The sequence below is a fragment of the Gymnoscopelus microlampas genome, assembly GCF_963454915.1.
Source record: "Gymnoscopelus microlampas genome assembly, chromosome: 16".
In the NCBI taxonomy this organism is placed as follows: domain Eukaryota; kingdom Metazoa; phylum Chordata; class Actinopteri; order Myctophiformes; family Myctophidae; genus Gymnoscopelus; species Gymnoscopelus microlampas.
Genome location: NC_139953.1, coordinates 40,930,121 through 41,002,209, shown reverse-complemented (window position 1 = coordinate 41,002,209; position 72,089 = coordinate 40,930,121). Strand labels below are relative to the sequence as shown.

Here is a 72,089-nt window from a genome sequence, read left to right as displayed (position 1 = left end):
TCGGACAATGCAAGAAATATGCTACTGGCTGGAACAGGTACAAAAATGAAGCTGCATGTGCGATGCAACGCGCACACACTAAATCTGTCCTCGCAAAAAAGCTCTGAAGGTGAACACAGTGTCAACTCTCCTAGTGAAAATAATGAGACTAAACTTAACTATAGTTTATAACAGTGTGTTGTTTTAAATGTGTTCTATAAAGTGGATTGGATTGGATTGACCCAGAGCCTCCTCTGGGTCAAAGAAGTCAGCTGTTTGGAGGTTACCTCAGTCCTCAGTTCCTCATTTACAGAGGGTTTCTGTAAATGACTAACGATTTCAGAAACAGCGCTGGTCACTTGGTTCATGTTAACTGGAAATTTACAAACGCTCATAGACTCTTCCATTTTAGGGCTTTGTCATTATTCGCCAATAGAGGGCTATGTAGAAGACCTGGCCCGATGAAGTGAATGGAGGTGACGCAACTCTCCTTGAATGGCTCTGATCTGACTCACTCATCCCACACACCTGCCACGCATCACTCTCAAAAGGATCAACTCACACAAAGGCACAAAATGTTACCTTATGACAGTAAAACTTTTTCATGTCCAGGACTCCCAAAGGTATATGTATTTTGTGCCAGGGACCTCCAGAAGCAAAGATTTGAATTAAAAGTGTTTGCTTTAAAACAACATATAAAGGGTATATATATATATATATATATATATATATATATATATATATATATATATATATATATATATATATATATACGGTGATATTAGTGAGCAGTAATCGATTCAGTAATGTCACACACACATTGATGCAGAATCATCTACGTCTGCATCGTTATGCATCTTTTACACATCTCATAACCACAAACACTGCTAAGCCTATCACCGTAGGCCCGACATTTTGTTGTCGAAGCATAACGCTAGCTGGCTCTAAACGATACTATCTCTGCTACCTACTAAAGTCAGTAAATTACAAAAAGGTCCTACAATAAGTAATAAGTAGGCTACTTGGCCCTATAATATCAAACATTGTGTTACATTAGCTAGCTACATACCTTCAATTCAGCCATAATTGTGGTTATATTTCCTGGTTGTACCATGTGTCGCAAAACTGCCGCAGAACGTGCCATGCACACCCAACTCACACGCATGCCCATTTAAGTCTGTATGTTTTTGTGTTTTGAGGTCTAAATAATGTTGAAGTTTAAGTTTAATTAATGTGACTAGTCAAAACCAACAGTTCTCTAGATCAGTGGTTCTCAAACTTGTTTGGCTCAGGGCACCCCTGAATTACATTGTTACTTTTTAGCACCTTACATTTATGTCATGTTACGGTATGTAAATATGTAACTCTTTCCCTAAGATACAGTATGTCTCAAGGAAAACTCTGCATTATGTCCTAATGCAGAGTTTTGTCAAGTAACTTACTTCACCCCCAGCATCCATATTCTGGGGGAACATTTGCCAAAAATAGATCTACAAGCTCACAAATGTGTCACATTGCAATGTGTTGTGTGCTCGTAGATCTGCTATTTTTGTCAAAGAGATTTGGTGTAGATCGAAAAAGAGCGCATCAATTACAATGTAACCCAGTTCCATTTTTACTAAGTATTGACTCAAAGTGGTTAAACTGAAGTGATATTGATTATATTAGCAAAGTATTATGCGGCACCCTTGGCCTTGTGCCACGGCACCCACTGTGAAAAACCATGCTCTAGATCGCTTTCACTTTCACATAATGTTATACAGTATAACAAAAATTGCTTCTGAGGACATTTTAGTTGGGAAATAGGCAATGAAGTTGCTCAATATTGATTCATTTTAGAATTACAACTGTGTTATGTTAGTGCTTCATCATAACTACTGTACCACGATTGCAAGATAACTAGGGACATCCAGCTTTATCATCAACACTGCTTCTTAACTACACAAACATGAAACTTAAATAACAATACGATAGAGCAGCCAGCTGATGTCGCTAGTCCACCATATCTAGGCACCTCACTGGCCACTTTTAAAACTCTTTTAAAGACTCACTTCTACAGAATGGCTTTTAACTAGAGGATTGGACAATCTTTTTTGCTGTTTTTGCTTTAATTGAATTGCCTGTGTTTTGCCTTTTCCCCCACACTTTGTTTGTTTTTTGTGTTGTGAAGCACTTCAACTAAACCTTTTATGAAAAGTGCTATACAAATAAGGTTTATTATTATTATCCATTGGCCTTTTGACTGCATGATTCGTTGACTGTCTCTGTCTCTTCTCAGTGATGGACAGTAACATAGTACCCTACATTTACGTGAGTACTGTACTTAAAGATAGGGGTAAGTGATATTTTTGGGTCATTTTTTTTTGTTTAGTTAAAAAGGTTAAAGTACTATATTCTGATAGTAATCATTGCTACAGAGCGTTTGTTCGGTCACAAGGGTCTCTCCAGCTCTGTAGTAAACAGAATATAGTACATTTTCAGGTAGGTGACAACATTTAAGCCAATCAGGAGAGAGCACTGGAAAATGCATTTTCTGTTTAATAAAGAGCTGGAGAGACATGGGAGACTCAATTTACTGAACAAACACTCTATAGCAATCTTTAGCAATGAGTACTATCAGAATATAGAGCTATTTAACACTTATTTCAACCAAACTAAATCGCTTACCCTACCTTTAAGTGCATTTCTTTGTATCTGCACTTTACCTTTATTATTATTATTGTCTCCGCCAGGAGAGTTTGTTTTCACTTTCTGAAACTGGGACTAACATTGGTCAAGCCTCACGTGACACGTGACAATACAGTGAAATAGTGTGATCTGATTGGCTAGTGACGTATAGCGGCCTATAAATACATGTGTTACTTTGAAAGAATCTGTGCCTCTTTCAAAGTGAGGTAAGACAGGAATAATCACGAAATGGCTGAGAAATGGCGGATACTGTAACAATTGGATAGGACACTTACACAGACAGGACGGATAGGACACTTACATAGACAGGACGGATAGGACACTTATACAGACAGGACGGATAGGACACTTATACAGACAGGACGGATAGGACACTTATACAGACAGGACGGATAGGACACTTATACAGACGGATAGGACACTTGTGTCATGTTACTATGACACAGTAACATGTTCTATTTCTTGTAAGAATTAGAACATAAGAATTAGAACATTCCCAACATTCCCAACACAAGTCTGCTGGCGGAGACTTGTGCTCCGAGGAGCACTTTTTCTAGTTATTATTATTATTACACTTTCATTCCATTACATTTCAAAGACAAATATTGTACATTTGAATCCACGTTTCTAGGAAGGCTGTCGTTACTTGTTATTTCGTTTTGTTTTATCTTCTCTAATCTCTTCTTTAAAAATTTTAAACTGAGGGGGCGCGGTGGCGCAGTCGGTAGCGATGTCGCCTCACAGCTAGAAGGTCCTGGGTTCGATTGGGGGCGCTGTGGGCGCTGGGGGCGTGTCTTCTCCTCCGCGTCATCAGCGTCCATACCCTAGGTGGGGTTGGCGAAAGGGCCCACTCTGTGTGGAGTTTGCGTGTTCTCCCCGTGTCTACCAGGGTATACCCTCACAAAAACATGTAGTAATCCTGGTCACTATACCGCCTCCCCCATGACAGCTGGGGCGCCTGATGGAGGGGAAGGGAACTGGTTGGAATAACGTGTTCCTTCCACGCGCTACGTCCTACCGGGGAAACTCCCCCCTGTCAGGTGACAAGAAGGTCAGTTGGCTCTCATGCATTGAAGGAAGCATGAGCTCGGCCCTGGCCTCCCTAGGCTGTGGGGGACTGGTGTAGCGCTGGTGTAGGGCTGGTATAGTGCCCAGGATCACTTAGGAAATTGGCACCGGGTGAAAAAAATGGGTTACAAAAATCGCGGGATAAAAAATAAATAAAAAATAAATAAACTGGAACTCACCAAAGAAATGTAATTAAATTTCAATTTTAGTCTAACAACAAAGAAACTTACCCATTTACTTACCTATATTTTATCAATACACATTTTGTCCATCCATATCTGAGTCTGTTATGGTGATAACGACGGGGTGGATCAGGATCTGGAAATCAGTCTTCTTGTTCTGTGCAACTCAAGTGTGACTGACTGACTCAACTGCACAGAGGGGTGGGATGTTATTGTGATCATCTCACTGTAGAAAAAAAGTCATGACAACAGCAAAAGGTCATACAGGTACACGCACACGAAATGTTGGTTAAACATTCTGCATTGTTTGATGTTTTTGACATCAAACAATGTGAGTTTATGAGCTTGTGTGTGGCTATTGTCAGCAAAGAGGTTTGGTAGGAAGGGGGAAAAGAGCAGACTAAGTACAGAGCCTAAGGTCAAGTTTACTAAGTACTGAGAGTTTTAAATGTCTGAAAATACACTGATGAGTGCAAATCTATCTATGAAAAAAAGTTAAATCTGCAACACAATTGTATGTAATATGTAGTGGGGGTCCCTGCTTCATCTCTCTCTCAGCTAATATAGGGGTCCTTGGGCTGGAAAACGTTGAAGACCCCTGATCTAGAGTACATATTTTTCACTCTTCATACCAGTAACTTGTAAGCTGATTGCATGACGTTTTGTATAGTACTATCCTATCATCTGTCAGTAACCACAGGTCAGTTCATTGGGTATAGTGTAGTAGGCTATGTAGGCTACCTATAGTACATACAGTTTTACATATTGTATTTATGTAGACTAGGCCTTTGTTGTGTTATAGGCAATACATCTATGTGAAAGGACATTTATTGAGTGCTGGCTGTTTTCTTCTTCCTATGTTGTGTTATAACCAGCTCAGTGGCCTTGTGGTTGGAATGTACTCCTGAGACTGGGAGGTCTGGATTCGATCCTAGGCCGGGTGATACCAAAGACTATATGGAAAGAAAAAAGAAAATAGGACCAAATGCCTCCCTGCCTGGCACACAGTATCAAGGGTTGGATGGGGGTAAGTAAGTCCCTGCGACATACTAGCATCATGTACGGGCCGGGGCGTACTTGTACATCAAGCTGCTACAGAGACAGTAAAAAGGCTCCTGCCCTATGGGCCTCATGGCTTAAATTTTGTTCTATAGTTTTATTTCTTAAGGATCATCTCTTCTTTGTCTCTGACTGTGATAAGACAACTTGAAGAGCAACACTTGTGTTTTTAGGGATTTTTTAATCACTTAAAGGCATATTTCACTTTGTTCACATGTTTGGGGTCATTTTAAGGTCTACTCAAGCCTCTGTGAGCACCCCAGACAATTTGTGGGTTGCTTGATTCAGTATTTATATGTTTGATATTCATTTTATCAGACACGGCCCCTTCCTATACAAACCCATTGTAATTTCAAACTCCATTTTAATGATAGATTCAATGAAAACCCCCGTTATTGGTTCTGGTGACTGATATTGTCTTTTTTCATTAATTTTATTTAATTGTTTTAATAATTTGATTGTTTTCATTTTCCAAAAAACATTATATATATTTTTTAGATTAAAAACACGGCCCCCTCACACATTACAAGGACAATATCAGGGGACCCCCAGGGGTCCTTGAGGGAATTCCAGGGGTCCCCAGCTAAATGATTGATAGTCAGTTACTAAACGGACCCTTACCGGTCTGTAACTGTGAGTGTGTACAAATTTGGTTCCATTTGTACTCACTTACCATTGGTCTGTGGCCTAATGCATACTAAACTGTGGGTCCTTGAAATTAAAAAGATTGAGAACCACTGGCCTAGAATAAGAAAACATATTTAGGATATAAATCCAGAATGGTTGAAAAGATACATATTAACCACTTTCAACCTGGCATCCCCTGATTCCTTAGGGGACTTTATCTGTATCGTTCCTTATCAGTATTCCTTAATTTTATTATTATTACTTAATGTTTCATTTTATGTAATATCCAATATTCTTGTTTTGTTGTGGTGTTGTTGACCTTGCCACACTAGCATTTCACTGCTTGTACAGTAGTGACAAATACATTATCTTAATTCTTGATTTGAAGCCCACAATCTACAGAAGCTATTTTCGCTATAAGTTGTATAACAAAATTTAAGAATATACTGCTCGTGGCTGGTAAAACACTCTTACCAAGAAATGTTTTTCACAGGAGAACCACATTAAATTCATGGATGGACGTTAAAATGGACATTTACAAAATGGAGAAATCAGATTTTATTTTCACAAATTGATAATGATATCGAAAAAATAAAAAATACAGTGACAAATGACAATGAATGTGAGACATACAGAATCATTCTGAAATAAAATGATGGAATGGTTGTTTGAGGCTGAAGGAGGTCATTCGTGGAGGTATCTGGAAAAGACATGCATGTGTTCTTAGACACTGAGATAAAAGACATGCATGTGTTCTTAGACACTGAGATAAAAGACATGCATGTGTTATTAGACACTGAGATAAAAGACATGCATGTGTTCTTAGACACTGAGATAAAATACATGCATGTGTTATTAGACACTGAGATAAAAGACATGCATGTGTTATTAGACACTGAGATAAAAGACATGCATGTGTTATTAGACACTGAGATAAAAGACATAAATGTGTTATTCGACACTGAGATAAAATACATGCATGTCTTATTAGACACTGAGATAAAAGACATGCATGTGTTGCATGCAAGGAACTCATTCTTGCTTACCTACTGGCAATCACTGGTCAACCTCCATTTTGCTGAAGGGAAGACAATGAAACATGTATTAATACATAGGCAGGATAATAGTGTCCGTTTTTTCTGGTTAGGTTGTTTTCATCTGGATCTCAATGCGCTCCAGTATGGGTCAGAGGTACTGAATTATGTTAACTCAGGAGGATGTGCGTTTCAACATCTGGAGTGAACATAGCTCCTGGCTGCTGGGTAGTGAGTATAGCATATTTCTTATCTAGCAAGTTACTAGCAGTGTAGTTTAAGTGCTTTGTTACTGGTGCTGTATTCTCAGCTTGTGTTAGTCTGTAGTTTCTATTTTTGTATTTGTGCTATAAGCTGTAGGCCATTGATACTCTGTGTGTGCCTCACAGAGCACTTGAGGCAATTTCAGGTAGAACAGGCCACTTAATAGCCCTGTGCTAAGTGGCTGGGTGGGGCAGCACAGCTCCAAGGATTTAAAAGTCAGGCTGCTATAGTTTCACCTCAGTGTGCGTTTCAACATCTGGAGTGAACATAGCTCCTGGCTGCTGGGTAGTGAGTATAGCATATTTCTTATCTAGCAAGTTACTAGCAGTGTAGTTTAAGTGCTTTGTTACTGGTGCTGTATTCTCAGCTTGTGTTAGTCTGTAGTTTCTATTTTTGTATTTGTGCTATAAGCTGTAGGCCATTGATACTCTGTGTGTGCCTCACAGAGCACTTGAGGCAATTTCAGGTAGAACAGGCCACTTAATAGCCCTGTGCTAAGTGGCTGGGTGGGGCAGCACTCCCCGGCAGACAATTAGCAATCAAGCTAAGTGGTTTTAAACCAGCGCTGAAAGCGGCAGCTTGCAAAGCGGCCAGCCGAACGAAGGCTAGACGAACAAAGGCAGCTGCAGGCGACTTTGTCAAAGCGCGACTTGAGTGCTTCTTCTAGATATAGTAGTGTGTATATGTTTAGTGATCTACAATGGGCTTTCTTCCTATTCCTGTCCTCTCCTCTTTCTGGCGGTCGCAAAAACACTGGGTTACACCCAGATGTCGCGAGACCGCTAATCTAATGTATCCTACTATTTCAACTCACGTCGAGCAAGTGGTAACAGGGGGGCTCTGGAATTGCCGATCGGCTGTGGTGGAAGGCAAAGCTGCTTTCATCACAGGCTACGCATCCGGGCTCTCCCTTAACTTCCTTGCCCTGACTGAGACCTGGATCCCACCAGAAAACACTGCTACACCCGCGGCTCTGTCAGATGTGTTCTCTTTCTCTCACACTCCCAGAGGCGTGCGGATAGGTGGTGGTGCTGGTCTGCTAATTTCCAGAAAATGGAAATACTCTCCTGTCTCACTGTCACAATTCTCTCCTAACTCTTTTGAATATCACATGGTCACGGTTTCTCATCCAGTCAAGCTCACCATTGCAGTTGTTTATCGCCCACCGGGCTCTGCTGGTGGCTTCCTGGAGGAACTCGACCATCTAGTCTCTCACTTCCCGGTCGACGGCTCTGGAATCATCCTTCTGGGTGACTTCAACCTCCCGACCGAGAAGCAGCTAGACCCACTACTGTCGTTTCTCGCCGCCTTCGACCTAGTCCTTTCCCCATCTCCCCCTACCCACGAGAAGGGCAACCAACTGGACCTGATCTTCACCAGAGGCTGCTCTACTGCTAACCTGTCCGTCACTCCTCCTCCCAGTGAAAAGGGTAAGAAACTCTCTGATCACTACCTCATGTCTTACTCTCTCTCTCTCTCCTCCCCCCCCCCACAGCCCCTCCCTACCCACATGATTTCCTCACGTCGCAACCTTCGCTCACTATCCTCCTCTGATCTTTCCTCCTCTGTCCTCTCTGCTCTCCCTGCCCCCGAATCCTTTGCTCTACTATCCCCCGATACTGCCACTGATCTTCTTTTCTCTACTCTATCCTCTTCCCTGGACCATCTCTGTCCCCTCACCACCAGGCCTGCACGCCAAACTCCACCTGCACCCTGGTTGTCGGACTCAGTGCGTACTGAGAGACGGAGCCTAAGAGCAGCTGAGCGTAAATGGAGAAATGGCAACCTCCCCGAGGACCTTCTTACCTTCCAATCTCTCCTTTCTACCTTTTCCTCCTCTCTATCAGCTGCTAAAGCTGCTTTCTTCTGCACTAAAATTCAGGCTTCTCCTTCTAACCCTAAAAAACTCTTTGAAACTTTCTCCTCTCTCCTGCAACCACCTCCCCCTCCTCCCTCCTCGTCCCTCGTCCCTGACGATTTCGCCAACTTCTTTGACAAGAAGGTGAACGATATCCGATCCTCATTCCCTCCTCCCCCGGCTGGTGCCCTGCGCACTACCCACACCCGTCCCTCTTCCACCCTCCCCTCTCTAGCTTCATCTACTCCTCTCTCCCCCCCCTCCACCTCTCTATCCCACTTTTCTCCCCTTTCTCCTAACAAGGTCCTTCTCCTTGTTACCTCTAGCCGCCCCACCTCATGCTCTCTGGACCCTGTCCCATCCCCTCTGCTGCAGTCCACTGCACCTGAACTTCTTCCCTTCTTAACCCACCTTATTAACACCTCTCTGACATCTGGTTACTTTCCCTCTACTTTCAAGACTGCCAGAGTCACCCCCCTCCTCAAGAAACCGACACTTGACCCCTCTGAAGTCAAGAACTACAGGCCGGTTTCCCTTCTATCCTTCCTATCTAAAACTCTCGAACGTGCTGTGTTCAAACAACTGTCCTCGTATCTCCACCAGAACAACCTCCTGGACTCCAACCAGTCTGGGTTCAAAGTGGGTCACTCGACAGAGACTGCCCTCCTGGCAGTGGCGGAGTCACTCCATGCCGCTAGAGCGAACTCTCTCTCCTCTGTCCTGATACTCCTGGACCTGTCTGCAGCGTTCGACACAGTGAACCATCAGATCCTCCTCTCCACCCTCGAGGGGATGGGTGTCTCAGGCTCTGCACTCTCCCTGTTTGCATCCTACCTGACGGGTCGCTCCTACCAGGTGAAGCTGGGAGGGTCTGTGTCAGAACCACACAGGCTCACTACTGGGGTTCCCCAAGGCTCGGTTCTGGGTCCTCTTCTCTTCTCTCTCTACACTACATCTCTTGGTGCTGTCATCCGCTCCCATGGCTTTTCCTACCACTGCTATGCCGATGACACCCAGCTGATCCTCTCATTCCCCCCCTCTGACACACACGTGGAGGCACGCATTGCTGCTTGTCTGGCTGACATCTCGGAGTGGATGTCGACGAACCACCTGAAGCTCAACCTGGACAAGACCGAGCTGATGTTCATCCCGGGGAAGGGCTGTCCTCACCGAGACATGGCCATCACCATTGAGAACGCTGTGGTGACGTCAACTCGGACTGCGAAGAATCTGGGTGTGACCCTGGACGATCAACTGTCGTTCTCGGCTAACATCGCATCAGTGACACGGTCCTGCAGATTCCTCCTCTACAACATCAGGAGAATTCGGCCCTTCCTCACGGAGAAGGCAGCCCAGGTGCTCATCCAGGCTCTTGTCATCTCCCGCCTGGACTACTGCAACTCCCTCCTGGCTGGCGCTCCGGCATCTGCCATCAGACCCCTGGAGCTTGTTCAGAAAGCTGCGGCTCGTCTGGTGTTCAACCGCCCCAAGTTCTCTCACACAACTATCCTTCTCCGTTCCCTGCACTGGCTCCCCGTAGCGGCTCGCATTCAGTTTAAAACCCTGGTGCTAGCCTATAGGGCAGCGAAAGGAACAGCTCCCTCTTACCTCCGGGTATTGGTCAATGCCCACAACCCTTCCCGACCACTCCGGTCGGCCACCAAGGGGCGACTGACTCCCCCGCCACTCAACGGTCCTTCTGGTCGATCGACACGGTCACGACTTTTTTCTGTTCTGGCCCCACAGTGGTGGAATGAACTTCCCACTGATGTCAGGACAGCAGAGTCACTGCCCATCTTTCGCCGCAGGCTGAAAACCCACCTCTTCAGGAAACACTACCCTTCCTCTTTGCCTGGCCTACTTGTTGTTAACTAGTTGTACGAATGCTTGTTTTATTGTTGAATTGTTTATTGGATCTTGTTTAGTCAATACAATTATTTGTTTTTAGCTCCTGCTCATTTGACTACTTTGTCTCATCTGTTTAAGGAAATAGGTAGCTGATATATTGCACTTTTACCTTAGCGCTAGGTATGCTCTTGGTTGCTTGTTATTGCAGAAAATGCACTTATAACCTCTGGTGATTAGTAGCTTTCGTTCCCTACCTTTGTTGATTGCACTTATTGTAAGTCGCTTTGGATAAAAGCGTCTGCTAAATGACTGTAATGTAATGTAATGTAATGTAACACACATTATGCAAATAAGTCAGTTTTAACAAATATTATGTTTTGGTAACAGACAGGCAGGCAGGCGGGCGAGCGGACGGACGGACGGACGGACGGACGGGCGGGCGTGTGTGTGTGTGTGTGTGTGTGTGTGGTGACACTCACTCTGTGTCAGAATTATTCCCAGTGTCTGGGGGATCCACCTCCATCAGAGTCTGTTCATGTTGTCCACGAGGGAACTGGAATGCTCTCACTGAGCTACAATACATGAAGACACAAAACCATCACCTTTACGGGACAATAACTGAACACAGAATGTAGGATGACTCCTACTAGTGCAATATACTGTAGTTGTATGTGGTTTGGTTTGGTTCAAATGCATTGTTTTGTATTGTGTTTTAAATGTTGAATGACTTTTTTGAGTTTTTTATTTCCTTAAAAAGTACAGTACAAACTGTAATTGCAAAAAGTAGTATGGTACAAATCTGCTAACCTTAGATGACCTCGTCCATCACCAAAGGTTCTCTGCGATGCATTGAACTCCTAGTCAGTAAACACAACATACAAAGCACTAAATTATACACGCATGTATGCATGCACACTTGAGCACACACACACACACACACACACACACACACACACACACACACACACACACACACACACACACACACACACACACACACACACACACACACACACACGTTGATTGAGTATGTTTAACTTTAACAGGTAACTCACCACCGGGAGGGAAAATGTCTTCTCCCCATTCACCACAACTCCAGGCACTCCAGATTGATTGTCAACACATTGGACTGAAAGCTGCAGAAACATAAAAAGTATGTTGTTTTAAATTAAACCTTGTGGTCATTTCATGTTATTTACTTTGTTGTGACTGTGAAAGCCAGAACATTTATTTTGAAGTGGCACAAAATATCTGGTTGTCATGATATTAGCAAAGAAAGGACATAGGCCCAAATTATTATATAATTTCCAAACAACACAATCATCTATAAACAATGCATAAGTATACAATAGAAAAAAGGACAACACAATACATACATAAGTCTATCATGTAACAACGGTGATAGTTAGTGTATGGTCCTTGGCTGTGGCCTGGTGGGCCAGAGCCTGTTCCTCACAGACTGCAGACAGCACAGAGTGGACCTGCCTGGCAGGCTGGGACAATCTACTTAAAGGACGACTTCACCACTTTTCAACCTATCTTCATATAATAGGTCCTCACTAATGCTCATGATAAAATGATACAATTTTTTTTCTACTTGGTCTCTGTCTCATAGGAGGGCTGTGGACAGTCCAGAAACCCGTCTACCAGTGACATCATCGTTAGGCAGGATTTTTTCCCCCAAAAAAAATCCGATTTTTATTAAGGCGAGAACAATGGGATCTATTATTGCATTGCAACTTTCCAGGAATAGAAAGCCTGCAGTTTCTATTAGCTTGGATTCCCCATCAATGATGTCACTGGTAGACGGGTTTCTGAACTGTCTACAGCCCTCCTATGAGACACAGACTCATTAGAAAAAAATTGTACCATTTTATCATGAGCATTAGTGAGGGTTTCCTGTTAGTAAACATGAGAGGAATATGACCGCGCAGAGGAGGGGGAAGCCTATGGGTGCGTTTGGAAATTACGCACCGGAGCACACTCGCCTATTAGTTTGTATTGGCCAGTGCGCTCACTGCCGCTCAGGGCTGTATTTTCGAACGCGCCTTTCACCCGGGCATGCGCAGATTGCGCATTCTGCTCTGTGATGACGTCGCGCGGAAATCCGTCTATTATATGAGGATATGTTGAAAAGTGGTGAAGTCGTCCTTTAACAAACCCGTTAAGACCTGAGGTTGATCCTAAAAATGGCTTCTAAATCCTGAGAGTTTTCTGAAAAACGTATGTTGCTATATCAGTGGTGCTCAAAACCTTTTCATGTCAAGGACCCCCAAAACGGACCCCCATCTCAAAATGTTCCAGGGACCCCCAGAAGCAAAGATATGACTTAAAAATGTTCTCTTTAAAAAAATATATATATATATTCCAAGATTTGCACAAATGTTCATGATTTTTGAATAGCCAAATAAATCTAAAATGACACAGAAGCTTTTCCGATTTTAATGGGTTAAATATTTAGATGCCAGCCATCCTACTTTGGACTGCTTTTTGTTTAAATCTGATCCTCACGGGCCTAGTCATTTTTATCCTGAAGAGTTTACATCTGTCTGAAGCTTTTGTGGTAAATGTACAGGTAATTAATGAAAATTGTGAAAAGCATGTTAGTGCAAGATGCAATTATATGTGTCAAATTGACAGATTATTTCAGTAGTGGGAGATGCCGAACAGACACTGATGAGACAAGACCCAGCAGCAAGGACACAGCAGGTGGTAGAAAGCAGGTTCAAGAGGAATAGCTACTACACCTAGTTAATGTCAGGACCAATAGAGAATGATCAGACCTGGTTAAGCTCACACACACACACACACACACACACACACACACACACACACACACACACACACACACACACACACACACACACACACGATGCTCAGAGAGTGCGACCATGCACCATGCACATGAGTCAGTTAGCTATCTGACACAGTCATATTAGTCAGTTCGATTAAGCAATGTCACTCCATTGATGCAGAATCATCTACGTCTGCATCGTTATGCATCTTTATTAATTTCCACATATCAAACCACAAACAATACTATCGCCGAAGGCCCGACATTTGTCGTGGAAGCAGCGCTGGCTTGAAAACTATACAATCACTTGACTCTGCTACCCACTAAAGACAGTACGATACAAGAAAGTCCTACAATAAATAACAAGTAGGCTACTTGGCCCTTTAATATTAAACATTTTGTTACATTAGCTAGCTACATACCTTCAATGCAAAGGTAGCCATTGTTTCGATTTTATTTCCTGGTTGTACCATTTGTCGCATAACTGTCGCAAACGTGCCATGCACTCTCCACGTCACATGACCATTTATGTCTATATGTTTTTGAGTTTTAGTTGAGAATTAGGCAATGAAGTTGCTCAATATTGATTCATTTTACAATTACAACGGTGTTATGTTAGTGCTTCATAATAACTACTGTACCGCAATTGCATTTTAACTAGGGACATCCAGCTTTATCCTCAACACTGCTTCTTAACACGAACATGAAACTTAACTAACAATACGATCTAGCAGCCAGATGATGTCGCTAGTCCACCATATCTAGGCACCATCATATCGTTGTCAAGTACTATGTGTTATTTTGAATAGATTATTCATGATTCCCAACCTAATGGTGAGGTTGTCTTGTCAACTTGTCAACTTGGAGGCTGGTCAACCTACTTCTTTTGAATTAATTTAATTAAATAACGATGAATTTATTTACAACAAATACATACATTTTTATTTATACATCTTAAAACAGCACCGTCCGAGTTGCCTATCTCCACATTTGTGGAATAAACTTCTTTTGAAAGTTAGACAGGCTACCTCGCTAGCCACTTTTAAAACAATTTTATAGACTCACTTCTACATAAAGGCTTTTAACTAGAGGATTGGACAATGGACTCTGCGTACATTTGAAAACTCTTATTACTTTGTCTTTTTTGTTGTTCTTTTGCTCTTTTTTTTTTGCTTTAATTGAATTGCCTGTGTTTTGCCTTTTCGCCCTCACTATGTTGTTTGTGTTGTGAAGCACATTGTAAATAAAGTTTATTATTATTATTGTCATCTATTGGCCTTGAGAATGCATTATTCGTTGACTGTCTCTGTTTCTGTCTGTGTCTCGTCTCTGTCTCTTCTTCCCAGTGTTGAACAGTAACATAGTACATTTACTTGAGTAGTGTAAAAATGTTTGTATCTGCACTTTACTTGTATTATTATTATTATACTTATGACTTTCACTCCACTACATTTAAAAGACAAATATTATATTATATTTGAATCCAGATTTCTAGGAAGGCTGTCGTTACTAGTTTTATGTTATTATTTTTTTCTTCTCTAAAACGCTTCCACCTCATTTAATAATTAAAATTTTAATAATTTTAAACTGGAACTCAAAGAAGTATTTAAATACAATTTCAATTTTAGTCTAACATAGTTCAGTCAGACACCTCTTGGATTGGATTAGAATATATTTTTATTAAGCAAGCTTGAGCATGGATATAGAAGCATGAGGAAGCATAGTTTGGCGTCAGGCATCTGAATCCATTCATTCCCTGTAAGAATAACATTTTTAATGAATGTTACATGCCAAATAGCATTTACAGGGAATGAATTAAACCCCCGTGGGGATCTAGAAACAGAGCCTACAGGTGGATGCCGGGGAGGCGGGTGGGATGACTTTCATGGGCAGCAGCATACAGGTAAGCAGTGAGCAGATAACAGCAGCAGTAAGCAGCGAGCAGATAAACAGCAGTAAGCAGCGAGCAGATAAACAGCAGCAGTAGCAGTGAGCAGATGCAGCAGCAGTAGCAGCGAGCAATAGCAGCAGCAGCAGCGGTAGCAAGCACGTCAGCTCTGCTAGACAGGGAAGCCAGAATGTGCAGGTAACAGCGTAGTACCTTTAACCACCCGATCAGGAGAAAAGAGCATCTGACTATAGTCACCTGATCGGATGGCCCAATCCCTTGAGCTGCCTGGCCTGAACTAGCTCCGTAGACTGCGCATCATAAACGTACCCATTTACTTACCTATCTTCACAAAACATGAATGTTTTTGTTGGACATTAATTCATCTTTTCCATTCCATCCATTCCATCCATCCATTCATGTCTTGAGTTGATGACCTGTGAAAATGTTCTGAGGAGTTTTTGAAAATGTTACAAGTATGCATGTGGTTACGACGGGGTGGATCAGGATCTGGCAATCACGAGTTAGTTACACTTCCTCTTTGTGATGTGCTGAAGGAAGAAAAAGGCTTGCTGAAGGGAAAATAATGGGTTTCCGAGGCTACTGAAGGACTGACTCACATCTGCACAGAGGGGTGGGATATTATTGTGCAATCAGTGTTGCACAGTGCGCCACACAGTGGGTTTGGGTTTAAACTATTTTGTATCTATTTGATTTGATAGGAAAGTTGTGACATCAACCACCCATGGACTGTATCCAGGCCCAGCTGTGTGAGATATGGGGTGTGTAATTGATAGAAAATAAGTCATTTTTGGGGTGAACTACTCCTTTAACCCTGTTAACCCATTAAGGCCTGAGGCCAATTCTACAAATGCCTTGTAAATCAGTGACTCATGCTCACACACCCATGACTCTAGTTCTACACGTACATGTTTTTGTACTTTTGGGTTTTGCATAGACGTTACTTTATAGTGCACTATACTTTATAGCCTGCGTCCGAGAAGGCAGTGGTTAGATTGTATACTCTTACGGCCCATTTTTAATACTTAACACTGTACACACACACACGCACACACCCACAACATTAGTCATTTGTGTAAGGACACATTGTTGACAACTGCCCTGGACCTTCTGGTGAAAAACAGGAATAAAAAAAAGAAGGAAAAGAAGATAAAAAAGCAGAAGTGAAAACCGTTCTGCAAGCACATTTTTGTATTCCTGATCCCAGTTTGACTTGTGGGGGGGAGTCTGAGTTCTCAGAACTGCTTAGGCCTTATGTTCAAACTTGTGGTAATAATAATAATGTGAGCCGGTGGAAATTATGCACAAAGCACAAGCTTTTGTGTTGTGTCTTCGGAAATGCGCACCGCGAGCGCACTCGCCTATTAGTTTGTATTGGCCAGTGTGCTCAGTGTTATATTTCCGAACGCACCCTTTATATTTCTTTCCACTGACCTGCACTAACCTAGGCTGGGTGATAAGGAGTGTGGGTGTGGTTCGCCTTTCAATTTTGCCTCTGTTTTAAGTTTTTGCCTTTTAATCCAAAGTTGTCATACGAACCTCTGCTGCCTTTTAACGCTTTAACCGTGAGGACCAGACCTCCTAAAGGTGCCGTAGTCGGCTTTGTTTTAACATTATTGGTTTTAGCTTTAAGCACCGTGCACTTTACCAACTAACTTATATTTTATTATTTAATTTTTAAGTGCACACATTTAAGTAATTGGATGTTTTTAGCAGCGCCACAATACATTTTATTTATAACGCACGCACACGGAAATCACAGACCTAAGAAAAGGCTTTGTTAAAAAGGTACGTTTTGAGTGTTTTTAAAAGCATCGGTAGATTGTGGGGCTCTCAAGTGGTCGGGGAGGGCATTCCACAGGCGTGGGGCAGTGGAGCAGAAAGCCCGGTCGGCCATGGTGCGGAGATTGGTCTTGGGGGCCTGGAGAAGCTGGTTGGTGTTGGACGAGCAAAGGTTTCGAGTGGAGGGTTATTTTGTTAAGAGAAGTTATATGAGGTGGGGGGGGGCATTGCCGTGGATGCACTGATGGGTCAGAAGGGAGATCTTGAATTCAGTCCTGAAGGTGAGGGGAGCCAGTGGAGTGAATGTGGTGTGGTGATTGGCGCTGATCGGCGTTGCCATTAAACATGTTTAATCCATTATTTTCTATTTAGTTTAGTCTCTTCCGCACTCCATGTCCCGCCTCCCCCGTCTTGTGATTGGCTAGGCAAATTGCAGCTAGCCAATCACAAGACAGGGGAGGCGGGACATGGAGCGAGACAGAGAGCAAAACATTTTAAAATATAGATTAAACATGTTTAATGACATGTAATCTCTCAAGAACAGATTCAGAGCTGCGCTTGAATCTGTCGGGAGTCGTGTTGAGATCCTATGCACATTGGCTACAAGTGGGCGGGCCTTCAGATCAGGAAGCAGGCCGCGCCAATGAAATGTAGTGGGCGGGATTTACATCTGTGCGGCTCGCTTCCCACTGGAAACAATACGAAACTCATTTAACAATAGCGTCCTTAGAGCCGACAAAACCACGGAAAGTTAGTAACATTTTAACTTGCTCTTTCATCATAGAAACAAGTGGGCTTATAACCAAAACGATACATGTTCTTTGGGAGAAATGGTGTTAGTGTTCCCTGGAGAAATATTGTTAGTGGGAATGAAAACATAGGCGCACCACCGGAAGTAGAGGGCTGAAGGCATGTCCAAACCTCGGTTTCCAGTGAGCATGGGGCCAGTTCACTCTTTTAGCACATAAACGAACGCAAACAAAGCTGATTCAGACAATATAGAACATCACCAAACCCAGTACGGTTTGTTTTTTAAATAAAAATGTCAACTTCCTGTTGATTTTACTATTTAAAGATCCGGATCCGCGGATCCAGTACGGGTTTTCCTCCTAATAAAAATGGCCAAATCAACAGGAAGTTAACATTTTTATATAAAAAAAAACAGTACTGGGTTTGGTGATGTTCTATATTGTCTGAATACATTTTGTTTGCGTTCGTTTATGTGCTAAAAGAGTGACTTTGAGAGCTATTTCAGCGTACAATGTAAGTCAATGAGGAGCATTTTGAATCAATTTCTAATCAATGGAGCAATTATTTTTTATTTGCTGTTCACCTTTGAAGTTACATCATGGCAAGGTAACTACACACCCAAAGTGGTCTTGTTTATTTATATTAGATGTTTATTATACTGCATTTGTAGCTATTGCTGTTATAGTTCTCACTACTGCTGTTGCCTACTTGTATAATTGTCATTGCTGTGATAGTTTCACTGTTTTTACTATTGTAAAACCCCACACTAGAGCCTTATGTGTCTTCCAGTTAAAGGGGCTACACCATGAATTTCATTTTTTTTTTAGGTTTTTAGTATTTTTTGGGCTCCCCAGTGTCTCTTGTACCCAAAAAAATATTTTTTTTTAACATTCAGTCATTCATGCTCATTTCATGGATTTCCTGAATGGGCGTGTCTGAACAGGCCATTTCAGAATGGCTGTGCAAGTGATGTCACTTGCACGGATTTTGCATTGACGATGGCCAGACAGAATTGCTCAGTAGCTCCCCCCTGCCCAATAGGACGTTTTGGTATTGCAGCTGAAAAAGCTTGGAATGACAGACAGTCAGATTGTCAGAAAAAATATCTGGATGTTTTTTAGGCTTACAACCTGTTTAAAACGTATTAGGGGGCAATATTTATATATAATATATATTTTTTTTAATTCATGGTGTAGCCCCTTTAAGAGGGAGTTTTTCAATGCCACTGTCGCAAAAATTGCTTGCTCAAGGTGGGACAATGTCGGGTCTTTGCTCTATATGTAAAGTGCCGTGAGACAACTTGTGATTTGGCACTATAATACATTTGAACTGAAAAGTGTCTGGCTGGCTATCTCCTACCAACCTACCCATCTATCTATAGTTTTTTACTATACAACCCTGAACTTGTGTAACCCTGAAGTTTTCATAGGAATGACTGAATCACTGAACTGTTTTTGTGTCATTTACCAATTGTGGAAACACCCTGTGGTTTCATTCTGTCTACAATTGCATCATGCTTTGGATGGACTTGAATTAATTCAGTACTTAGTGCAGCAACCATTATCATAGTACTCGGAGGCCAGTTCATGATGTCCGCACGATGATGTCATATCGATGACATCAGGAATCTCTATACATGGGCATATTTATGTTTATGTCTGAGTCATAGTGGCCGTGATCCTGCCTATACCGTATATGGGCGTATCTGGTCTGTTTATGGTTATGTCTGAGTCAGAGTTACGTGGCCGTGGTCCGCTGGCCCACCCACCCATCCTTCCACCTACCCTCCCATTAGTCAATTTTAATATAGGATAAGTGAAACTCTTGAGTTCTTCGTCTTTCGGCATTTTAGAAAGGGGCCCCGCTACCGCTCCTCCTTGCAGCCAACCATAGCTCCTCTCCGCCTCTCCGTTTCGGCAACAAGACGCTTTCCAACTCTTACCACCGCCAATGTCGGTTTGATGGGGAGCCCCCTTAAGAATCACAATCAAAGCGAGTGATGATGTTATCACAAGAAAGGAGGAAATTATCTACCTGGGTTCCATTTTGGAGGCAAACCTCTGCGGTGATAAAATGGCAGAAAGAGAGTCAATCAAAGAACACGTTTTTTTTGTATAGGATTTCCTCTCTAGTCAGACATTGAGGATTCTTACAGGGGCCCTCATCCAAGTTCATTTTGACTATGCGTGCTTCTCATGGTATCACAACACCACTAAGGCCTTAAAAACAAACTGTTAAGGCTACGTCTTGGCCTCAAACATCAACCCCTGCTCATTTTGGTAGGGTTGGATGGCTCAGGGTTGAAGACAGAGTGCGGCAACTTGCAATGGGCCTGGTCTACAAGATACACCACTTTTATTTTGTGTTACGGCTCCAGCCTATAGGGGACCCAAGGAGGACGTGTGACCCCTCTCTTTAAAACCTCACAATGAACCACCAGCAAGCCCTGGTGGTTCCCTTTCTTCAGAGTGGGTCAGTTGTCATAAAATAATAAACCAAAACAACAAAATAATATTATATCCTAATTAAGAACCCAAATGAATGTAAGACAACTGTTAACATAACTCTAAAACAAAAAAAACAGGAGGGGGAAAAAGGAAGCCAAAAGAATGATCACCCATCCCTACCAAAACCTGGCTTTTAATGCTGCGTTCACACTGGCAGCTACAAAGATACAGGCTACCATTCATTTTCAATGGAAATTGGAAGCCAGCAACATAAAGATACATAGATACATCCGGCATTTGTAGCTGCTACAAAAGCTACAAAGTTGCAAAAAAGTTGCGCTGGTTTCAACTTCAGCTACAAATGCTGTGCAGCGTCATATCTTTTGTATCTGCCAGTGTGGTCGCAGCATAGACGGGTTTCATGTTTGTGTGACAAGGGTGAAATGAGGGGTTCTTAAAACTTTTGTAATTTGTTTTTATTGGTGCTTAATGTGTATAATTGCCTCATTTAACCCCACCATCTTATTATTTTTGTACCAATTATTATTACGCACTGTATTGTTTATAATTGTTTTCCCCATGATCCCCTGGTCACATGTATTGAGAGACATTGAGTGGCAGAGCGGCAGTCACGCGGTCACGCCCAAGGCCACGGTCATGGCCAATGTCCCCAGACAGACTGTCACCACGGACAAATGAAAGAAGAGGGAGGTGTGGTTTGGCAGGTACAAAAGCGGAGGCGGGACCGTTTGAAAGGAAGAACAGAGCACCCAAGTGACAGAGGCGTCAGTGAGGAGAAGGACAGCAGAGGGGAAGGTGGTGCCGAGACACGGAGTAGAGGAGTGCATAGATGAAGTAGACATACCAGCCACCTAGGAGTTTGGAAGCCGAGGTGTGCCTACATTCAAAGGAGAAACCAAGAGGAGAAAGCGATCGAACCGAAGGGGAGGAAGAGGCGAGTGAGACCAGACCATATGAGAGACGAGTGAGACCAGACCATATAAGGAGCGCTGAGACTGGAAAGTGGCGATAACGTTGCATACGCAACCAACTCAGCGCCAGGTGTAAAAACCTGGCTGGCGAGTGAGTATTCGAACAAGCAACGTTGAATCCCTGTATAACCACTGCCTGAGACAACGCAAATGTATCGTGTAAATGCACAGTGAACTGGTCTAGATCTCTATAATTGCAGGCGGAGAGAAAGAAGAGAGAAGACGAAGACGACTGGCCTCAAACCCTTTCCCATCTTACCCCCATATATGGACATGCAGCATTACCCCTGAACAAACCGTGTTGAGTATCTTGAAGCACTTTATTGGCACAGCACTTTACTTGAAAAGTATTTGTTGCACAGAAACCCCCCATGCTAAGGAACCCTTGTGATTAAGCCCCGCGTAATTTGCACAACTTTATAATTTATTTTATAGTTGTTGTGTAGATTAATTGTGTTTTGTATGTTTATATAGGTTTTATTAGTATAGTGTTTATTTGATTGTTTTTAAGGCACAGAAGCCAATGTATTAGGGACCCAATAAATATGACTTACCTTTTTTTGATACACTGTATTCGTGTCCAGTTTCTTAAAGGGATATTCTCATGCCAGTGTTGTATTCTCAAAACCAAAAGTATTGAAACTTACCAGTTAACCTCGAACCTGTGAAAGCCTGAAGAAGAAGTTAAAGTGTATTCAAAGGGGACTTCCCTCTATAACAAAAGTGGCGTAGTCGACAAACAATTAGTTCAGATAGGACTCACAGTAATTACGCACCCAGCACTTTATTGTGCATTTATATTTTATTGTTGTGAGTTTTATTCTGGATTATTTATTAAAGGAGAAGAGTGCAATAGTACAAACAAATTGCAAGTCAAATGTGATACAATTTCGGCCCTGTTCACATTTGTAAACATTGAGAGGATATGACCGCGCAGAGGAGGGGGTAAGCCAACTAAGCCTATAGAGGGCGCCATTACCCGCAGCAGCTCTGGTCAAATGTCCATTCATAAAAGAAATGATCTTCACCGGGTTTAATGAAAGTAGATTAAATTATGCAGTTTGTAATACCTTGTTTACTCAATAAAAATGATTTGTTGGAAGTTGGATCTGTTTGTATATAATAGCAGCATTATGTCTATTATGCCTATAATAGCAGAATTATGGCTAGCTAACTCCCGAATATAACAACAGAGTGAACGGCGCAACAATTCGTTTCCCCCAGACATGCGCAGATTGCGCATTCTGCTCTGTGATGACGTCGCGCGGAAATCCGTCTATAAGTCATCCAACTAAGTGTAGTAGCAGTACAGTACAGTCCATCGAACAGAAATGTGCATGACATGTTTGCTGGCAGTCCAAGCGGAAGTGAAGAGAGAGGGGTGACCTTAATTGTTGAGAAGAGCTGGCAACTTATCCCATAGATATAGAAACCTAGATACCTCATTGGCCTCTGCAGTTCATTGGAGCGACCTGTATCGCAATACCCTTGTATTGCTTCCGCCCCTAGTCCAAGGAAGATTTTCCCTAGTCGCGTGTGTCACAGAAGGGGGCGTTCAGTAGGCCTCTGATTGGCCTACCGAACGTCCCCTTCTGTGAAGCACGCGACTGAGGGCGGAAGCTGGTGCGCGCCCGAGATACAGACGCCTCAGAGCCAGAGGAGGCGTCTACCTTTATATGTCTATGACATATCCTCCTCCACCATCAGCCTGGGACCAATCACCTCCTAGTCACCACCTACTCTCTCAATCATTCACTCACTCACTAGCTCACACAGCTGCCACGCATCACTCTCAAAACGATCACCTCACACAAGGGCACAGAAGGTTACACATACCTTGTGACAGTGTGGTTCTCAAACTTTTTCATGTCCCCCCAAATGATGTATTTGGCCATGGACCTCCATCTCCAAAATATTTTGTGCCAGGGACCTCCAGAAGCAAAGATTTGAGTTTAAAATGTTCGCTTTAAAAATAATATATGTATATATATTCAAATGTTCACGATTTGCCAAAATAGCAGATCTACAAGTATATCCGTAGTATATGGTTAAAGGGGTTAAAATGATTGTGACGCTTTAGCTGGGGCCCCCATAGGTACCCAAAGGACCCCTGGAGGGTCAATTTGAGAACCAGTGCTTTATGACATGTACAAAAACCTCAGGGGTAACAACATGAACATGAACTACTGGACTAGGGTTCATGTAACATGATCTCACACTCCCTGGATAAGAGCAAGACGTTAAATGCAAATTGTAAATAGTCCTGACACCCCCTGGTGACCTTTTGGTATCACTACACCCCTACTGTAAAATTAGTCCATTAATGATCATCATGGCACATTTCAGCTCTAAAAGCATATTCTGTGTTGTCTCTTTAGTTTAAAAACAGCCCAAATTTTTTTTTTACAGCTAGCAAAATGTGTGTTTATTTTGCCTTACTATCAAAAGGAAATAAGGAATAGGCGTACACATTGTAAGTATGCCTACATCATAAAATAACATTTCCTTAATTATTATATGAACACCAGTCCCATTTATTTTTGGATGGATAGCATTCTCATTAACAATAAATTGTTTTGCAGTATGCTGGCTTTAATAGTAAAGATGGAAAGCTCAAAACCTCATTGGCTGAGAGTCGTGGTATAATAACCATATACTACAACATGAAGTATAGTGTCTGTGTACGGTCACTATACTTATACACTCAAGTTAGTTGATTTATCTGATGTTAAGAGAAGAGAGGTTTATTTATCACTCACTCACTCATACATACAATATGTTTGTGTGATGTTCCACATTGTTTGATGTTTTATATTGTGGAATATAATGTTTGTAAAGGCAACGGGCAAGCAAAGAAGACAAACACATCTTTCATGTCATTCACAAAGTGATGAGATGCACAACACTCACTCTTTTATTCTGTAATTATTCACGTGGCTAGTGTGCCTTCTTGTGGTGAATAAGGGAAATACAACTCATTTGACTGCTGTTTAGACTGAGTGGAGGAGCTCTGCTTTGATTTCAGTACCCTCAGTCAATGTTGCCATGTATGCTTATTATAAGCGACTTTGGGCTGTTTTTTCTGTAAAGTTGCTTGTAAATATTGGTAGTTGGGTTGCGTTGCATTTTGTTGTGGCTTGTTTTTAAAGTGTAGTTGCTTACTTGGGCTTGCTCAAACATTTTCATGTCAATGTCAAGGAACCCCAAATTAGGTATTTATCCGTGGACCATCTGGTATTTTGTGCCCCCTTACCAGATTTGTGTTGTTAAAATGTTTCAAAACATGTTCCACATGTTGCACTTTTCTTTCAAGATTTTCTTTTTTTTAAATAGCAGATGTAGAGGTTTAAAGTGCTCATGTGGCGTAGTCACTTCTTTTGGGCTTGTTTTCAAATACCTGGTTGCTTATTTCTCTCGCATAATCTGGCAACTCTGACCTCAGTTAGAAACATAACATAACCTTCTTAGCTCCTTGTATCAATATGCAAAGCATATAAGTGTTTTGTATTGGTCTATTCTCTAGAATTGGTCTATGACTATGACCCTATCATCTGTCAGTAACCACAGGTCAGTTAATTGCGTATATTATGTAGCATGTAGGCTACCTATATTACATATAGTATTTATGTAGACTAGGCCTTTGTTGTGTTATAGGCAAAAACAAATCTATGTGAAAGGACATTTATTGAATGCTGGCTGTTCTCTTCTTCCTGTAGCGAGTTATAACCAGCTCAGTGGCCTTGTGGTTAGAGTGTCCACCCTGACATTGGGAAGTCGGGGTTTGATCCCCGGCTGAGTCATACCAAAGACTAAAAAAATGGCTCCCTGCTTGGCACTCAGCATCAAGGGTAGGGTTGGTTGTATATCCTTGCGATATAGCATCATGTCCAGGAGCTGTACTTGTACATGAAACTGCCTCATTTACAGGGACAGGAAAAAAGCTCCTGACCTATGGGCCACATGGCTCGCCAAGACTTAAATTTAGTTATATAGAGGTCTATCCTTGGTCCACCCCGTTTCCCCCACCTACACCAAACCTCTTTGCCCGAAATAGCCGAGGCGTCACAATATGAGCTTGTAGATCGTCTATTTTCGAATAGAAGAGTCTAAAATAGGGCTTAATTGGTCATTGGTTATATGTTTACACCTGCAAAGTAATAGAAACATTTTTCAAATAATTGCACTGGAATAAAAAGTACAATATTTGCCTCTGAGATGTAGTGGAGTAGAAGAGCAAAATAATTAAAAAATGGAAATACTTTAGTAAAGTAAAAATACCTCAAAATTGTACATAAGTACAGTACTTAATTACTTTGCACCACTGATGTGGTTAAAGGGTCACGTGTGAGTAGCGTGTTCCCTGTCATCACCACATCGTGTCGGTAGAGACAGGATATATTGTCACACAGGAAGTGGGGAGGCGTTCCGTCCAGTAAAACATGAGAACAGTGTGACTGAAGGAACATAGAGTCATCATGGTCGTCATCCATCATGTTCTACTGCTGCTGCTGCAGGTCATCTTCATCCACACAGGTGAGACCTTCTCCCCAACACCTCACAAACTGTCCTTTAAACCCATTAAGACAGGGAAAAGCATCTGTCATTTTATATTTTAACCACTTTAAAATCATTAGGCTATTCAAAAATAACAGATATACAAGCTCATAGCGCGGCACGAGTGCCGCACTATGAGCTTGTAGATCTGCTATTTTTGAAAAATCATGAAAATGTGTGCAAATCTTTGAATATGTATATTTTTAAAAGTGAACATTTGTAACTCAAATATTTATTTCTGGGGGTCCCTGGAACAAAAATATTTTTAGATGGGGGTTCGTGGCCAAATACGTATCATTTTGGGGGTCCTTGACATGAAAAGGTTTGAGCACCACTGATATAGAAACATAAGTGTTTCAGAAAACTGTTTAGAAGACCTCAGGTCTTAATGGGTTAACCACTTAAACCCTGTATCACTGGTTCCCAAACTTTTTAGCTCAAGACCCAAAAGGGAAATGTGATGTTTACCCGCAGCCCAAACTAGTGAAAATAGCTACAAGCTCACAACGCGTCGCCTCATGCCGCGTTGCGAGCTTGCAGATCTGCTATTTTCACTACTTCTCAAACGTTTGTTTTCTAATTTAGGGAATTTCTTTGATTATTATTATTTTATTAATAAAATTCTGAAATTCAACTCATGAATACTTGTGATTTTTTTGTGAAAATCTTTAGAGAATATTGAAAAATAATAATAATTAATGACAAAATGTAAGGGATATTCACTCACGACCCACTAAAATAGATCCACGACCATCAAATGGATCCCGACCTACTGTTTGGGAAACAGTGCCCTATATGGTTGACCGGAGTCCCTCAGGGCTCTATGCTAGTGTTTTAGTTTTTGCTCTACCTTAAATATCTTCACAGTAAATAGCAGATCTGCTATTTTCTGCAGAAGTTTTCCCTCAGAATATGGATCCTGGGGGTTAAGTGGTTAAATCAGTGGTTCCCAACCTTTTCGGGATCAGGGGCCCCACTTGAAAATCTCAAAAAACGTTTGCAAACCCCACTTGAGGTCCAGAACCATAGCTTCAGAACCTCTGAATGAAATCATTTTTAGTGACTTAAATCCTGTATCTCCTGAACCATCTTTACAGACTGTTTGAAATTAATACTGATTTTTTGTTGAAGTTAGGGAAACAGGCCTGTTTTAGCCACTCTGAGGCTGTCACATCTCTTTGCTTTTCTTTTCTGCTACTGAAATAATATTGTTGCTGTCGGATAGAAACTTTATTTATTTAATTATTATTATTTTTTGAATAATTTTAAAAACTGTAAAAAACAAAACAATGTGAAAATAGCCGATCCACAAGCTCACAACGTTGTGAGCTTGTATATCTGCTGTTTTCACTGCTTTTGTGCGACAGCAACGATCACTCTCATGATTTTAATCAGAGATCTGGCAATATGTGTAGGATAAGGTTAGCCTTGGAAATACCTTAAGACTCTGATAGGACCCTATGGCATATTGTTATTACTGTATGACTGTACTGTTTGTGTATATGGATATGGACGTCTATGGCGTGTGTATATGGATATGGACGTCTATGGCGCACGCGTGTGTGTGTGTGTGTGTGTGTGTATCCACCGAGGTGAATCTGGCTTTGTCCAGCGTCTATCTATACGAACACAATTGGCCCGTGTTCGGGGGAGGGAAGCCGGGCAGGGACGGTGATATTTGTCATTGCATGTGTTCCTACGGGCTGGAGCGGCATGTGTCAGCAGTATAGGACGAAGGTTCCATGTCATCCCAGTGGGGGCTCCTCACTAGCGAGTCAGTACGATACAAAACACAAAATATGTGTCGGGAGGAATTAATTTTAAAACAACTGAATTGGGGAGAAAAAAAAGTGAGCTTATATGCTATTTAAAACGTTTTTTTAAAATAGCATATAAGCTCACCTTAGATCGGTTATTTGTTTATTTTTACTTTTGAAAAGTGTTTGCCCACATGCTCACAATAGTTGGTTGAAAGTTGTTTGAAGAAAACAGGACACATTCAGCTGCATAATTGTCCATACCGATCCAAAACATACAGGTCTCATCGCCGCCCAACGCAGCTGGATCTTTGCAGAGGGCGATGATGTCGCCCTGCCCGAGAGATGCCCCCGCAGTTCAGAAAATCCAGCATCCAGCCTCACTGCCACTGAGTTAATCAATGGAGCATCCAACGTCAGTGCTACTGAAATAATCTATGGAGCATCCAACCTCAGTGCTGCTGAGCTCATCAATGGAGCATCCAACCTCAGTGCTACTGAAATTATCGATGGGGCATCCAACCTTAGTACTACTGAAGTCATCAATAGAGCTTCCAACCTCAGTACTACTGCTGAGGTCATCAGCGGTGACACTGAATCCAACCTCACTGCAACTGACTCTGAGGTCATCAGCGGTGACACTGAATCCAACCTCACTGCAACTGACTCTGAGGTCATCAAGAGGCGGGTTGCTCAGGTCTTCACATCTTCACCGGAGGTTCTAGTAACAGGTCCTGAATGCCCTTCACATCCAAACCAACCAAACAAACCCATCACTGCAGAAGATGCTGGACTGTACTGCTGCCAAGATGGAACAAATAACAGGATTTCTGTGTCAGTCCTGAGCAGTGAGTGTAATGATATGTCTGATATTTCTAATATGTCTAATAAGTAATATGCAAGCATCTATTTAATTCTCTGAACATCCATAAAGGATTGTGTTTGTATGTTTATCTTGTACAGATACAGGGAGTGTATATCAACCAACTCACAACAGAACAATTTGCAATGAAATAGAATTATCTCTCTCTCTCTCTCTCTCTCGCTCTCTCGCTCTCTCTGTCTCTGTCTCTGTCACTGTCACTCTCTGTCACTCTAGGACGGTCCATTCTAAGATCTAATGTGACTTCAACCGTCTCATTTGGCTGTAAGCTGGTCACTGCCACACGAACATGTTTTATTGATTCCCAACAAGTGTGGATGTGGTGGTTCGACATTGAAGGCAATGTGATCCAGGAGGGGATAAGACGCTATTCTTCATGTAATATCAGGCTGACTGTTCAGAATGAGGACAACAGCGTGTTTCTATGCCAGGCGTACCGGGGCGGGGAGATCAAAGCAACACTGATGTTTCCCGTGAGACCCCCAGGTACGAAAGTTATCGTTTATCCGGAAATAATTTGACATATGGATGAAATTTGTATTTCGTTCCAAAAAATAACAGTAAACACTATTGGTAGTGAGAATATAAAGAAGCCCATTCTAATTAAAAACTTTTGAAAACTGTTTCATAGGTAAAGGGAGACGTGGCATCCCAGGACCAGATCCTAATTCTGATTCTGAAGTGGTTCCTCAATCTCAAGGTAATGAAAACAAACACACACACACACACACACACACACACACACACACACACACACACACACACACACACACACACACACACACACACACACACACACACACACACACACACACACACACACACACACACACACACGTGACCCAAGTATGAGGCTTGTTAGGAAACATCAGCTTTGACATAACATGGTGTTGAAACAGCTCAGCAACAAACCTCAGCACAACCTGACACAAGACTCACCACAACATACGAGGATGTGACAGGACTAACACTGGTGCAACAGGACATTGCAGAACGTACTACAATGCAGGGGTCTTCAACGTTTTTCAGCCCAAGGACCCCTTAGCTGAGAGAGAGATGAAGCAGGGACCGAAACTTTGTTGCAGATTAAACTTTTTCATACACTCATGCGCTGCGAGGTGTTGTGAGCTTGTAGATCAGTTATTTTAGGATTAATGTTCCCCATCACCCAAAAATGTGGCGGACCCCCTGTAGTAACTCTGAGAACCCCCTAGGGGTCCCCGGGCCCCCTGTTGAAGACCTCTGCTATAATGCAAACAGAAAATGATGCATTAGTCAAGTCATGTGTATTTGTACAAAAACATTTCCTACACAGTAAAGTAAATGCTGAAACAACAACAAATATAAACAAAAAAAGGATGTCGTCAATGTCGGGTGGAAACCTCATGTGTCCAAAACTGTTACTTTTTAGGATTCAAATTCAAAAACAGCAACAGTAGCAGATCTACAAGCCCGAGCTTGTAGATCTGCTACTTTTGATACTTTTGTGTGACACTGTTGTATGATCAAGTAGGCCAATAATTTACCAAACAACACAAAAATTTGAATTATGGAGATAAGAGGTTTCTGCCCGACAGCAACGATATACTGTGTCAATGTATTTTAATTTATAATTGTAACACAAGAGACATAGTGCTGTATAAGTGTGGAATTTATTGAATTGAATAGAATTGTACTGAATTGAATTGAATTGAATTGAAATGGGGTGGCTCGGGAGGTAGGTGAGGCCGCATCGGATTCGGATGGTTCCCGCCAGTCCAATCCCCGGCTCCCCCCGTGCTACTGTCAAAGTGTCTTTGAGCAATCTGAACCACTGCTTTGCATCATGGTTTCCTGTACAGTGTGTGTGAATGTATTGGACATAGGCCCTATATAAATGCACCATTCACCATTTTAACCTATTCAATCCGAACGCATCTCAGTCATTTCTGATTTCTTTCGCTATTCACAAAGATATACAAGCTCATAGCCGTGCTATGAGCTTGAATATCTGCTTCTGGGGGTCCCTGGAACTAAATATTTTGAGATGGGGGTCTGTGGACAAATACATATAGATATATTGCACTTTTACCTTAGCGCTAGGTATACTCTTGGTTGCTTGTTTTTGCAGGAAATGCACTTAAGACTTCTGGTGATTAGTAGTTTTCGTTCCCTACCTATGTTGAATGCACTTATTGTAAGTCGCTTTGGATAAAAGCGTCTGCTAAATGACTGTAATGTAATGTAATGTAATATCATTTTGGGTGGTCGTTGACATGATAAAAGTTTGAGAACCACTGATATTATAGCAACATACGTTGTTTTTTTTTAATCCCCAGAAGAGTAAAAAATTTGCACAAATGCTCACGATTTTGTAATAGTCAAAGAAATATTAAAATCACACAGATGCGTTCCTGATCTTAATGGCTTAATTGAATTTGCAGGTGACGGCAATGGCGGTGTGGTTGTTGTGCTGGTGGGGGCGGTGAGCTGTGTGGCGCTGACAACTATGCTCACTCTGTTTGTTGTGAAGAGAAGACAGTCAAGTAAGTTCTCCAACATCCTCTGATGTAAGCAGTGGTGGAAAAAGTACTCAAATTCTTTACTTAAGTAAAAGTACCAATACTGCAATATAGAAATACTCTGTTACAAGTAAAAGTCCAGAATTCAAAATGTAGTTGAGTAAAAGTACAAAAGTATTGGTATCAAAATGTACTTATAGTACCAAAAGTAAAAGTACTAAAATGTTTGAAAATAGCAGATCTACAAGCTCACAACGCGTCGCTATTTTCAAATAGCCTATGTATAAAATAAGGCTAAAGTGGTTAATGTATGTTTCATAATATAATAAATTATATCTGAAAAGTAACTAAAGTTTTCAAATAATTGTAGTGGAGTAAAAGTACAATATTTGCCTCTGAGATGTAGTGGAGTAGAAGTAAAAGTATTGGAAATTTGAAATACTCAAGTAAAGTACAAATACCTCAAAATTGTACTACAGTAAGTAAATGTACTTAGTTACTTTCCACCACTGCTCTGGTGTAAGCCCTGTGAGATGGTTAAGATCAGGGGAGGGGTTATTCACAACAATGTATTATGTATCTGTACAGCCAGGGTTCCATTTGTAAACAAACAGATGGGTGGGGTGGTTTAGGGGGTCGTCTATCCACCCTATGCCCCTTATTCTTGACCCTCCCCCAGTGTGGGGCCATCACATCTTTGCTTCTGGGGGTCCCTGGAACAAAACATTTTGAGATGGGGGTCCACAGCCGCAAATACATCATATCGTTGCTGTCCGGCAGAAACCAGCCAACTACATTTTGACGCTTTAGCATTTTTTCCCCATAAATCAGGGCCATTGAACACCCTTACGTCTGTGTGTTGGTAAAAAAAAAACATATTGAACCAATGAAAAGCATTAAAAAGCACTTCTGACAAAACCAGCTAACTCCATTGGACCCTCAAACTTTCTGCTAAACCTTTTTGCTGACTTTGGGTCCACCCCCTTTTGACCTCCAACCTCATTGTGAGCTTGGAGGTCCATTCAGCTGTTCTTATCAATGATGAACAAAACCTCCTAACTCTACTTTTTTTTCCATTTCCTGAAAAATGAACATTTTGGAGTTAGCTGGTTCCTGCCGGACAGCAGAGATATCTAAAAATGTTTTCTAAATCCTAACAGTATGTTGCTATATGCAGTGGCGCTCCAACTTTTCCATGTAAATGACCCCCTTAAATGCATGTATTTGGCCGTCTCAAAATATGTTTTTCCAGGGACCCCCAGAAGCACAGATCGGAGTTCAAAATGTTCGCTTTAAAACATATATATTCAAAGATTTCCACGATTAAAAACAAAACAAAACAGATCTACAAGCTCATAGCCGCGCGCTATGATCTTCTATATCTCCACCTCCCCAGCATTCACCTGTAGCTCTGTTTCTAGACCTTTTTGGAATATAAGTTAACTAAAATGTTCATGCTTACAGGGAATGAATAGAGACGCCAAACTATGCTTCAGATATCTATGCTCAATTGTGCTCGATAAATATATATTTTAAATTCAATCCAAGAGTTGTCTGACAGAGTCTGTGTATGCCAATGAAGCAGTGGTGTAAAGTAACTAAGTACATTTACTCAAAAGTACATTTACTCAAGTAACCTACCATACTAAAGTACACTTTTGAGGAATTTTGACTTTACTGGAGTGTTTCCAATTTTCCATACTTTTACTTCTACTCCTTTTTAAGCCACTACAATTATTTGACAACTTTAGTTACTAGTCATACTTGTAGATTTTGATTATTATTACAAAACATTAACCACTTCAGCCCTATGTATGTGGATCTGCTATTTTCAAAGCATTTTTATACATTTGGAAACTTGTGAAATGGGACATTCTGCAAAAAGAGTAGCCTACCTTTACTTTCCACACTTAAGTATATTTTGTGATGAATACTTTTGTACTTTTACTCAAGTACATACATACCGGACTTTCACTCGTAACAGTGTATTTCTACATTGTGGTATTGTTGGTACTTTTACTTAAGTAGAGTACTTCTTCCACCACTGCAATGAGGTTAACTCATGATACTCATCAGTCTGTGTACAACATGGCTCACAACAACGACCCAAGTAGATGTGTAGTGGGTGGACCTGTGTCGTCTGGCAGTGAGCAAATGCAAAGTGGACGTCTAGAACGGCCTTTTGTTGTGAAACCAAAGGCTAAATGTCCTGTTCATGCATTCATTCATCACCTACATGTACAATTGATCTGCACACTAACAACGCGCTGCAGTGGTTCTCCAACCATATCATGAATGACCCCCAAATGTATATGTATTTGGCCACAGACCCCCATCTGAAAATATTTTGTGCCAGGGTCCCCCATACAAGATTTGTGTTGTTAAAATGTTTAAAAAATATATTAAAAAAAAAAAAAACTGTTGTACTATAGGGTTAAAGTGGTTAAATGTATATGCTCTATCAACCAATCTGGCTAGGGGCCGTCTGGAACCCCCCTCAGGGACCCCTGGGGGTCTCTGGACCCCACTTTGAGAACCACTAGGGTGTACATGCAACATTGACCTGTTTAGCTGTAATACTTATTATTTGGGCAGACTGTACAGCTGGTGGTAGTGATGACGTCCACTCCAAATGAAAGATGCAGTGTCTCTATCTCACAATGCACTGTGACACGTTGTGAGCTTGTACATCTGCTATTTTCATTATTTTTGAATTGTATATATTTTTTTGTTTAAAAAACATTGAGACATTTTGAAACTTTGCCCAAAATAGGGATCCCACGGTTAATGTGGATAACACACATGTTTAATTACAAAAATAATAATTGTGACATTCAGTCTGGCCAGACGCAGGGATAAAACACATCCCCACTGGCCATAAAAATGAATGACCAGAGGGGGGATATCAAAAGCAGAGGCATGGATACCCCCTCCCCCAAATCTAACACGGTGTACAGCAGATACATAACAGAGGCCCCACAGATACCTGTGCGTACTTAACAAAACAATAGCAGTTGTTCACACCCACTGTGCACCACTCGTCAACTCCCTGTCTGTCCAGCAACTCAACGAGGCCAGTGTCTCATCTGAACGCTATCATTGCAAACTCTCACGTTCACACATGCAAACACACACATGCATGCAATGTACAACACACACACGCACACACGCATGCACACACACACACACACACACACACACACACACACACACACACACACACACACACACACACACACACACACACACACACACACACACACACACACACACACACACACACACACACACACACACACAGAATCATTGTGCATTGTGGTCTTTGAAATAACTGTCCGATGTGCTAATCTGTGTGTTTTACTCACAGTATACGGCCAGTGAAAAGTAAAGGTTGCTGCTTATGAACTGCTACAGTTATCAAATTCTAAAATGCCCAAATCTAGAAGTTTGAAGTCAAGTCACACAAACTCATTGTCACACAAACTCATAACCTATGCCTAAACATAACCTTCTAATTCCTAAACACAGCCATTTTAACTGTATACCTAAACTCAACCATCTCTAATCTAAAGTTAAACACAACATAAAGTTATACATAAACTTAACAATCTCTAATCTAATGTCTAAAAACACAACCGAACCTTACCTAAACTTAAACTTAAGTTTGAGTTTAGGTAAGTTTTACTTTAAGTATATAGGAAGTTGATATTGTGGTTTGTCTGGATACATAATTGTGCTGTCTTGGTATATCCTACATATTGGCAATAGTGTAACTCTACTCCACATGGCAAATTGATTTACACACAATTGTATAACCGTTCAAGTGAGTATTATGTTTGATTTGTTGTATCGTTGTATTACAGACAGGCCACTGCCAGCCAACTCAGACAACATCCACAGTGTAAGTTAACTATAATTAATATAAAGAATTATTATATGATTGCTGTGAACACTGCAGCTTAGGGTTTGGGTTAAAACGACACAGCAAAAATGGCATTCATAAATTTGCTGTCCTAAAATGTTTATGTCCTCAAACGTATAGTAATTGTGTGTGTGTGTGTGTGTGTGTGTGTGTGTGTGTGTGTGTGTGTGTGTGTGTGTGTGTGTGTGTGTGTGTGTGTGTGTGTGTGTGTGTGTGTTTAGAATATATGTTCAGACGATGTCATCTACGCAAATCTGGATCTCCCGATGGCCAGTGGACTGTTGATACCGCCTAAACAGGAAGAATCCGAGTACGCTGCCATCAGGACACACAATGTATGACCAGTAAACAGTGTTGCCATGTCTGCTTATTATAGGCCACTTTGCGCTGCTTTTTCTGTACTGTTGCTTGTTAAATATTGGTAGTTGCGGGTTGCGTTTTTTTTGGGGCTTGTTTCTAAAGTGTAGTGGTTCTCAAATGTTTTCATGTCATGGACCCCCAAATTAATATGTATTTGTCCCTATAACCCCCATCTGAAAATGTTTAGTGCCAGGGAGCCCTGTACCAGATTTGTGTTGTTAGAATGTTTCAAAAATATTCCACATTTTATTTCAAGACCATGATGCGACATGTTGTGTGCTTGTAGATTGTCTATTTTCAAATAGATGTACCGATGTACAGTATGTACAGGTTTAAAGTGCTCATGTGGCCATTACTATAGTCGCTTCTTTTGGGCTTTTTTTCCTAGACTATAGTAGGTTGCCAGTAAACACTGTCACTGGTCCTTCTGTTTTATTGTATTAATATGTGAGATATTCCTTTTCACTTCTGGGATTACAGTAATGCTGTGGTTCTCAAAAAGTGGGGTCCAGGCACCTTCAGGGTTCCCTGAGGGTGTTCCAAATGGCCCCTTACAGGTCTGTAACTCTGAGATTACATTCTCAGAGTTATGGCCATCCTTGAAATGAAAATAGACTGAGAACCACTGCAGTAATCTGAAGTGGACAACACATTGACATTTTACAGACACTTTTGACAGAGAGACATGTAATTGTGTAAAAACATGAACAACAATCTAGACAGTCAAAGAATACTTTTGAATACTTATTTTGTCTTTTACACAAGGACATATATGTATATTCTTAAACCACTCTGAAAGGCTTTTCCCAAAGCTGTGTGTTTAGAATTATCTGGATCTCGAGACTCTAATAGTCATAGATGTAAAAGCTCGGCAATATACTCAGGGTTAGGCCTGAACTATTACGGTCAATGTTTACACTCTGAGATAAACTAAAACTGAGGATTTTACTGTGACGTCACCTCACTAGACCCCTGAGTACATTTGAGGAAGGAAGTTGCGGGCCATACAAAATCTGCCCTTGTGCCATGATTGGCTTCCAGGCCAGTCTTTGTACACGTATGGTTTACAGTTGTTAAATGTTATCATTAAAATCACAAAAACAACTCTACAGCTAACTAAATCGTCGAGAGCAGAATCATGTTTTGATTTTCGATTCATCATTTCAAATACTGCAACCAATGACCACAATCTTCTATTTTATTTCCTTTGTGTGCCCTGAGGATGGCATTTACATATAAGTACAGTGCTTACGTACATTTTTTTACTTTTACAATAAAAAAAAAGCTATGTTTTTACTTTACTGGAGTATCTCCAACTACTCAGAGGCAAATATTATACTTTTACTCCACTACAATTATTTGAAAACTTGAGTTACTAGTTACTTTGTACATTTTGATTATATTATTACAAAACATACACATCAGCCCTACATACATTTCAGCCATTTGAAAATAGCCGATCTGTAGATCTGCTTTTTCCAAAAGATCTTCATAAAATGTATACATTTGAAAACTTGTGATATGGGACCTTCTGCATAACTTTCTACTTCTGGTACTTTAAGTACATTTTGATACCAATACTTTTGTACTTTTACTCAAGTAGATTTTGAATTCCAGACTTTTACTTGTAACAGAGTATTTCTACATTGCAGTATTGATACTTTTACTTAAGTAAAACATGTGAGTACTTTTTCCCACCACTGCACACACAGGCTGTGACGCGTGAGTTTAAGTCCAACCTCTAACCTCTCCAACCCGAACCTCTAAACTTAAACTCCAAATGGCTAATCCTGACCCCAACCTGAATCCTTTCCTAATTGTAAAAGCCCAACTCCCAAAATATGTTTTCAACATAAAAAACATTTCTCTTGTGGCGACCAGGTAAACTGATCCTCACAATGTGTATTTGAGACACACACACACACACACACACACACACACACACACACACACACACACACACACACACACACACACACACACACACACACACACACAGCAGGTGAGAGATTGCTGGAGCCGGCCTGAGTCTAGTCTTATTTGCATTTTAAATGCGGTTGGCCGGCCCAAACAGTGCAGCGCAGCACAGCTAATCTACACACTCTAGGTGTGTGATTGATGTCTCCCAGCCAGGTGTCTGACTGACCCGAGACGTGATGTAGACCAGCGTTTCCAACGTTTTCATGTCAAGGACCCCAAATCAATATGCATTTGCCCCGTGGACCCCCATCTGAAAATGGGTCCCCAGCTAAATGATAGATTAGGCACCAAATTGACCCTTATGAGTCTGTAACTCTGAGAGTGTACAAATGTAACCAAATGGACCCGTTAGGGTTCATTTGGTTACATTTGTACACTCTCAGAGTTACATTGACATAGATTTTACAATATAAATTGAGGTCCAAGTGATAGAAATGTCATTAAATGGGGGTCCGTAGCCCTAATGCATGTCAATCTGGGGGTCCTTGAAATTAAAATGGTTGAGAATCACTGCTAGAGCCGTAAAAATCTTCTCTTATGGGGGTCCCTGGCATATATTTTCAAATGGGGGTCTGCGGGCTAAGAAGTGTCAATTTGGGGGTCCTTGACATGAAAAAGTTTGAGAACCACTGATGTACAGTATGGTTAAAGTGGTTTAAATGATTTAGCTGGGGACCCCCTGGAACCCCCCTGCCCTGAAGGACACCAAGGGGTCCACGGACCCCACTTTGAGAACCATGATGTAAACCATGCAAGATAAGACAGAAACAGAAACTCTCTCTCTGTAAGATCACAGCAAATGTGTGCTTATCTGAATTGCATGACGAGGAAAAAAGTATCTAATGTAGGAAAAAATCTTCATCTATTCTACACTCACAGCAAATCTTTAGTGTTGATTTAACTCAGAAGAGTGTACAAATGGAGTCTATTTGTAATAATAATTTAGTTTATATTAAGCTGTCAGATTCAGTTACCCTGACCAAGTACATTTGCAGATTCAACTTGACTGGTTCAGTTGAGCTACACCATGATTCTCAAGCCACATGATTACATTTTCTGAGATTTTTTATCTCTGGAACCACAATCTAAGAACATTTTATCGTTAGATATGTGATTTGCCTGATATGTTGTATAGTGTTCCTTGTTTTTTTATGCTTTTAAATTGTTTGTTGTACTATCAGAGGGCTGGGGGTGTGGGTGGGAGAGGGTGAGCAATTGCTGTCTGTATGTACGTGTGTATCTGCACTGTATGTAACAATGTATTTTGTTGTATTTGTGTGTATAGGACCACCTCTAAAATTAGATGAGGTGAGACCTCCGGTGCTATACTTTCAATAAATTAGTTAAAAAAATTCAGACAAAATGTGTTGTGTCATAATTTGGTCTCTCTCTACTGCAGGTACAGACAACAGTGAAATTCTGATCAAAACAGACATTCCTGTACATTCTCCAGTCGTATTTAGGTACAGTTTAGGATCAGTGGTGGAAAAAGTACTCAAATGTTTACTTAAGTAAAAGAATCAATACTGCAATGTAGAAGAACTCTGTTACATATGTAAAAGTCCGGAATTCAAAATGTACCTCTCCTTCAAGGACCCCTGGGGGTTCCCGAACCCCACACTGAGAACCACTGATCTATACAATAATTCAGCAACGTAAGAAATATAGAATATATATACACACTACACCAAACATGGAGATATCCCTCTGAGATATGGCTCTTAGTCTTCCAATGGTAACTATAACCTTCCAGAACATGAAACTTTCCAGAACCAGTAACGTTTTTTTTGCTTACTTAAAATTGTGAAAATATGTGCAAATCCTGAATATATTCTTTTAAAGCAAATATTTTTTACTCAAATCTTTGCTTCTGGGGGTCCCCTGAAAAACAAAATATTTTGAGATGAGGGTCGGTGGCTAAAATGCATATAGGCCTATAATTTGGGGGTCCATGACAGGAAAAAGTTTGAGCACCGCTTTTTCTGAAAACTGTTAAGTTTTCTGAAAGAAAAAGAAGACATTTGTATAGAATCGGCCTCACGTCTTAATAGGTTCAATTGAAACCGAGCCGTAGCGTGTGGAAACAAATCCACAACCTGTGAGATACAGTGTACAAGACAGATTTATAACATCTGCACACACAGGTTGCGCTGAATATTGAATTGAATTCATAGACATCTGTTTGGTGCATCTCGTGCGTTTGGTAGGTCAATAATTAAACTCATACTAAACTGTGCCATTCATTTAGTAAACGCTCTCCCACTCTCTGTGTGTGTGTGTGTGTGTGTGTGTGTGTGTGTGTGTGTGTGTGTGTGTGTGTGTGTGTGTGTGTGTGTGTGTGTGTGTGTGTGTGTGTGTGTGTGTGTGTAGTGCAGATAAGGTGCAGCAGGCCAAAGGCTTGAACCCCAGACAACCCATGAAGATATGCAGGCCATTCACCAATGGCACCAGCTTGTCTATCAGCTACCTGCAGTGGACAGGACTGTGCTGTTGTCCCATGGTGTGTGTGTGTGTGTGTGTGTGTGTGTGTGTGTGTGTGTGTGTGTGTGTGTGTGTGTGTGTGTGTGTGTGTGTGTGTGTGTGTGTGTGTGTGTGTGTGTGTGTGTGTGTGTGTGTGTGTGTGTGTGTGTGTGTGTGTGTGTGTGTGTTGGGGGGGGTGAGGGTATGCTGGGGGTTGGGACTGGAGGAATGGTTGGGATTTGTGTGTTAAAACAAAAGGCCTAGATTAGCCAAATCCTGCAAAAGGCCAGGAGAGGACACAGAGGAGAGGGGAGAGGTGTTAAAAATGATACTCTCTGCAGAAACAAGCGGCCTCGTCTCAGACGACAAGTCTCCAAATCCCTGTCTGCACATCCTCTCTCTAATCCACAAAATAAACATTGTACTACGTAGAACACAAGCTCATGGCAAAATATGTCCAACTAGTTAGGTCAGGGGTCTTCAACGTTTTCAGGCTAAGGACCCCTTGGCTGAGAGCGAGATAAAGCAGGGACCCCCATTATATATTGTATAGAATATTCATTTTTTCATGGATTTCATAGGCAGCTTCATAGACTTGTTTCACAGCACTATCATGTTGGATTCATGTTGATGTGTATTTCCAGACATTTAACCATGCACATAAACAATACTTAGGATACCTGACCTTTCACTCTGTACTTAGCCTGCTCTTTTTCACCCCCTATACTAAACCACTTTGCCAAAAATAGCAGATCTACAAGCTCTAAAGATCTAAAAATGACTTTAATAATGCTGTCGAATAATTATATGTTGCTGTTGATTGCAGAATTGTGCAATTATGAATTTGGAATGTGCTGCAGCAGATATGTGCTGTAATTATACTGTTCCCCAAAAATATTCTGCACGTCTTCAGAAATGAAAAGGGTGGATCATGGTGTACAGGCTATCATCATACTATAAGCTATTGTTTAAATAAGAACTTTTGCTCACAGACCAATAGCACAACAGCGTGTTTTCCCCCTAATCTAAACCAAAACAATTATCATTGTGCAGATGATCAGATCAGAAGAACTTGATCCATAAACTTGGAAATGAACCATGATCATTAAACATGTCTGCAGGTTTGCTTTCTTTGGCAAAAAGAAAAACAGTCTATGTGTTTTTTGGAAGCAAAAAGAAAAAGACATCGAAACTCTCATCTATCTAAATGTTTCTTTGACGATGGCCCATCATCAAGGTGGCTTTTGTTCTGCATGCCTTTCACATTGAAATTGACCCTGACTGCCCTAAGTGGAGGAGAGCTGTGAGGGAGGTGGGGGGAGGAGGTGTCAGCCCCACTCCCCAGACAAAGGAGAGAAACGGCGATTGACTGTTTCCTGGAAGGGTTAAAGGCTAGTGTTCCTGCCTCTTATCTCCACAATCTCATTCTCCTCCACTCCACTCTGTCCTCCTACTGGGACCTCAGGACACACTACCACACACACTGAAGAACGCACGGCACGCACACAATGGAGTAATCCACGAACAAGCGACTATATTATTTCGGTTCAACTTTGCAAGCTTCTTCAAACTAAGTGACCGCTTGAGACAACGTCCATCTAGGAGGATCTACCCAGAGTTACAGGTAAGCAATACAGGGCAGCATCACCTCTGGTCTACATAGAAGGAGTTCTCCTTAACGCTATGTTACTTTTCAACCGTTGCCCGCACATCCGTGGTAGCGCAGTCTCTTGTTTCTAGTAAAACATAACAAAATGCGCTTTCGCTACTCAACCAAAACAGCGGTTTTAATATGTTGAAAGCCAACTTTCCTTTGTGGGAACAATCGGAAAGTCTAAAATACACTTTTTGGACAGAAAAGGAAACATTTGACTAAATGATTTAGTTACTCCACTGCGCCGCCTATAGATATTGTCAATAGAAAACTTCCATTGACCAAATCTGTAGGGGGCGCAGTGGAGTAAAAAATTTCCATCCGATGGAATATTTTCTTTTCTGCTAGGGCAGCATGCTTGTTTTTATTTAACAACGTTATTAAGCTATTTCACGTGTGGTTTTGTGGTAATTGGCGTAGTTCCTCCGCGGATCCAAATGCTTTGCGTCTTTTTCGCACTAGAATTAAACTTCCCGATCACTCAAAAAGTTGATTCAGCAGCACACACACACTGTTCTGTTTTGATCTGGAATGTAAAGGGAATGTGGCAGATGCATACCAAACGTTACAATTCGTTCGTTTGAATTGAACCAGACAAACGTGGCCTAATTTGTAGCTGACTTACAGTGGGTTTAATTTAACAATCTATGACTGAATGATTTAGAAATGATTCCCTCTGTTGTGTGCTACTGCTACACCACAGAGGGAATTGGTGCACTTGCTTTTGTAATTCAGCAGAAGCAGAAGCACATACAACGATAATGAATTGATTTGTATATCCTAGAATGCTTATGGTTGTTTTGTTTATTTATACATTATTACAATATCTCATCATTTATTTGAGCATTTCATTGAAATCTACTGCCTCATCCAGACAATTTCATTTATACACCCCCAAACAGGAGGATTTTACATTGTAGAATGAGATCATATTAAATTGGGGTTCTATTGCCTAATGCATATCAAACTGGGGGTCCATGAAATCACTGTTCTAACAGTCGCCTGTCCTCGTTTTGCGTCAGGTATGAATCAAAGGAGTGAGGTAATTCTGTCCGTTCTGGGAGAACTCCAGAATGCCACGGAGAACTCTGGCCTGGAGGCCCTCATGTCGGTGGCCCGCCAGGTGGAGCAGATCCTGACTCCCTTCCAGCTTCCCCAGACCCTCTGCCAGGACTTCCCTGCCACCACGGACATCGACGACATCGCCCACAGCCTGTACCCGGCCGATGCCCCCGGGGACCTTCTGCCCATCGCCTGTAAGGGAGAGGGCAACCTGCTGTTCGACGCCGCCAGCATTCTGCTCGTGGGCACAACAGCGCTCAGCTTGGAGCTGCAGGTGAGAAGAGATCAATGTGCATTTCGTTGTCACTTCAACACCAATTACTTTATTGTTCTGTATGGGGAAACAAACTAGTGCTGCCAAGTATAAAACAATACACAAAAACACATGAACCACTTTAACACTAGTGTCCCAATTTTGGCCACATCATTATAGGCAAGATTTTTTTGCATTTTCAGAAAAGTATCCATCTACAACCTTGCAACGTGCTATTTTATAGAAATTTAAATAATATTTGAGAATATTTGTAGTTGAGCGTGTGCTATAGCATTACCATCCTCATTTACTATAATAATGCGCTCCCCCTCATGTTTCATCATATTATTCTGTATCATAATAATATCCAGTGAATTCTCATGATCAATGATTTTAACATGATTTTTATTGTCTCTCAGGTGAGGACCGTGGTGGAGATGCTTCTGTGGAAGCGCTACTATCTGTGTGGGATGATCGACTCCAAAATGATGCTCCAGGCGGTCCGCTTCAGTCTGTGCGCCGAGGAGTCGGAGGCCATGCTCAACCTGCCCGTCACCGTCCTGGAGGCCATCTTCGACGCGGACGTCAAGGCCTCCTGCTTCCCCGACTCGTACGCCAACATGTGGCACGTGTACGCCCTGGCCTCGGTGCTGCGCTGCAACATCTACTCCGTCTACCCCATGTTCAACCTCAAGATCCGCCCGTACTTCAACCGTGTCGTGCGGCCCCGCACCGGCGACGGCGCACCGACCCTCCACATCATGTGGTCCGGCGAGCTGCGGACCGGCTCCGTGTTCATGCCGCACCACTTCGTGGCGCTGGCCCAGGCGTCGGACCTGCACACGGGCAGCCCCGCCAACGAGCAGAGCAAGACCCTGCAGCTGCTGAACAAGGACTCCCAGCTGTCCTACGCCAGCCTGAAGGACAAGTACAACATCACCAAGACCACGTTCTACCGCTGGAGGAGGCAGTCGACGGAGCACCGGCAGAAGTCGGCGGTGCGGTACGAGGCCAAGCACTTTCTGCAGGCCTGCTACCGGGAGGGCAAGGTCGTCCCTCTGCAGCAGTTCAAGGAGTTCTTCCCCGGCATTCCCAGGTCGACCTACTACGACTGGAAGCAGGAGCTCATGTCCTCCGGGGGGAACTTCTACACCCCCCCGCCCTCCACCGGCGAGGTGAGTCCCGGGGACAGCACAGAATCCCCAGAGTCCTGGGCCTCCTCCTCCCCAGAGGCCAGGCAGAGCGAGTCGGACAGCCACGAGAGCGTGGCCAGCATGTTCGGCCTCACCTTTGGCAAGATGGAGGCGGACCGCGCCCAAAACGTCGCCCAGATGCAGGACGCCAAGCGGTGTTTGCAGACCTGCATCGCCACCAACACCTCGTTTCCCTTCAGGGCCTTCAAGAAGAACTTTCCTGGGATTTCCAGGTCCACCTACTACAACTGGAGACGGGAGGCCATGCTGTTCAATGGAGGTTACAAGCCCACCGCCGGTAGCGGTGAAGACAGCTCAGACGCCGACAAGAGCCACAGTCCAACGAGCCTGCCCTCCCCACCGATTCTCTCTGCCTCCGCCCCGCCTTCCGCTCCAAGAATCAAGCTCTTCCGGCGAGGCCACGCAAGTCTCCGTCGGGCATACATGAATAAGAAGAACCTGAGAGATGAAGCCAAGAGGCACGTCCAGCGGTCCAAATGGTCTCTGATGAAGTTCAAGTTGAAGTACCCGTCCATGTCGCCCTGTTTGTACTGGCAGTGGCGGAACGAGCGAACCAGGAAGCAGATGATACCCGGCGCAGGTGTGTCCGAGAGCCCGGAGAGAGCCACCACACAGATGGAAGAGCAGGCGATGGAGAGGAGCTTTGGGAGAGCCACCACGCAGATGGAAGAGCAGGCGATGGAGAGGAGCCTGGGGAGGCCCGCCACGCAGTACGCAGTAGAGCAGGCGATGGGGAGAGCCGCTGCACAGATAAAAGAGGAGCCGATCGAAAGGATCCAGGAGAGAGCCACGACACAGATGGAGGACGAGGCGATGGAGAGGAAGATGGCCGCTCAGAACGTGTTCTCCTTTCAGGGGAGTCCTGAGGGTCTGAGTAGCCCCACCATGCCCCACATCAACGGCTCTCTTTCTATGTACTCTGTCCCCACCATGGCGCCCACGACAGAGAACCACATGTTTGTGATGGACGTTGTGGCTCTGGCCAACTTCAAAGCCAAGGCCAAGCTGTTCCTGCAGCAGCGCTTCGAGGAGAAGTCTTTCCCCACGTTCAAGGAGTTCAGGTCCCTTTTCCCACTCACGCCCCGATCGACGTACTACATGTGGAAGCGAGCGTTGCACCATGGAGTTCCTCTGATTCATGGATGAATGTACACTAAATGTATTATAGCCCCAAAAAAAATATTAAGGGAGCCCTCTCGCAGAATGCTCTATCCACGCAAAAGAACAAAAGACAAACCATGTACTTTTCCCCTTTCAGACACACTGTTTTAACTTCATAATGATCTGTTGAAGAGAATGGCACAGCCTTTTTTTCAACTGGGCTGAGTTTCAGCTGAATGTATTGTTCTGATCCCCCCACATCCCCCCTCTACCTCATGGAAATTTGCACGTGTGTGTGAAAGGAGACCACCTTGGTCTTGAGGTTCCACTTTAGTCCCTTCAGGCAAAAGGCAGTTCAAAGTCACTGGTGTCAGGATGCCCCCCCCTCATTGTATTTGGGATCCTTTATTTTCCTTTTTTATTTCACTGCAATTGTTTATGCTTAACTGTATGAGATGGTGTTAATGCATCTACCTGGTAGCTAACTTGCCTTTCATCCATTTATATTCCTCTACATAGAGGGATGTGAGGCAAAGACTGTGTTTTTGCGTCTCTGAAAAGGTTTTATGTACAGTTTTTCAATCCTTTTGGGATGTAAGTTTTGAGAATTGAATGCACACTTCACATGAATCACTTTGTCTCAGCTGTTTGGTTTCTGATGTCGCACATTAACACATTGACTGCCAGAGTTTATTCCAAATTTACCCCCTTGGCTGCCAGCGATTTGCGTGTTTTTTTGTTTTCTCTATTTTCTGCATTTAAATGCATTTAAGTTTCTCAGGCCATGGTTTTGAACACATACGACGATCGACCAGCAGAGCGCAGCAAAATGACACCCTCGATGACTCGCTGACTCGCCCCCCCCCTCCCTCCAGGCTCAAACAGTCAAAACAACATGAACCGGATGTGATTGTCTTCGACAATCTCTGATCGGCTTGTGATACGATGTGATACACGACGACGATGCCTGATCGTCACCCGGACCAAAGAAAATAAAAGGGGAGCTTTCCCTTTGTATTTTATAGCGTGTCCAAAAAAGGGGTTTTCTCTATTCTGGACGAAAATGACCGGAGAAAAACGATGTGACCCGGAAACGAATTTTTTTTTTTACATCCGGCTTCGGGTGAGTGTGACGTAGGCGGAAAACGAAAGTGATGATGAAAAGTAAACAGACCCGCGCGATCACAGATGAAACCAATGAAAATACCTAATATCGAGATAACTCGATCTAGGCAGTCGAGCGCTGGATTACTATTATCGAGTTAACTCGATCTAGGCAGTCGATGTGTTAATACATTTCAACTTCCAAACCAAAATAGTCTTAAGCTTCATTCATGATAGTATTTGCACTATAAGAGTTCCATCACATTGTTGAATGTACTGTCTTAATCAGGCAGCTGAGTTTGTCTCTCACTTTGCACATTAACATTTCTATTTTTGATTTGAATGATTTGAATTCACACAAGTATGTTGTTTTTGTACAGTTTTATGTTTTTGAAAACACAACCCACTGTTCATTTTGTCTATTAGCACACACACTCTTGAATGTTTAATGAATCATGATGGATTTGATGACCAGGTTGTTTCAGTTTGGTTTCTCTTGAAACAGACTAGCAGCTTGTTTAAATTGTTCTATGCTTTGCACATTTATTTTTCTTTGTATAAACTTCCTGCTTTATGCTCAACCATAATGTGTTACAAGCACAATATCAATAAACCATCATTCAACTCTTGAGTTTGTTCCCAGCGTGCTTTTACTCTTCCAGTTGCTTTAATGTACCTTAGTGATAAGCCTACCTTGTTGTGCAACAATGTTGCTCACTTGTCATGCAATGTGCCATGTTTTTCAGTTAAATCAGTTATTGTTGGGAGTATAAACGAGCCAACAGTCATGGTTCTGTTGTTTTATTGCTGAATGCTGTAGGCACTCTTAATGAAGTCTGATGTAGTCAATTAGATCTGTTTGTCAATACACTGCCCCGCTTCCAGTCATTTTGGCTACCCGTTCACCCGGCTCACCACAGGGATGGTTTTATTGAGCTTTTTTTTATTGCCATTAGTATCAATGAGGCGTAAGTTATTCAGGTTAAACTGGCACCCATGTTATGTTCATGTGTGCATCTCCAGGTTTCCTTCCACACAGAATGGGAGAGGGTTAAAACAATTAGAGGATTCTGAAAACATTGGCGACACACAAGTGGTTGTTTTTACTTGGTGTCTTTCATTCAGAGAGTTGCCATTGTGCGTGTGCTAATGAGTGTGCTGGTATAGGGGGATGGAGGTAATTGTATGCATGGGGGGATAGAGGTGTTTGGGATGATAAGCAGTAAGCACATACTTGGGGGGTGGAGGGAGACAAGGGGTTTCTGTCCACTGATAAAGCAGGAGCAAAGTTTTAGACCCACTAACTGTGATTCTAAGCCTTTTTAATTTCAAGGACCACCAATTTGATATGCTTCAGGGCAGGCCACAGACCCCCTCTTTTTTCATTTAATCTCTGGGACACCAATTTGACATTTTTTATTGTGAGAACTGATTTGGTCTGATAAAGTCTGTCATTTAATCCAGAATTCCTTTACGCCCTATGTACTGTAGGTATAGAGAAGTACGGTACATCCTCTAATTGTATTTACTTGTACATGACAATAATGGTGAAGATTAACTATCAATCATTGGACACCCTGGAAACCCCTCAAGGACCCCTGGGGGTCTTCGGGCCCCATGTTGAGAATCACCCCCCTGCTTGTTTGCTGGCTAGCTGATTCCCTTTGTTTCCATTAGCATTGTTACAAAATGCTGACAAGCTTCCAGTGGACATTATGGAAGAGTGGAATGGAAGCGTAGAGACCACCTCCAAACACTGCAGATGTGTTATATACCATACTCTACCAAACAGATTTGTTAAAATAAAATGGTATTCTTTAAATTGAGTCCCGGATTGAAAACAGTAGTGTTTATAAAACAGAAAATACTTTCAGTCTCGTGTACTTGCATATACAACTCAGGCATATTCTTGAATAAAGATAGGCTGTGTCTGAAATCTCCCTCTATTTGGGGGGCGGCTGAATAGGAAGCAGAAGGTCTCTCGTTCGAGGTGTCCCTGAGTAAGACATCCCCTAACTGCATGGTGTCTTTGCTCAACTTTCCAATGAGATGCATTGGCTGATGGGAATCCACTGTTCATTTGCCTGCAAGGATACATGTAAAGACGGTTACCTCAGTTAGGTTTGTTTGAATAATAGTAATAATAAAACAAAAAAAATTTAGCAACAGATATAATTGTTTGATTAAGCATCTTTTAACATATTTTGGTTCTATATAACCTATTTGAAATATGTAAAATATAGTAGGTTGTGCATACTTCTTAATTTGGACAGATACAAAGCAAAAGGGCAAAGACACCTGTGTACTCTTCTCAACAATCAATGAGTAATACAATATTTCCAAGTAACCTGTATGGTAGATATTGGCGCCCTCTTGTGAAACATCTTGTGATAAGCAGTGTTGTTATAGTCATTTATTCAGTATGTTTTGGCATCAATTTCTTTTAATTGTGTTCCACAAATTTAGTTGTTTCTTTATAACTGCACTGCAACCAAAGTGAATATAAAAAACAAAAATAAAGGGAATGTTTTTTTTTCTTTTTGTCATTGTATGCCACGTTCTATTGAACGTCTCCAAAACGTGTTTGTGAAACTTGGACAAGTTTCATGTCTTCCCAGAGATGGCAAATATTTCAAATACATGTTGTAACTGTTGCTACTATAAGTTAATATAATTTGTTGTATTTCTCTAAGACTAAGTCCAAGTTCATGATAAGGCTGTATTTAAGTTAATGTGTATGTGTACATTATTTCATGTCTTTTGAGTCAAGTTGCAGTAATGCTTTTATTTTGAAGTGTCAAAGTCCAATTCTGTGTCTCATTTGGTGTGCTATCATGTGAATGGGGTTCACGCAGGACTTTTGCATTAACTAATTAAGCAGCAGCAAGCAGCAAGGCGCAAAAGCTCTGTCATGCTGGGCACAAGAGACTGTCTAAACTTAAAACTTACTATAAGAAAGGTTACTGTCTGAAGTTATAAGAAGGGGCAAAAGGACCTGAAGACTGAAGAGTACTCCCTTTATGTGTAGAATGCAGCCAACGAGGTATTTGTTTGTTTGTACTGTCTGTATTTTACTCTGGTAAAATGTGTATTTTACATGCTGTGCATGATGTCATCTTATGTTAATGTAACATGCTTATTTTATGTTTATTGTTTAGTTTTCACGGTGGATTGGAGGGATTGAAGTTACCTTCAATAAATCAGTAGCAAGGAAACCACTTGTGTCTGTCTGCTTGGAGGGAGTTACACATGATGTATTTGAAATAGGTATGTCAAACACTTTTTTTGTATTATGTAATTTGTATTTGGCTGGGAGGAAAACATTTGTCATGTATCAAGATACTTTTATTATATCATGTAATTTTATTCTCAAACTGACTCATTTTAAACATTTACACAGGTTTATACTGTGGACTAAATAAATAAAACACAATTTGAGATGTCACTTCTACTCTGCCTCTGATTGGCTTACCCACCCTCAGAACAAATTCAACCACAAATGAGAGGCAGAGTAGGGCGGGTCTTGAGACAAACTTCATATCACCACTGTTCCGGGTCAATATCCTGATGTCAGTATGCTTGTGAGCTTGTCAATCAGTATCCTGGTGTCAGTATCCTGGTTAATATCCTGGTCAGTAACTTGGTCAGTACCCTGGTCAGTATCCTGGTGTCAGTATCTTGGTTAATATCCTGGTCAGTATCTTGGTCAGTATCCTGGTCAGTATCCTGGTCAGTATTGGTGTCAGTATCGGTGTCAGTATCATGGTAGGATTTTGCATTCAGTCTCATGCCATAGTTCACGCTGGCCTGCGCTCTGCTCTCATACACAGTGTATTAAACAGAAAATGCAATATCAGCACCCTGGCTCTGTTTGACCAGAATGGAACAGAGCCTTCATTATAATCATTGGTAACACATGTGAAGGAAGTAAGGAAGGGGCCCAAATTCTTTCCAATATGGCTGCTGTGCATAGAGCCTATTATAACTGCGGTGTGAGAATGCCCATCGCGTCTGACACCGCAGCGCTCTGTGGATTAGTCTATAGTTATCCATACAAAAACAGACATCAATGCAATACGAGACAGACGTAGTACAGGAGACAGAATTATTTCCAAGTTGGCTCTCTATGTTCTGATTACAACTAAGGCATAGCAAGCAGCATATTGGATGTTACTTTGATCCAGGTTCCTGCTGCCATCTCTCCCCTGCTACTAAGCCGTATCTAGAGTGTAGTTTAATTGCTGGCCAGACTTCTTTTTTTAAAGACATAATTAAACTATGTGTATGTCTATGAAACATTTGTTTTCTCCATTTCATAAAACAAACAATCAAAAAACATTAGATGTTGCTGTTGTGTCCAGCTTTTCATCGTGACCGGATGAATATTTCAGTTAATGCAACTAAATTAAGATAACTATTAACATTCTGAGTCATAAGTAGCCTAACGTTAGCCTACCTAACTTTTGAAATTGTAATTCTGTTTTTTAGTTCTTGTATGTAGGCCTATGTATTTCTAACCACTTAACTAATGCAGACTAGACTATAATTATGAGACTTCTTTTTCAACTCATAATTGTAATACTTTTAGTCTTAATGCTGTTCTTTGTACTATGTCATGTCTATGTTGGCGAAAAACACCAAGTTGGGTTAATGTTCCTATAATAGGAAAATAAATAGATTCTCCTTCAATGTAATGTATCAAAATGTGTTTTCTCCGCTAGATGGCAGTAGTCTGCTTTGCACGGCATGTATTCCAGTGTGTTCAGCCGCTTACAGAGAGAAAGGGGAGCACTCAGTCACACCTTCATTGTTCTGGACACAAAATCAATGTGCTATATTATAGCACATGGATAGCAGCTATATCACATTCCGTGGCACAGAGTGTCTCTTGCTGATTTGCTTGCGATAACTCCATTAATAATCATAATCCAACATCAGCAGTCAATATTACAGCAGCCAGGTAGGATGTTGGAAACGTATATTTGTCGGTGATGAATTAAGCAGTGAGGGAAGGAGACACATGAGTCATGTGAGGGACGAAGGAAGTAGAAATGAGAGTCCTTACGTCATTTGTTCTCAAAGTGGGGTCCGGGGACCCCCAGGGGTCCTTAGGGGGGGGTACCAGGGGGTCCCCAGCAAAAAGTTAATACAGCGTCACAATCATTTTAACCACTTTAACCATATTTTATACTTTGGCTATTCAAAATAGCAGATATACAAGCTCATAGCGCGGCACCGAGTGCCGTGCTATGAGCTTGTAGATCTGCTATTTTTTGAAAAATCTTCATTTTTTTTGCAAAACTTTGAATATATATATATTTCTAAATCTAACATTGGTAACTTAAATCTTTGCTTCTGGAGGTCCCCTGGCACAAAACATTGTCAGATGGGGGTCCGCGGCCAAATATATATCAATTTGGGGTCTTTGGCACAAAACAGTTTGAGAACCACTTACGTCATCCAGAGCTTACATTGTTTCCGGTCTTTCTGGAAGAAAACTTTGCTCGTACAGAATCACTAAATAATACACTCAAGACAGTTGAATATGGGAGAACATGAGTGACCAAAATAAATCAAAATGATATACTTTCGATAAAGCGTTTCCGAGTTCCAAAATACATCTTCAAACAATGTTTCTGTATTGTCATGTATTTGAAACATATACTGTACTTCTTGCAGTATAGGCTATGTCATGGGCTGCCACTGTGGCCCACTTCTGATTGTCAGCAATCTTTCACTGCAATAAAAATGAGATTAATCTGATGACCTCAGCCAGCCAGGATGGAGTGAGCGAGTTCAAAAGTTCAAAATCCCTCACATGTAAATGACCGAACCACTGTAAATACGCTTTGGCCATATATCGTATAAACATAGATTGTTTGTATTTGTGTACATTTTCGTCCATATAATAATAGACGTACATTCAATCAAAAAAAAATGCTCGACAACAGGGGTCTTCAACGTTTTTCAGGCCAAGGACCCCTTAGCTGAGAGAGCGATGAAGCAGGGACCCCCCACTACATACTGGATTCCTGTTAAATGTCTATTTTCGGACACAACTTAAACCCTCAATACTTTGTAAACTTGACCTGTGGCTCGGTACTTGGTCTGCTCATTTTCCCCTGTACACCAAACCTCTTTGCTGAAAATAGCCGATCTTCAAGCTCACACCGTGTCGCAGACGCGTTGTGAGCTTGTAGATATGCTATTATGGGGAGCTAATGTTCCGCCCTGAATAGGGATGCGAGGGTTGAAGTGGTTAATGTGAAGACCCCTCATGATCTACAACTCACAACGTGTCAATGCGGCATCTTGTGAGCTTGTAGATCTGCTATGTTTGGCACATAGATGTGGTGTGGAGGTGAAAAAAAGTAGGGGACCCCTGGGTGACCACGGCCAATGAAGTATAGAGTTTAATTGTTGAATAAGTCGGTTAAATGGTATTGTGTTAATAGGGTTCTCCAAGGACAATTTTTTTAACCTATCGAATACATATGTGCTTTAAAATGCTCTAAAACAGTGCTTCTCAAAGTGGGGTCCCAGGACCCCCAGAGGTCCTTGAGGAGTTACAGGTCTGTAACTCCTCGTTACAGAGCGTACACATGGACCCCTATGGTTCCATTTGTACGCCCTCAGAGTTAGGATTGATGTTTGATATCTCGTGGCTATAGCTGCCACACAGACAAGGAGAAAATAGCATTTGATTTAGCAGCCTTGTTTGATGCTGTGAGTTCCTTCTGCAGTGAGGTCACTCACAGTGACAGTGCAGAGTACAGTTAGGCACACAATGGTGGAAATTGTTACGTTCAAAGTTTGACTCGTCAAGTGCATCACACTAAACATGTGTTCAGTTTAGTATGGGTAGAGAGAGGCTGCCTGCGAAACAGAATGGCCCCGCGGTTCACTTGCACTTGGCAAACCTCATAATAACAGGAATTATCAGGCCTGTGCAGGGACAGAGGAAGTAGAACTAAATGGTGGTGTGGTACATATTTTATCAGCGTTTATGTGCTCTACATCGTTTATGTGCTCTATATCGTTTATGTGCTGTTCTTTTTGTTAAAGGGGCACTTTGGCACAATGTTCCCCATTATTTTACATTACGGTCATTTAGTAGACGCTTTTAACAAAAGTGACAATAAGTGCATTCAACATAGGTAGGCAAGAAAACTACTAATCACCGGAAGTCTTAAGTGCATTCTCTTCTAAAACAAGCGACTAAGAGTACCTAGCGCTAAGGGTTAAGTTAAGACTTTGACAGGGGCCATTTTTGAATTGCAGCCTCCTGAAGGTGTATCTTTAGGGCAGTTTTGAAAGTAAGAAGGGTTTTACACTCCTTTACTCCTTTTGGTTGGGCATTCCACATTTGTTGAATAGCATGAGAACGAGTTCATTCCCTTTGTTGAGACAAATCTGTGTTGAACATGATCCGTGGATCTGCCTCTGGTGTTATGATCATGGACTTCATTTATGTTGGCCCTAACGCATACCAAGTTTGGGGTCCTTGAAATAAAAAAGGGTTGAAAACCACCGCACTATGGGACACAAAGTCACTTTGTTTATTCCCTCAGTTCATGTATAGCTGGTTCATTGTTTACAGAATAACAGGCAGCTGCATTCAAACCGTGGCACCTTGAGGACATAATCCACTCTGACTCCCACATTTAACGTTTTTATTGTTGACTTTATCAGCCTGATACAAATCCGTTTTTTTCTTTCTCAAAGCATATGTCAAGTTGTGAATTGGGATGTACAGCATAGCATGCATTGTAGTGGGCTGAAGGCAGTTGTTCTATTATGTATCACGCTGTGCCTGAGTGCCTGCCTGCGGACCTTGAAGGCGTGAGTGGAATGCAGCTCTGAGCAGGATGCGGGGAGGGAAGCATTGTTTTTCACTTTCTGCAGTTTCAGCTCTCAACTTTCTGTTTATTTGCTACATTTCATATACGGGTATACAAGAGTAAGTCTTATTGGATTTTGGCACCTAGACATTGCAGCAACAAGACAAAATAGCAATAGCAATAATAGTAAACAGAAATAACTAAAATATGAGTGAGGTGCCTTTGTTGACTGCGTGCATGTGTGTGTGCATGTGCGAGTACATTTCTTGTATATAAAGCTGAAGTTGTCTGTGGTGATGTGTGTTTGCCTGTGTGCCAGGATTCCAAATATGGACAATGCCCGATATCAGCGCAAATTGGCGTTGTTAGGCAACGGTTGAGGTCAATGCAAATCACTATTGTTAGTCAACAGCTCCGCTACTGTTGTGTGTGATGTCAGGCCAGAGTCTGAGAGAAAGAAAGTGTCTTTTGGCACAGAGATATCGTGTGGCGGAAACAAATATCTTTATTATTTATTATGGGGGTCAGTTCTTCATTCCTGGGCCATTCCAGTGTGACAACTAGCAGTCTGACCGAATTCCCACTCCATCGGGTCATCCGAGATACACACACACACACACACAGTTTGAACTCGATCAGTCCCTTGAGGAGTGCGCAAGAAACACACACACACACACACACACACACACACACGCACACACACACACACTCCGTGCATTTATAGATAGATGTGATGTGTCGGATGCCTATGTGATTTACCTATTCCATTGTTTCCACAGTGTGAACACTCCCATCACTATACTGAACAGAGAGATCTGGGTACACTGACAACTGAAGGAACTCAATGAACTGAATCAATAAGTGATCACATCTTCCATCGTCTAGGAATCCATCTTGCCCTTTTTTTTCTCCGCTGATGAATGCATAGAGAAAGACAGACAGAAAGAAAGTGTTTAGGGAAAAACAGACAGAGAGCAAGCAGGAGAGAGAGAGAGAGAGAGAGCAAAAGTGAGAGAACAAGAAGGAGAAAGACAGATTGACAGATCAAGGGGTCTGGGGGTGCCGTACTGAGTGTATTATCACTGCTACTCGTGCGCCGGACCACATGTCAAGAGGCTATTATCAGGGTTTAAAGGTCAAACAAATAATAAAGCCCGCCGCGTTTAATCCCATGTTTTATAGTCGTGTAAGCCTCTGTTTGTTGTCGTGGCCACCATCTGTCCCAACTGTGATTGGACCCCGGCAGAGGTCTGCGCGGTGCCTCGTGGGAGTCACAGTGATTTCCCACAAAGCAGGATGAATGGGTCAGACATCTGACTTCATCCCGCACCACAAAGCCTGTTGTGCCACCATAGCCATCAGGCTCCACGACCAAGCCCTGACCCCCTTCTGTTCTGCTCTGCTCTGCTCTCTGGGATTAGTGGTGTATAAAGTGACGAAGTACATTTACTCAAGTACTGTACTTCAGTACAAATCTGAGGATTTTTTTTACTTTACTGGAGTATTTACAAATGTCAGTACTTTTACTTCTACTCCACTACATCTCAGAAGCAAATATTATACTTTTACTCCACTACAATTATTTGACAACTTCAGTTACTAGTTACTTTGTTGATTTTGATTATTACAAAACATACCACGTCAGCCCTATATTTCGGCCATTTGAAAATAGCCGATCTACAAGCGACGTATAAGCTCACAATGCGTCGCGATGCGACGCATTGTGAGCTTGTAGATCTGCTATTTTCCAAAGTTTTTTTTAATACATTTTATACATTTGAAAACTTGAAATGGGACATTCTGCATACTGAGTACTTTCTACTTTTGGTACTTTAAGTACATTTTGATACCAATACTTAATGTACTATTACTCAAGTAAATTGTTTATTCCGGACTTTTACTTGTAACAGAGTATTTCTACATTGCAGTATTGATACTTTTACTTTTACGTAAACAATTTTTCCCCCACCGGGGATTACTGACTCCTGCTTGACTCTGGCGCACGTACTTGCACATGGAACTACTGAGATGTACACTACAATAGCATGACAGATTCCTGTTGATAGACTGTAGTCTATATAACAAGTAAGATGCGCGAACGCTGGAAGCGAACGCAGCTCGAAAATATTGTGTATTTACGGACTTTGTGTGTGTGGGTGTTTGTGTTTTGACTGTAGTTGCACTCTGGCGCACTCTGTCGGCCGCACCCAGGCAGTGCACTGCACACAGACAGACAGACACACACACACACAAGCCGGGCAGACTTTCATAGTAAGCTCCACTTGGGCGGAGGCACGCCTCGCGCCTCCTTCCGCGTTCGCAATCATCAAAATAACAACCACACTCACAAATTGAAAGTCTTTTAAAAGCAGGGACGTGCACTGATAGACTCTAGAGCACCTGCCCTTTGCCCTCTTGACCAGAAGTGCCCTTTTGAAAAAAAGGGGAAAAGAACGTTTTTTTTTCCCAGTTTACAGCAGGGGTCTTCAACAGGGGGTCCGGGACCCCTAGGGGGTCCTCAGAGTTACTACAGGGGGTCCGCCAAATCTTTATCTGATATGATTTTTCTTTTTACCATAACCACTCGAAACCTAGCATCCCTTTTCTGAGGAGAACCTTAGCCAAAAATAGCAGATCTACAAGCCCACAACGGCTTGTAGATCGGCTATTTTTTGGCAAAGAGGTATAGGTGTAGAGGGAAAAAAGAGCAGACCAAGTAAACAAAAAAAAAGTATAATTTACTTGAGCACCTGCCCCTCAAAATGTCTGTGCACGCCACTGTTTAAAAGCATTTGATATGCTGCACCAGAGGGCACAGGGCAACAAACACGCCTGTTGGCCTTCGTCAGCGTATAGACCGCCTAGGCAGAAGTAACCTACAAATAAGGAATTAGTGTCTTATTAAAGAAAATATGTTTTTTTTTTGGGGGGGGATTTATGCATTTTGTAAATTGTATTTTGATTATGTTGTATGTTATATCTTGGTATTGATTCAATTGATGCAATTGTTGTAATTTTAATTTGACTAATTTATGACTCCTGAAAACTATATGCAGGGACGTGCACAGATAGACTCTAGGTGGTGCTAGAGCACCTGCCCTTTGCCCTCTTAACCAGAAGTTCCCTTTCGAAAAAAATAAGAAAAAAAGTTTTTTTTTTCAGTTTACAGCAGGGATCTTCAACAGGGGGTTCGGGACCCCTAGGGGGTCCTCAGAGTTACTACAGGGGGTCCGCCAAATGTGGCAGACCCCCTGTGATGTGATTTTTCTTTTTACCATAACCACTCGAAACCTAGCATCCCTTTTCTGAGGAGAACTTTAGTCAAAAATAGCAGATCTACAAGCCCACAACGCCTCGCGCTGCGAGGCGTTGTGGGCTTGTAGATCGGCTATTTTTTGGCAAAGAGGTATAGGTGTAGAGGGAAAAAAGAGCAGACCAAGTCAACAAAAAAAAGTATAATTTACTTGAGCACCTGCCCCTCAAAATGTCTGTGCATGCCACTGACTATATGTGGGCAGTGGTGTTTTGGTCGCTACACGGGACACCGTGACGTTCCACTGGAAAATGCTCACGCACACGCGCAAGGTACGGCCAAGGCAGCGAAGCCAATTCAGATCTCAGAGGAAGATAGGGAAGGTAAAACGGAAGAAGAGATCGAGATGATGAAAATAATGGGATTTGGCGGCTTTAACACCACAAAGGGTAGGAAGACAGATGGATCAGTCAATGCACATGCTATCAACGTATCCCAGAAGAGAAAATACAGGCAGTATATGAATAGAAAAGGTGGATTCAACAGACCACTGGACTTGAACGGAGGAATGAGTCACATAATACTTCAGAAATAAACCTTTGATAGCTTCTCCTCCTCATGAAAGTGTTTGGTTTTGTGCAAGTACCCAAATGGCTACTTTGCATAACGGGTTTGCCGGTGCGCGCTTGCATGTGACATCATTAAAATACTGTTAAAAAAGAAAAATCACCATTACACCACTGTATGTAGGTCACTTACGCCTAGGTAGTCTATCTATCTATACGGCTGTAACACTTTACACATTCGTTGCCCTGCTGTGACCGCATGCGGCGGCCTTGTTTTAAATGCTTTGAAAGTCTTTCAACTTGTGAGTGCGGTTGTCCTTTTAGAAGTATAGTTATTGCTTGGAATCTGCACCCAACTTTTTAGTTGAGCGTGCCGAGCCTTTGAAGAGACTGTATATAATATACAATTCACTTTCTGTACATATATTATGCAGATATATACCCACTGTTGAAGGCCGACTGAGGCTAAACCCTGTTGTGGGCGTCTGGGTGAGGAGTAGATTTATGTTGTCCTGACATACTCTTCCATTGTGCCCCTCAGACAGGCAGTACAGTAGCAGTGGAGGCAGCCCTAGATAAAGGCTCACTGGACACACTCATTGATTTAGGTGCCTTTGTTTGCCTGAACAAAACACACTATAAACACCACCTTCCTTGCTTCACTCTGAAACACTTGCATTGCACATGCACTACTGGGATGTTGTTGTACACTACAGAACAGGTGGTGACTGTTGAGGATAACTGTTGTGAGAGTCAGTTATATTTACTGATATGTTAATATCAGCTGAAACTGTATATCAGTCCCATAATCCTTGTAGCCAGCCAGCCAGCCAGCCAGCCATGGCGAGAGAGTATGTTTTACCCCCTGTCCGTCCGTCTGTGTGTGTCCGTTGGCCCGGTCGCTTCAAAACATTACTCCTTTACACCCTTTACTCCTACAGATTGTATCCAAACATCACCCAAATCAGGACACAGTATCTCAAGGACAGACAGACAGACAGACAGACAGACAGTTATTGATCCGGCAGGGGTAATTCAGTTATTACAGTTATGAAGAACAGAACAGATAGAAAAAAAGAGATACAGCAAGGAGTAACAGGTGATACTAATAAAAGAGATTTACTCACTCTTGGACTTCCTGGGATTTAATGTGGGGAAAGAGCTTTTAACAGGATGTACTGTAGATATAAAATGCACTAAAAGAATATGAACGTAGCAGGTATAAAAGCTATATCCATTCATAGTGAATTCCTATAATCATTGGCGATAGATGTATATTCATTCATGCATTCACTGGTGATATATTGCAGCTTGAAAATGTTCTGGGCATATAGGATGGATCAGTAGTTGACCGGACAACCGCCTATCCGACCGCCTCGAGGCCGGGCACGGCTCTCCCTCGGTACATAGGCGGCGGCGACCCGAGTTTGAAGTGGGTTGGTCGGATGCTTCTCGAGATACGTGAACTACAGACAGGCGTACACATGTATAGACAAACGGACAGAGAGTGTGCGCATTTATAATATGATGGTGTATTGTACACATACAGTATAGTCTCTCATTTGTTTGTTTTTTTTCATCCAAAGTTTCATGGTTCATGCCTAGTTTTAGTTTAGTCTTAAGTTAACTCCAACAACCTTACTCCACGTCCGGCCAAGATATGGCCTCATGTGTGGCTCAAAGGCCTCCCAGAACTGGAGCTTCTGACGGGGTCTGTTGTTGTTGTGATCTCTCCTGGGTATCTGGAGGCTGTCGGCCTGAAGGCTAACGGACTGAAGTCTGAAAAAGCCCCTCAGCCTCAGCGGCTAAAACGTATCGCACCCTGCATGCTAATGCCCTGTTCGATTGTGTTAATAACACAGCCTTATTAGCGAGCTCGACCCCATCGTTTGAACCCCCATAACGACCAGATGAGCCGCATTGTGAGCTGTATAGCGCTGCCTTAAGCTCCCCTGATGGCTAATGTTCATGGGCTGTGATTAAAAACACGGCAACCGTGAACTCATTTCGGTGGAGGCTATTGTGTGACGAGCGACAAGATAAGAGCTAATTGCCAGATTTTATTTCCACACAAGCCACGGACAGGCAGCGGCGAGGCCGGGAATTTTAGAGTTGTAGTAGTAATAATGTCCACCTTCTTATTAAATCCCAGAAAACACTTTCAATGGGTGCTATTGCATTAACAATGTCAGGATTTTTGTTTGCCCGTAATTAAAATAACTTGATGCTTAGATGTATAACCGCACGTGCGCGCATGCATGCACACACCTACTGAAGTTATTGAAATGATATTTAATACAATACAATGATAAATACAATGATGAATAACCTAATGTAATTCCACATTGTGCAATTTGTGCATGGCCTCAGCTGATAAACAACAATAGAGGGCTGCCGTTTGTAGTCCTAAAACGCATAAGTTACAGCCTATTCAGAAGCAATGGTTTCCCTTGGCAGATTTCATTAAAATGTTCAATTTATGCAGAAAAAAAATCCACATTTATATGGCATACATTCTTTACTTATTATCTGTGTGGTTCTGTGTGTTTCAAACATTGTAAAAGTGTTTTGATTGGTGACGGTTATGAACCAAATGTGTTAATATCATAAGCCTTTGTTTGCTACAGAGCCTATTTTCTTAACCACATAAAGGGATAGTTCACCCCAAAATGACGTTTTTTCTATTAGTCACCCCATGAATTCAAGTCTCCTTTGGGTGACTAATCAATAGAAAAAAAACGTTTTTTGGGAGGTGAACTGTCCCTTTAAACTATACTAGTTGACCGCGGTACCCCAGGGCTCACAAGGTCCACTAGTTTCCCCCCTAAACACCAATTCGCCCAACGCCACAAAAAGCAAATCTACAAGCTGACAAGCCGAGCTTAGATGCTCCACAAACGATAAAATGTTGTGCCCACAAGGCATCAAAATGTTTTACTTTGAACAGTATTGTTTGATTAAACAGCACTCTATATGCCCAGCTCTCTATGTTTATGAAAAGACAGCATTTTGAATTATATCCCCATGTATTTCTTCTTCTCTCAGTGGACTTCACCGCAGGAGAATCAGAAGGTCACTGGTTTGAACCTCGGCTCTTCCTAGCTTTATTTATTTTTCTACACACAACTCATGACCTCTAGATCAATGCCTCTGCACCGTGTATGGATTTAATGGAAACGTTGGTCTGGAGTCTGAGTCTGGACATTGCGATTTCCCTACAGCAACCAAACTGTTGCCCCATGGTGATAAAAGCCAGTAGCCTAAGAACACTACAATCTCTCTGTCTGTCTCACACACACACACACACACACACACACACACACACACACACACACACACACCTATGGGTAATCCGGCCCTAACACACACACACACACACACGCACACACACACACACACACACACACACATGTCGTCACTGTAGTAGACTGCGGGTTACTGGGCCTAGCTGCTTGGAATAAAGTGGAGAAGACGTCCGGACCGGGCCCAGTAACACGCAGTCTACTGTTTCAAAATATACGACGCACGCACACACACACACACACACTGTGTACAGGATTGTTTTGAGTTGCAGGGGATTCTATTTGAATTGAATTAAATTGCATGCAGGTGACTGCGTGTGGTGACTAATACACACATTAATGATCACAAAGACAAGCCACATTTCAATTGGTCAGATTTACTAGATACTTAGCACAGCAATTGATAATGTCAACTGAGGCTTTAGATACGATATATACTGTGTTATATAACTCGCTCGAGCAATGCAAGAGACATTAAGCGAAAGTGAAAGTGCTCTGTAAAAGGCACCCTTAAATGATGCACTCTAACTTGCTATATTTCTCCGGCCATGGGGTGTTCATGGGGGGGTTCTGTCAAGTCACGTTTAAGGTTATTGGGTCAATACCAGGCACTGCCATCTCAATTCAATTCAAAGGGCTTTATTGGCATGAGAAAACATACGTTTACATTGCCAAAGCAGAAAGCACAATACAACAATACAGCAATACAATCAAAACAAAAAATATGTACATTTGAAAGTCAGAATCTTCAATAGATCAATTTCTATGTACCAAGATCACTGGGTGCAGGTATAGTGCAGGAATATACACGATGATTAGTCTTTAGGGTGGTTGTGTTCCGTTTGATATCCTTCTCCTATCACAGCAACTCACAAATCTTGCTGCTGTGTTTGCACATTGTTGTACTTCGCCCAGCAGATATGGGAGTTTTTTGTCATTGGTCATGTTTTCAAAATCTCCGTGTGTGGTTGTAATCTGTGGGAAGTATGTGTCTCTGATGTCTTGGTACAATGGACAGACGGTTAGGAAGTGTAGCTCGGTTTCCACTTCATTTTGTTTGCAGTGGGTGCATAGTCTGTCTTCTCTCGGGATACAGGTCTGCCTGTGACGACCTTTCTCGATCGCAAGACTGTGTGTGCTCACTGAGTCTGTACCTAGTTAAGATTTTTCTTTGTTTTGGATCGGTCACGGTGCTCAGGTATTCTGCCACTGCGTATTCTCTGTTTAGGGCCAGATAGGCCAGACATCTCAGTGTATGAATAACCTCAACAAAACAATGCACTTGGGTGAAGTTCTATATGCCCAGACTTCATCTGGGCACCAAACTAAGACATATGCTGGAATTAGATAAATTACTTCACATTTTGATCCAGGCAGTTTTGCTGATCCATCCTCCTGTATTTCTCATTTGTTCTCCTCTTCTTGCTATTTTTTCATCTGTCTCCATTTCCTCCATCTCCTCTCCTTTCTACTCCTTTCCAAGCTGTAACCAATAACCATAATAACATGTATTTGTTTCTCTGGCACAAAGGGGGGAACAAATAACAAGAAAAACAAAATAAGTGCTGGTCGGTTATCGGCCAAATTGTTCTTTTGAACACCGGTATCGATCCAGAATTTACATATCTAACCCAACCCTATAGTCATAAGTATCTCAAAATACAAATACTCAAGTGAATGGTAATTTTGGTAAATAGACAGCATTTAGCGCTTTTCTCCACAGCGCTTTACATTGTATTTATATGTACAGTACAGATGTACTTATGCACAGTAATCAAGTAAATATCGTTGGTGTCGGGCAGAAACCTCTTATCTCAATATTCTAACTTTCTGCTTTTTCGTAAATTGACGCCCTACTTGATCACACTACAGCGTCACACAAAAGCATCAAAAGAAGCAGATCTACAAGCTCGAAACGCGCCGCGAAGCGACGAGTTTTGCGCTTGTAGATCTGCTACTTTCGATACTTTTTTATTTGCATCCTGAAAAGTAACAGTTTTGGTCATATGAGGTTTCAACCCGTCAAAGTGAGAGGATATAGGTTGTTTATGTCCACTACTGATAAGCAGTTGGAATGTGGACTTGAATTGCATTGCCTTCAGTCATTAAATCCTCCAGCATCACAGGTTTCAACCACAGTGCTTCAGGCCACTAACAATTAACTAATTTAGACCGGGGGGAAATAATCAGTGTCATTTGTAGATTTCTTTGGCTATTCAAAAACAGCAGATATACAAGCTCGTAGCTTGTAGATCTCTATTTTTGAAAAACCGGGAAAATATGTGAGAATCTTTGAATATATATATTTTAAAGCAAACATTTGTAACTCAAATCTTTGCTTCTGGTGATTCTACAAATGTGGTCTAAATCCCAACAGTTTTCTGAAACATTTGCTATAATAGCAGTGGTTCTCAAACTTTTTCATGTCAAGGAGCCCCAAAATGATATGTATTTGTCTGCGTATTTGGCACCATCTCAAAACATTTTGTTCCAGGGACCCCAGAAGCAAATATTTGAGTAAAAAAATGTTTGCTTTAAAAAATATGTTATTCAAAGATTTATACACATTTTCAATAGCAGATCTACAAGCTCATGAGCTTGTATATCTGCTACTTTTGAATAGTCAAAGAAATCTAAAATGACACAGACGCGTTCCAGGTCTTAAAGGGTTAAGAGTCTTAGAGCTACAAAGACCCTGGACGCCTGCTGGAGTGTTTTTCACCTCCAGGCTCAGAATTTTAAGAGACCCAAGAGCTTTATTCTTCAAAGAGCACTGTGCGCCGGCAAATTCCCTACACTTCTCCCAGAGCGAAATAATACTTACCCAGACACTAAGAGCTCATTAATGTTTTCCAAATCAAATTAGATTAGCTAATGGCCTCTGGGAGAATACGGTGAAACATTAATAAAATAAAATCAAAGGCCATTGTTTTTTTGGTTTTTTTAATCTGCATGGTAATAATGGAAAACGAAATAGATTTAAGCTTATGGACTTCTGAAAGTATATCTCTCTTCGATCCTGTCACAAATAAATTGCACCTTTTTTTCCTATTAATTGTAGTTATTAAGCTTTTCAATTTTCCGCCCAATTGCAAATAAACAAATTAACAACCAAACATTGGCCACAACAAACGTTCTACATTTCACAGCATAAACAACATTTGCTCATTCAGTCTCAGAACACGGGGCTAGTTATCACAGTTATTGTGTTTTCCACAAAACCCGTTGGTATACAGCTACCATTATGCTCGCCATAATTATGGGGATGGGGGATCATGCTCATATTTACTTTGCTCTCTCTAATTGACTATTAGTCATGCAGACTCGCTGCATCAGTGCATTTATTAAATCAATAACTGGATGTTGTGCCAAAATAACAAAGTAACAAAGAGAACTGAGTTCATTGTCTTTGGTGCCAAAGAGGAAATTGGAGTTAGTGCTCACCTTGACTGTCTCTGTCTGTGAAGACTAGGACAAAAAACAATAGAAAAGCAAAACCTGCCATCTCAGGTTTACTTCCCGTATATCTGTGTGACGTGGGTAGCTGCCTCTTAGGACAGTGGTTCTCAACCTGTGGGTCGGGACCCCCAGGGGGTCATCACATGATTTGGGCGGGGGGGGGGGGAAGGGGGGGGGACAATTTAAGGACATTTTAAGACCTTTTAATACCTCAAAAAGAAAGAAAATAAAAAGATCAGTACTGCATCAAAAGTAATCAACAAACTATACAATGAAGAACTGGTCAAACATTGGGCAAATTGTCAAATGATATAAGAAAGAGGGAAAACATTTGAAAAAAGCCGATTTACAAGCTCTCAACGCATCGCTTTGCGAGGCGTTGTGAGCTTGTAGATCTGCTATTTTCACAATATTTATCACAGAGTCAAACAAAATGCAATGCCTCAACTCCTACAATACTAAGTGCTTGTCAGGATGGGGGGTCCCCAGTTAAAATATGATCATTTTGGGGGGTCGCGGGCCTCGCGGCATGAAAAGGTTGAGAACCACTGAGAACAAAGGGTTTCTACCGTTGCGCCTCAGCCTTAAACGGCCAGTCCGGTGCCGGTGACTCTGAGGAAGGTCGCAAGACCGAAACGTCAGTCTATTTTTGTTTACTTGCACCGCACCAAATAAAAAGGCCTAAATTGTCCGTGTTGCTCCATCGTTCCTCTCTTCTGCTGTTGAGAACCACTGTCTTAGAAGACCAGAAGTAGGTTGTGAGTCTATTAATTCCAATCAGAGAAGTGAACATGATCACAGAACGACTATTTAGCCCCATTATCACTGAACTACATATTTGACCCATTCTTCATAAGCCACACATCTTCCGAACATTCCGACACAACATTTTTTGGAGAAAATCTGTTTTGTTATCAAACATTCTCTTTCCCAGCAATGCACTCTCGCAATGTCTAGCAACAGTAATCGTAGGACGTCAGACGCCCACTATAGGAGACCTTTGTGTACCATTTTGCACCTCGTGGCGAAGTGTGGGTTGGCGTATATTCCTAAATTAAGCATCTTTGTTTGAAGGCTAAATGCCAAGCCGCAAGTGTAATTTTAGATCAAGTCAATAATAAAGTCAACATATTATCATCAAAAAATATTGCAAAAATTTTGTGGTGGAAGAAGTAGGGTCTACTCAGAAGTTACACTGGCGTCCTGTTAGTTAGAGAATACATTTTAAGATTTTACGGATTACTTTTTAAGGCCCATGAAGGGTCTAATACCTGCCTACATTACAAGCTCACAATACGTCGCGATGCGACGCATTGTGAGCTTGTAGATCTGCTCTTTTCAAAAGGTTTTTATACATTTGAAAACTTTCAATTCTGCATGAGTACTTTCTACTTTTGGTATTTCAAGTGCATTTTGTTGCCAATACTTTTGTACTTTTACTGAAGTCAATTTTGAATTTCTGACTTTTACTTGTAACAGAGTATTTCTACATTGCAGTATTGATACTTTTACTTAAGTTAGAAATCGGAGTACTTTTTCCATGACTGCGAATCCAAAACAAACAGCGACAAACTAAAAGTCTGTGATTCTAAACGAGGGTCGATCATTAGATTGACAGAAGCCCTGGCTCGTTGTGACCTGGCTGGGCGTGTGCGCCGCGAGCCTGACGGGTTGTTGTTGCGTACGCAGGAAGTGGAGGAACTGTCGCTCTCATCAGGCTGAATTATGGCCTTGTCACTAGCAATCCACTCTGTCATCTTTCACAGGGACGGCGGGTGGGAGTCCCTGGCGTCCGTTGTCATATTTGTTCTTCTGTTTGTTCTGAACTCTCTCTCTCTGACAGCGTCAGGAGATTTTAGCCTCTTCCTCTTCATCATCATCATCTGGCTTGGTTGAAGCCATATGCCGGCGTTTTGGGAATGGGTTTTGTGGGGGACTGGCACACATGGGAGTGCCCCGTACGGCGTTTTGTCCTCGACGTGGGGTTTTTACAGTGTAGTTTGGGGTCCCAGAGTTAAATAATTGCAGCAAATCGGAGTCTGTGGGCCCTAATGCCTGCCAAATTGAGGGTCCTTGAAATTCAAAAGGTATTTTGAGTATTACTGGCCTGTGTCTGTGTGTGTGTGTGTGGGGGATTGTATTAGGGCTTACAGTGTGGTGAACATATGGCAATATTGTGGATGACAGGCAATGTTCAGGACACCTGCTGAGCATGTGAAATGAACACGTGTGTGTGTGTGTGTGTGTGTGTGTGTGTGTGTGTGTGTGTGTGTGTGTGTGTGTGTGTGTGTGTGTGTGTGTGTGTGTGTGTGTGTGTGTGTGTGTGTGTGTGTGTGTGTGTGTGTGTGTGTGTGTGTGTGTGTGTGTGTGTGTGTGTGTGTGTGTGTGTGTGTGTGTGTGTGTGTGTGTGTGCGTGCGTGCGTGCGTGCGTGCGCGCGCTCCTTTGCTTCAACCAATGGTATATTCGTGGAAATTGTCAAACGTTGTCACAATGTAACATGTGAGCTTGTAGATTGACTATTTTCTTTATTATTGCACAACGCCACCATAAGACAAATAAGCTTCAGTGCTTAATTACATAAGATAGATAAGATGTCTATGGTACATTAGTTCATTAGTTAGTTGACATGGTTCAGTAGCCTATTGTTTACTCCATTAGATTACATAAGACCTCACCCCTTGCTACTGCAGGTTTTTCACATACTGTATCTCCTGTATTAAAAAAACGAGATAAACCTTTATTGATTGCTGGAGGGAAAGTCAGGTGTCATAGCAACAGCAGTGTAAATGAAACACAGGACCACAGATCCAAACCATGATGAATATGAATACAATAATGATAACATGTAGGCTATTACTGAGCTGCTGGCCCTGCATATCTGCACTGGAACATGCACCATCTATCAATACATATAAATGTACAGTGAATATGTGAATGAATATACATCTTTTTTAGCCTGGAAACCAGATGAATCGGCCAGAGCAAAAAAGAAAAAAAAAGAAGAAAAAAAAGCCTTGGCAGATTTGGACTGGCCCTGCTCGGTTGTGATTGGGTTTCCCTGCCCCTGAAGTTGTGGGGCACCAATCAGGGCCCAGTATGCAAATATGGGGCGGGTTTATCATCACCAGAGGCATTTATTGAATTTGCCCCTTGGAAATACAGGTTTCACACAGAGATCCCAGAGATCCTGGCCATGCCAGGCTACATCTTATTGCTGTACATCTATCACCAGTGAAGATATGAATGAATATATGTACTGCCAACGTTGACTATCAACAGACTATAGCACTCACCTCTGAACCCAAAGGAATTAATAGTCCTTGTATGGTGTGGTTTAAATCCTCAGAAAAATCCTCTCTGTTCAATAAATGTTCATGTGAAGTATTTTTCTCGCCCCATCCCTGAATTTGCTTTTCAGTACCTATTTTCTTTGCTCCATCTTTTTCATCATTGAAGTATTCAATATCCTATGAATTATGAATTATTTTGATGCTCCAGAACTTGGGTCAATTCCTCGTTGTTTGGCACAGGGTGGCGTTGGGTTAGGGTGGAGCGCTTGTTTTGTTTTCAAAGCGTTCAACTGTTTTCGGTGAATGCTACTCTGAAGACCAGATTTTAGTAGCAACACTCTATATTAATGCTTTGGAGATATGCAGAGAGCAAGAAACGACCAGGATTGTCCAGTGGTGGAAAAAGTACTCAAATGTTTTACTTAAATATAAGTATCAATACGGCAATACAATTAAAGTCCGGAATTCAAAATTGACTTGAGTAAAAGTAAAAAAAAGTATTGGTATCAAAATGTACTTAAAGTGCCAAAAGTAGAAAGTACTCATTATGCAGAATGTCCGATTTCACACGTTTTCAAATGTATAAAATGTATGAAAATCCTTTGAAAATAGCAGATCTACAAGCTCACAATGCGTCGCACCGGGACACATTGTGAGCTTGTAGATTGGCTATTTTCAAATGGCCGAAATGTATATAGGGCTGAAGCGGTTAATGTTTTGTCTTGTAATAATAATCAAAACCTACAAAGTAACTAGTAACTAAAATTCTCAAATAATTGTAGTGGAGTAAAAGTACAATATCTGCCTCTGAGATGCAGTGGAGTAGAAGTAAAAGTACTGAAAATTGGAAATTCTCCAGTAAAGTAAAAGTACCTTGAAATTGTATTTAAGTACAGTACTTAAGTAAATGTGCTTAGCTACTTTACACCACTGGGATTGTCACGGGTAAGCTTCAAAACAAACAAAGCAAACCAAACCAAATGTTTGAGGGAGTGGGTCTTTAGCCGTCATCTATTTAGTATCGTTTAGTTCTCAGTTAGGTTCCAGCACAGCGAGACTGCCAGCTGTCATTGTGGCCAGAAATGGGCACAATTACCTCTTTGAAATTATAACTTTGAAAAACCCAGATATGTTATTTTCCCCAGGCTCCAAAGCTCCATGCAGATTAAAAGTTTGTTTACTAAAGCAGATGTCATGCGGTGGTATATCCACTGCAGAGTGCAGAGCTGCTGAGAATACTGATGTTTAATTTAAGCCTGATTTATATTTAATTGTACCATTTACGCCTCATATCCTGAGGCACAAATAGGTGATCTATACAAGCGGATGTGAGCTTGTAGATCTGCTATCTTCAGACCACGACCACTGTTGTGCCGACGGGGTATAAGTGCGGCATTATTTAAAATGCAGTCCATTAGAGTTAAAAAAGAGAAAATCAAGATCAATTCAGTCTGTTTCGCAAAAAAAGGAGAGAGACAGAGAAAAAAGAGACTCTTTGTTTTCATTGACTGTGACATTAACTGACATTTCCCCCGGGGGCGGGGGCGAGTGGTTCAGTCTGTGCCGGTTTATCACATTGAGGTCCTTTGCCATGTGAAAACAAACCTACGGAAAGCCTATGCAGCAGATCACTGGAACGTTCCCTGGGGGGCTAGCACTTCGTTTGAACCAACCCACTTGGGACTGGTTCTCTGCGCTGCATTGGCCCAGGTCTCATTTTGTCTGGATCCTATATCGACCACATTACTCTTTATAAACTATCTGTGTCTGTTTTAATCTATTAAGACCGGGAACGCATCTGTGTCATTTTAAGATTTCTCTGGCTATTAAAAAATAGCAGATCTACAAGCTCATAGCGCAGCACCGAGTGCCCTGCTATGAGCTTGTAGATCTGCTGATTTTGAAAAATTGTGTAATTCTTTGCAAATCTTTGAATATATACATATATCTTTTTAAAGCGAACATTTGCAACTCAAATATATATATATATATGCAAACTAAAGATTTGCACAAATTATCACGATTACGGTTTTCACGATCAAAGAAAATAGCAGATCACAAGCTCATAGCGCGGCACTCGGTGCCGCGCTATGAGCTTGTATATCTGCTATTTTTGAATAGCCCAAAGAAATCTAGGAAATGACACAGATGCGTTCCCGGTCTTAATGGGTTAATATAGCCTCCTGTCGGCAGCTAATAAACCAGTGTGTTGGAGTTATTAGTGACAGTGGTCAGCTCGGTCAAAAAACAGAGCCGTCCGTCGCTCGTTTTCAAGGCTTGATCGATGGTCTTGATCGATCCGTCATGCACAAGTGGAAGTGCGTCGTGGCATCATACAGCAGATCTGTCTTGGCTGTCTGACTTTAGTCCTCTCCGTCTTTCCCGGCCCTCTGTCTCTCCTTTTTTAATAATCTCTTCTCGCCAGTGTCGGTACCATTCACTTATCTGCGGAGACCCCCGAGGCGACTGAAACTAGATGGAGACGTCCAATTCAGAGCCCCCTGAATCCAAGGCACCACTCCCTTGCCATAGATATAAAACAGACAGAGCACTTGAAATAGCTTTATATGTGATATATCGAATATAAGTGTGATAAGCATGGCTGTGGATGGGCCTTGATATTGCAAGGCAAGTGGAGTCACTATGTTGTTTAACCAAATAACTTTATTTAGGGAGGTAAAGACAGCAGTTTTACCTTTGTGTTGCGAGTATTAAAGTCAAGTGTTTTTTTGTTTGGTTCATGTATTTACCCATGACAATCCTGGCAGTTTCTTGCTCTATGCAAAATCTCTAGAGAAAAGTGTTTTACAACTAAATCAGGTCTTCAGAAATAGGTAGCACTCCAGATCCGGTGTTTTCACATTTAGTTCTGTCTATATATCTAAACTCTTGTCTATCTGTCTGTCAGTCCTTCTCGAGGACTGTTTATCCGATCCCCTTCAAACATGGCGGGTGTATTAAAGATGACCCAAGGGAGTGCAGGGTCGGGTATGATGCTGTTTTGGGTGAGCGGTGCTCCAGAACAGTGGTTCTCAAACATTTTCATGTCAACGACCCCCAAATTGATATGTATTTCACCCCGGACAACTATTTGAAAATATTTACAAGCTCACAATGCGTCGCATCGTGAGCTTGTAGATCTGCTTTTTTTAAATGGCCGAAATGTATATAGGGCTGAAGTGGGTATAATGTATGTTTTGTAATAATAATCAAAACCTACAAAGTAACATATAACTAAAGTTTTCAAATAATTGTAGTAGAGTAAAAGTACAATATCTTCCTCTGAGATGTAATAGAGTAGAAGTAAAAGTACTGAAAATTGGAAATACTCCAGTAAAGTAAAAGTACCTCAAAATTGTACTTAACACATCGGGTGCCAGCATTTTTTCATAACAACTTACCGTGGGTGCCAGCATTCTCCCCATTGACTGCGCTTTGCTGTTTAAAGTTTCCGCGTGGGTTACAAGCAAATCCACGCAAAAAAAAGCATCGATTCATGTTCTGCCATGAGCCTGGCTACAGGCTGGAACCATAACATTCCCCTCGCGGGTTACAACGGGGGGGGGGATCGCGCATCGCGCATGACCGGTTTTCCCCACAGGAAACAGATTCGGAGATATAGGCGTTTCAAAGTAGGAAATAGACAGGAAGCGGATGGGGGGAAAAAAATTGTTTCCGGTGAGCGATCTGGCACTTCCTTAGCAGGATTACAATGGGTGCTCCCAGAGCTGCTCTAGCCCCGCCCGCGCGGAGAAAAACAAAAAAAACAAAAAGACTGAAATCACGGTTCAGACCGTGTTCGGCACCGAAGCTTCGGAACCGCCACTATGTAAACACACGGTTCAGACCTTGTTTGGCACCCGATGTGTTAAGTACAGTACTTGAGTAAATGAACTTAGTCACTATACACCACTGCTGATATATCTTTTCATTGTCAATAAAGATGTCAAAATCAAAATCTTGCATACATGTACATGCACTTCACAAGCACACACATTCACACCACACACATGAAACGGCTAACGCGTTTTCTTTGTTCGGTCCTATGCTGACTGATGATAAATGTCAAACAGTATATAAACAGGAAGCACTCAAACCACTGTGAACTTCTCCATCAATTTCCTTCAAAAAAAAAGAAAAAAAAAAGAAAGGTTGTCTCTGATCGGTTTATGCCATGGATAATTATGAAAGATATTCATTAGCTTTTGGTTTGTTAATCATATTTCACAATTTGATTTCCTCCCGCAAAACCTTGAAGAAGAAAGTCTCCTTTCATCCAATTTACTTTCAC

The 72,089-nt window shown here is 41.9% G+C and overlaps 2 protein-coding genes and 2 long non-coding RNA genes across 4 annotated transcripts; 3 read left to right on the top strand and 1 right to left on the bottom strand.

The window, feature by feature from the left end:
- Positions 1 to 6,181: 6,181 nt before the first annotated feature.
- LOC311063724 lies at positions 6,182 to 15,732 on the bottom strand. The gene is made up of 6 exons (XR_014602640.1): positions 15,632 to 15,732; positions 11,663 to 11,743; positions 11,415 to 11,464; positions 11,087 to 11,179; positions 6,650 to 6,681; positions 6,182 to 6,303 (listed from the first exon to the last, which is right to left on the bottom strand). It is a non-coding gene; the product is annotated as an uncharacterized lncRNA (long non-coding RNA).
- Positions 15,733 to 25,746: 10,014 nt separating this feature from the next.
- LOC311062986 (uncharacterized protein) lies at positions 25,747 to 29,434 on the top strand (the record flags this gene model as incomplete). The annotated part of the gene is made up of 5 exons (XM_084082206.1): positions 25,747 to 25,814; positions 27,874 to 28,440; positions 28,692 to 28,948; positions 29,107 to 29,175; positions 29,375 to 29,434. The coding sequence occupies exons 1-5, from the start codon at positions 25,757 to 25,759 to the stop codon at positions 29,432 to 29,434; spliced, it is 1,011 nt and encodes a 336-aa protein (XP_083938332.1). The 5' UTR covers positions 25,747 to 25,756.
- Positions 29,435 to 30,902: 1,468 nt separating this feature from the next.
- LOC311063725 lies at positions 30,903 to 35,488 on the top strand. The gene is made up of 3 exons (XR_014602641.1): positions 30,903 to 31,000; positions 34,840 to 34,877; positions 35,120 to 35,488. It is a non-coding gene; the product is annotated as an uncharacterized lncRNA (long non-coding RNA).
- Positions 35,489 to 42,370: 6,882 nt separating this feature from the next.
- vrtn (vertebrae development associated) lies at positions 42,371 to 45,027 on the top strand (the record flags this gene model as incomplete). The annotated part of the gene is made up of 2 exons (XM_084082205.1): positions 42,371 to 42,688; positions 43,087 to 45,027. The coding sequence occupies exons 1-2, from the start codon at positions 42,377 to 42,379 to the stop codon at positions 45,025 to 45,027; spliced, it is 2,253 nt and encodes a 750-aa protein (XP_083938331.1). The 5' UTR covers positions 42,371 to 42,376.
- Between the last annotated feature and the right edge of the window lie 27,062 nt (positions 45,028 to 72,089).